The following is a 70,281-nucleotide window of genomic DNA, read 5'->3' on the forward strand; positions in this document are numbered from 1 at the left end:
CCCCCGAGTTGCAATCTGCCGATCGATTTGACAGAGAAACAAAGGGACGACACTAAGGTACTCATGAAGGAGGCGGCTGCGTACCTCGATGACCTGGAATCGAGCGGTACCGAGTTCATTGGGACGGCAGAGGCACTGCAGTTCATCGGGACGGCAGAGGCACTGCTCTTCTACTGGGTCCCTCTTCCGCGGTGTCGCGGCCGTCATCCCTTTCAGCGATATCGATTCTTCACTCTCTTGGACGGTGTGACCCGCCTCCCTCTCCTCTGTGGCGGCGCAGCTCCGCTTTCTCCCGTCCGCAGAGGCCCTTCCTCATCCACATCGGTATCGGCAGGAGCGGCAGAGCAGCGATCGCGAGCTCCGACGAATCCCCTGCTCGCCCTCGGCGGAATCGGCGGCCACGTAGGGCGGGGGCGAGGTTCAGCGGCGGGGAGGCCGGGGGTGGCAACGGCGCTGGCCGGCCAGCGTGGTCGCCTTGCTGTGAGGAAGATTAGGTGAGCAGGTGCGCTGCGAACGAGGGAGGTCGAAACGGGAACAAGGCACCGAACCGCCTAACGAAGCCATGAAAGAGCCTGGCGTCGTGACACATAGAGGGTCAGGTGTTAAAACCAGATTGGATGAAACGTGGAGCAACCACGAGCGAGCGGAACCCTGGGAGCTTAGTGCTCTTTAAGGATGGCAGATATATCTGCTGCAATATATCTGCTGCAACTGCTCCCACGGCCCACTCGATATCTGTACTGCTCCTTCGAGTTGAGTTTCAGAATAACAACAAACAATCAGATTGGGGTACAGCTATATGGTACCGATCCTGAAGTGCAAAGAGAAAAGCAAGACCACATTGCAAGTGCTCCAGCCATTGTAACGTGAGGCAGACTGGTAGTGCACGTCGCCGGCCGGCTAGAGAATCTGACTACTGACGCACTGAGCGAATAGGAACTGGGTCGATGGGCTGCCTACCCGGTTGGCAACATTGACTCGTGCGTGATCGCCAGGGCCGGCGTCAGGCAAAAAAGTAGTAGGGCACCAGCAATCTCGCGAATCCGTCGCTCAGATTTCGGACTTGGTGCGGCCGTCCAGGACGCCCTTTAGCTTCCTCGAGTCCCGCGGGATCTCCGGCCCCCTACCCAGTCGCCACCGCCGCTCGCGGATTTGATATGGAACACTCTCCTCTTTCAGGCATACACACAAGCACTAACAGGGAAGAAAAGCTACTCATCTCCATTAGCTGCATAATTAGCATGAATTCGTTCCAGATACAAAATCAGCGAGAAAGAACTTAATTCGTGGTAACATCAATCGAAGAGAACAAACCATGCATCAGCAAGTTGAAGCTAACCCATATTTCATAGCAGTGTCCGCTATGCCCGTACCATGCTCGAAGGCGACGCCAAGATACTGAATTGACGGGCAGTGCGCCGGGAGTGGAAATGGGTGGCTGGGCCGCCCCGAAGATGCGTATGCCTGAGTACTTGCGTTGCCCCTGCTCGCAGTCGGCCCGGAAGGCGGAGACGCCGCAGAAGGGAGGTATTTGACGGCGATAGAAAGGGTCACCAGAGCAGAGCAGAGCGGAGAGACCGGGTGGTGTCCGACTCCTCCTCCTGGCCAGCGTCGAAGCAGTGTCGGACCTCCGGCACGAGCTCCAATTTTTTACCACGAGCCCCTCCAATTTTGACGGCCGCCGGGCATGCTGGTCCACTTCGCCGGGACACGGCTCACGCTCCCCCTGGCCGCCTGAACCACCTTCCTGAGCAGGCCGAGCTTCAGCTCGTGGCGTGCCTTCCCGAGCAAGCCAAGCTCCGCTCGCGGGCGACGCGCGCCTTGAGAGCTCCCCTGCCGACGCGCCCTTCCAGCATCGAGGACTTATCCTTTTCCTGTTTTCTTCCATGGGAAGCTCTGCTCCGTCTCATTTGTCCGTCCTTGGGCAACTTAATTTGGTTCCTGATTTAATCAGGACCAGATAATGGCACAGCTGCTGCTTGTTGTTTCTTAGGCGACTTGTGAATTTCCGGTGAACTTTCGTATATAAAGCGGCATGAGTTTGTATAAAAGAGCGAGGTGGTACTATTAACGCATATTATTCAGTATCGCTAATTTGATATGAACGAAACTACTCCGTACCAGATTGGAACGGAATCCAGACCGGTCGTCCGACAGCGCAGCCTTAACTGGGCCAGCCCACATGTTCGAGGAGAAGCACGCGACAAAACGTTTCGGACCAGGCCGAGCTTCCCACATCGCGCGCTCGACGGATCTGGAGACGGCGAATCGGTACAATGGCAAGTGTGCTGTATTATGCGTTTCGGTGGGAGAGCAAAATTGTCCATAAAAATGTTGGACGAAAATTTTAGCAGAAACCTTAGCTCCTTTATTATTATTAGGTATAGGTATAGATATATATGATAGGATAGCATAGGATAGGAAATGTACCTGTGCGTTGCACCGGGTTGATTTTTATTGAATGCTTATTTAGATCATATGAAATATAATAAATGAAAATATTTTGAATAAAGAAGGAGAAGACCTCCCACCTATTTGAAAACGGTTTTAAAACAAACAGAAATAAAATAAAATAATATTTTGAAAAAAAGAGGAGAAGAGCTCCAACCCGGCCAGGCCCAGCCACACAGCCCAGCTGGCCCAACTCGGAGCAAACCCTAGCTGCAGACAAAATCTTGCACTCTTGCAGCCAACCCCGCCGCCGCCCAGATCGAGTGAGCCAGGCGCCCCCTCTCGCTCGCCTCGCTCCTCAAGCTCCGCGCGCGGAGTCATCATCGACCTTCCCCGTCGCCACCGCCCCGCGCACCATGCGCCGCCCTCTGGTCGCGGAGCTGCGCATCCTCGACGCCAGGGAACCGCGCCAGCTCGCCCTCCTCGCTTACACCTCATGCGGCCGCCCGCCACGGATCTGTGCCGACGCTCAATCACACCTCTGTGCCTTCGATATTCGTCCTCTCCATTCTTCTGAAGTCTGCCGTCGCCACCGCCCTGCGCACCATGCGCCACCCTCTGGTCGCGGAGCTGCGCATCCTCGACGCCAGGGAACCGCGCCAGCTCGCCCTCCTCGCTTACACCTCATGCGGCCGCCCACCAATCACCTCTGTGCCTTCGATATTCGTCCTCTCCATTCTTCTGAAGTCTGAGGCGATCTTGGTCCTCAGAGCCCTCTTTTCCCAAATTCGTGGCATCTCCTTTCATTCTCCAATTCCCAAATTCTTCTGATCCCGCAGGTTTTTAAGATGCCGCTTGTAGTTTCCAAGGCAGCTTGCTGTAATCAAAAAACGTGTGTATATAAACTGCTCGCACTCGGTATATAAAAGCGATGTGGGACTATTGACACAAAAGAAATACGTATGCCTGAATATGATGGGCCGCAGCGGTAGCAATAGATCAGCCCAGAGATAGCGGAAGCAGCGCCGCCGAGCGATCGGGACCGAAATAAACGAACCGGTAAGTGGCGTGGCAGTTGTGCTGTAATACGTAGTTTGGTGGGAGGGCAAAACGGTCCTAAAAATAGTTGGACGAAAAATTTGGCAGAAACCTTAGCTCCTTTATTATTAGGTATAACGAAAAATTTGGCAGAAACCTTAGCTCCTTTATTATTAGGTATAGATATAGATATCGCTCCTTCGTCAAGCGCTTCCGACCTTCCGACCTTCCGTCGTCTCCCCTCCCACGCACGCGCTCTACTGGGCCAAGCCCAACAATCTCGTCAAGACGGAACAGGAACCCAGCCCCCGAAACTCTCGCCCATGTAATCGACATCCTCATCTTTTCCTTCTCTCCCGATCTCCCTCCCTCTGCGTGGTGCGAGTGTGACAGAGGCTGAGCTAGGGTTAGCTCGCACTGCGGCCGGAAGCAACGCGAGCGCGGAGGCAGAAGAGTGGATCCGCCTCGAGCCGACGGCGGATGAGCACCACGAGCACAGCATCCCCGACATGTGTGGCGAGGCGACACTACCCCGAGACCCGAGCATACGACAGGCCTTGCAGGAGACCCTGCTCAGGGTGGACGGGAGCATGACGTACACCCCAGCAACGTGCATCCCGTCGTCAGCCTGCAGCACCAGTGGAGACAAGGCGTGCGTCCACGGCGAACTGCGCCCGTACGGTCTCGTCCGGCAGCATCTTGCCGCTGCCTGCCGATGCTAATACTCAAATACACGGTATACATATCCCTTGCATACATATATTCCCCCTGAGTAGGTATATGTCTCTTAATTCTGGCTAATTTATGTTATTGATGTAGGTGATGTCGTCACTTAAATTTAAACAAAGTTTTCATCTGCAGTTGATCACAAATTTGTTTAGACAGTACTACACCTTTTTGTTTACCTAATTAAGAATGTGTCACTTGTAGGTAATTATTTTGTGGTTAAATTAATGTATTCAGATAAGATTAGTAGCCTCATAGTTGATATTTTCTGACTTTAGGCAGGACAACCCCGAGCAAACAAAAATAGTTAACCCCCCCCCCCCCCCAAGAATGAGTGTGACTTGATATTGGACAACCTGTTTGGAAGGCAAGACGCAATAGTTGATTTGGAACCTACCCGTGTGCCTCCAGATATGTCAACTGACAAAAACTATATAGTACCTAATTATGTAGATATGTAGCCTACGATCTCACAACACATGTACATGTGGCGTTTTCTTAGGCACGCTTGCTGAAATATCATTCCATCTATTTTTGAGCTTATTTTACATTTAGATACACTGCCCACCATTTTAATATGTAAAATCAGTTAGCATACACTTTGCAAAACAAGAACACTGAGATATATGTATGTACTGGATTTACTACTTTGGTTTGGTTGCAACCGAGACTAAATTTGGATCGCTAGGTAGAACAAACAACATGTTTTTATGCAATTTTTCTGCTGTTACATGATATCACATGGTCTATACAATTTATTTCAGTTCAGAATAGTCAGTATGATTGCACCATGGTGAATTTCATACCACTCTACAACTTGATAATTGCCAATTATCACTGAGTATGTCCCAACCCTTAAATTTTTGCTTGCTCCATTTGTCACATGGAACTGTTTTTAGATGAACTACCAATGAAAAACTTGGATCTTAATGGGATTGTTGGTGTTGTAAAAACTTAAATGGTAATCCTTCATTTGTTCGGTTGATAAAATTTGTGGTATCTTCATGAGTGAGTTCTTGAATTGGCGGTAGACAATAATTACTATGGGGTCATATATCAAATTAAAATACAGTATTATTTTTATTAGTTCAGCATAGTTTTGCAGAAAAAGGTAAAGTGAATAGGGCGACATGTCTTTCCACGAATTCATTTTATTGTTTTTAGAACGTCGCTGCAGTCTATGCTGTTCTGATAAGAGGAAGTTGCATTGGTACTGAAGAACATCAGTTGACCTGTAAGAGATCTCCAAAATCATGGGAGGGGTATGACATGTTTTGAAATATTGTTGGATATATGGAGATTGGTCAGAGAATCTCCAAATTAATGTATGTTTCCTGATTTAGATTATTTTACAAGATCCTAACATAGTCATTTACCCTTTTGTTACCTAGAATTGTTTTTATTTCTTGCAGACACTATGCTTGTGTTCTTCTGGGTTTCTGGCAAGGTGAATGAGTTACATTGTTGTAGTTATCTCCTATTTAGGTCCTTCTAAGCTCTCATTTCCCCCCTCCCCAGCTCTCAAGCGGCTACAGTTCTTGGTCTTTCCCCACCCTTGGTTGGGCCGATCCAAGGCCACTCCGCCGGAATAGCCGGCCGGAGTTGGTTGAGGTGACGCGTCGGAGTAGATTAGGGTTAGTCCAGGTTTCCTCCTTGTCTAGTTTTACCCTTGTGGATCTTGGCGTTATGCCAGTAGTTAGTGGAGGTTGTGGTCGGGGTCTCCGCCGCCGGATCCTGACTAGCCTAGGGTGCTGCTCGCACTTCCTCTGCTCCGGTGGTTGGAGGGATGTGCTGCGGGGAGCGATGGCGTCTCCCTCAATAATATGGTGGCTACATGCTCTTCTTCCTCCCTCGATGGCAGAGAAGATGGAGCTCTCCAATCCGGCCGTGGTGGCATGGGGGAGAGCCAAATCGATGCTGCAAGGTCTGCTCCTTCTTCTCTCCTGGCCGATCGCGGTGGCGAGGAGGAGCAGAAGTGGGGCGTGCTGATTTTGGATCTGGGTGGGGAATCCTGTCCTCTCTGTCGGTGTGGCTGGCGGTCGGTTTTTGTTCATCTGCAACCTCCTCTGCCTTGCCGTGGTGGTGAGAAGAGAAGGTGTGGAGGGGTACTGATGATCCATGCCCATCGATGCTCACCTACGGGGTGCTATGGAGTTGCACGATCTGAGCTCCTTAGAGCGGGTCACGAGGCGTTCCACTGCGACGCCTCAATCTTTGGCCGGCATGGCGGCCCATCTTCAACCTCCAAGATGGAGGTCCTCCTCTGCTTTGTTCGCTGGAGCTCAACGCATCTTCTCCAACAAGTGGTTTGTCCCCGGAGGAGGAGAAAAGTGGCTGGTGGATGCAAAGCTTCGCCGGAAGTGTGCTGCTGGGCATATCGGCCCCGCATCTCGACGGATTCGTTTGGAGATCGCTGGCGGTTGGTGGCGGAGGCGCCCAGGGACCCGATTGCGTTTTTCTCTTTTGTTCCAGGGTGCTTTTTGTTATTTTAGAGGGCCTTTCTTCAAATTCCTGGTTTCTTTGTGCAAGTGATGTAAAAGGGTCTCTTTGTAATTTGTACCCGCCACGTGTAGATTGAATGAAATCTCTGGGGCCTTCTAGGTCCTGTTCCTGTTCAAAAAAAAATAGGTCCTTCTATTTCCATAGGAAATCTGAATACTTACCATTTACAAAATACAAGGATGATTACGAGGTGACCAGACACCAGAGGAATCAACCGTAACCAGTGGTATATTTTCCAGTGTTTTTATTCGGAAAAAATGTTTAATGTAAATTTTTGTATGCTCAGAAGTAATCAGAGGAAAATTTGGATTAGAAGGTTCAGTTACAATCATTATAGTTTTTTACTTTCTCTCAATAGCAAAATCTTGACATGCCATCGTGTTACTGCACACTTGATATACCTAGCAGGGTATGCTCCGACTCTATTTCACAATTTGTTGTCGTAGTTCTTTGAGTGCTTATCTGAATTGGGTCAAAGTCTATGCAGCAAATAGGCATCCCTTTTTAACATAAAGATATTTTAAATTCTAATGTCTGGTAGTATAATCGTCACTGTTCAGATGCTATTCAGACATTCTGTGTGAGACAGAAGATGGATGAGGGGGCGGCATGGGACAGATCGACGATGGCCGAACTGAAAGCGGCGGTAGCGGAGGTGATCCCCGGTGTTGTTCGGGTGAAGAGGTGGCCATCGAGTCCCACAACGCACACCCAGCCTTAAACCGTAATCTCTCTTCCCTCTTTCCATTTGACTATTGCAGTATAAATTAGAAAACTTAGATTCCTGACTTGTTACTTGATCAATGATTCAGGTTGCTTGTAGATTTCCTGTTTAGTCATGCTCGAAACTCATGTATGCTTTGCTTTGTTACTGGTCGCTCATGAATTTCATAACCACTTATGTGTTCTGTACTTACTTTCTTCAGCCATAAAAGTTAAATCAGTTATGTATTAACTAGCTAAGTGCCCGCGCGTTGCTGCGATTCTCTCATTTTTTTTCTTTTCCTCTTTAAGTTTCGCTTTCAACTACACTTATAAAAAGTTTTATGTAATAAAATATTAATCTGGCATATATATGGGTGTTAAAGAGAAGGGTGTTTTTGTTTTCTCTTTCACTCCTCATTGGCTTTGTCTATGCCTCTATGACTACTATGTTAAGTAACTTCACATGTCTCAGACTTTTGGTCTAGATTATGGCACTATGCTTCGACGCGGCACTATCCTTGGTCTTTATGAAGAAGAAAAAATTCTTTTCTACTGACGTAAACAGAAAAAATTCATTATTGCCCCCATACGTTGATTTGCACTGGCATTACATATTCAGGTTATAGTGGTAGTTCATTTCTTGTGTTGTTGGTGCATGTCCTAACTCTACGGTGCATGTCCTAACACTACTGATTCCTTAATCTTGTAATAGCGTGATTATGCGGAATGAGAACGAGGAGTTGCAAAAGCACTTGTGATAAACAAGATATCTAATTTTTTATTGGTCTGGAATTGTGGGGTGCATTTATTGTATTTAGTTGTAGTTCATTCTGCGATAATGCGCAATAGTTATTTGCAAAAGGTGATGCTTAGGTACTTTTAATTTTTTGAAACTATATCCGACAATTTCATATTTGCAAAATAACAATTGAATATGTCCATGCGTCGTTTGTTACTGATCTGTCATGGGCTACGAGAACAATTACGAGAATTATGCTTAGGATATTCTTGAAAATGTTCACTGGGATATTCACTTGCATCATGTGTACTTGAGACCGCGTAGCAACGCACGGGCATTTAACTAGTCATTGTAAATACTTGTTGCTATACTCAGTGTTGTCCTTCCTTCGATGTTTTGATTATATTACCTCTTTGTTATATGAGTTCACAATGAGCATGTTACATCCATGCAAGAGTGGCAAGGAATCGTCCGAAATAGAGATGAATCTTTCACCATATGTGATATAGATTGAGATAAGAAGCTTTAAAAAGAAATATTCTAGTAAAGTTACCAGAAAATACATGAGATTTAGAAAAAATAATATGAAAAGACGTACAATCATTCATGAAAACCATGTTCCTAATACAATGACAATGTGGTTTCCCCAAATTGTTAGGATAAAAACCTCACCAAGACTATGGCAACCACAAACCACCCCATGAGTTCCAAGTCAGTATATCTGCAAGACAACACCCTGAACAACACGTTGCGATGACGAAAAATGTGGCTGAAGTTTGAAAACAAAATAAATTATAGTCGGTAACTTTTTGTAGATTTTTTTTTAGACAAACCAACTAAGCTTTAATCATTAATAACAATTTTTTTGTAGATGAAAATAAGAGAGTGGGCATTCGCCAAAAAGAAAAGAAGAGAGTGGAGATTTTTTTTAGCGGAGAGTGATCGAGTGGAGGTTTAAGAAGCCTACAGAAGTCCATGGCAAATTATTGGGGAGCAGCTATACACCGACCTGGTCGGTCGGTGCAATGCACCGCACACCCCCGCAACTCGGGGCGGTTCAGTGGGCCGCGGCCCATCCCAACAGGTAAGCTTTTTTTCCTTTTTCTTTCCTTTTTGCTGTTTTATCTTTTCTGTTTATATTTCCGTTTTTAAAATCTAACAACTTTTTTGGAAACACAAAACTATTTTTTGAGATAGAATATTCAGTAAAATTTGAACATTTTTAAAACTGAACAAATTTTAGAATTTGAACAGTTTTAAATTTGAACAATTTTAAAATTTGAACATTTTTTAAAGTTGAACATTTTTTGAAATTGAACATTTTTAACTGAACAATTTCAAAGTTTGAAAAATTTTAAAATTTGAACAGTTTCAAAGTTTGAACATTTATCAAAAATTTAATTTTGAACGGTTTTAAAATTTGAACGGTTTTCAGATTTGAACGATTTTCAAATTTGAACATTTTTTAATTTAAACATTTTCTCAACTTAAACAATTTTTTTAAAAAATAAAATTTTCGAATCTGAAAAAATATAACAAAAACCGAAAATAGAAAAAAGAAAAGAAAACAGAAAAAGAAACCAAAAAAAAGAAAAGCAAAAACGAACTGCACAGCCTAAACAGACCTAAATGGGCCCGGCCCATACCCGACCAGGGGGTGTGCGGTGGCCGGTAGCCACCGACCTGGTCGGTGTATAGGTTTTGCCAAATTATTGAAGTTAACGAGCCCTATGAAACAACAACGGGCCTAACATTGTTGTTGAACTGCTCTTTCGTAAAGCCCATACTACATTATTGCTATTCAGAAGCTGAGCAAGCCCAACTGGATAACCATTTGGATCACCACAATTCCGACTGAGAAGGCCCAGCCCAACGAGCCCATCCATTATTGCTGAATGTCGTCCACTATATAATCCCCACAACCCACCTGTTCGGCACTTCACGGACCTAGGGTTTCGCTGCCGCCGCCGCCGCCACAGCCGCCGCTGCGCCGCGTCTTCGCCTCCGCCGCAACCATGGTACCTGATCTTCTTCCTCTTCTTCCATGGAGTTCGACCTATGCATGTAGGGCTTCGACGTCTCGCTGACTCCGTTTTCTCGCCTCCTCGCAGCCGTCCCACAAGACCTTCCGCATCAAGCAGAAGCTGGCGAAGAAGCAGCGCCAGAACCGCCCCATCCCCTACTGGATCCGCATGAGGACCGACAACACCATCAGGTAATGGCCGCCTTCCCCAACCCGTCTTCCTTGTGCGAGGCGTGTCGGTGTGCTGAACGTGTCCTGATGTCGCTTCCGTGCTTCCTTTCCATCAGGTACAACGCGAAGCGCAGGCACTGGCGCCGCACCAAGCTCGGCTTCTAAGCATCGGAGATCCCGGCCGGCTGCTCCGTGGGGAAGCCATGGTGCCAGCGTTATCTGCATTTCGTTTTATGTTTCAGCGTTTATGCAAGTTAGGAAGTGATTCCAGGATGTTTTAATTAAGGTTTTGGTGATGTACTGAGGATACCATGATGTGCTAAGTAAAGAACCCTTCCTATATGTCTGTCATGTCAATTGTCTCTGATGTTCATTTTATGTTCAATCGACCTTATTCTGCATTGGTTATATTATCCCCATTTGTATGTTTGTTTCACATCGTATTTTGCCCCACTATGGGTTTCTCTATTAGAATGACATCCATCTTAAACAACTTGTTATGTATGTTATGCTTTGCATATCCTGTTTGTGTCGATCTAGGTTATATCTTGCTGTGGCACAGTTGTAGTCCTCAAATTAGCTCAGAAATTGTGTTCATACCAGGATGTTTGAACTAAGGTTTTGGTGATGATAAAGAAAATTGTTAGTAGTATTCTAGTGTTCTTAGCTTACCATGATGTTTGAACTACGGTTTTGGTTTCTATTCAGTTGCTCAATTATACTTCACTGATTGTATTAATTACATGTGTATTTTTGTTGCATCAGTACATAATATGTTGGCCCTGCTGTTTGTTTTCACTATGATTCATTAGCCATCTTTTAGACCAAAAGGTGCACTTTTAGTTAACAGCTTATTTCGGAAGATATGTTGTGCAGGTCATGACTGCTTAGAAGTAAATTTTGTCAATAAGTTTTGTCTTGAACTTAATGCTTGCTTGTGAAAGCTGTAGATATGTTGTTGTAGATCTTCGACAAGAAACTTCCGTGATTTTTATGATTCATATGTTAGATTCTGCTTAAGTTAGCTCAGATGATTTTATCTCCTGTTCTGTATAATAATTTGACACGATGATTTTGCTGCATATCTCCTGTTCTGTATAATAATTTGACACGATGATTTTGCTGCATTTGTGTGTTGGATGATAATTAGTTATTTTAGCAGTACCATGTTGCTCAGGACTTTGTTTACTTGGCTTCCAAAAACAACTGTTCAGTTGTGTGTTACATGCTGTAGATTCATGTCTGGAATGCTCATACTCTAGTGTAGGTGTGAGTTGTTTATAGTTTGACAATGGACTTCCGAGTTTATCAACTTAACATAAGCCCCGCACAAAATATGTTACATTTTCTCATGGTTCAAAAAAGTGTTCCTGAGCGTACGCTTAAGCGTGGATTATAGCTAAGCGGAGCCCTTCCGCTCAGCTTTCGGCCTGAGTGAGAGGAAAATCGAGGAGCTGTGGAGGCGGGCTCTCACGCGTTGTCGAGGCAGAAGCAAGAGGGTTAGGGTTAGGAATTCCGTACACATCCCAATTCTACTCCCGCGTTGAGGCAGAAGCAAGAGGCGACAACACTGGAGCTCCTGCGTGCTAGTGGTCAAGCTACCACTCTTTCGTGCTGCCCTCTAGATCTTCCTCAAGGCCGCGTGGACAGGGCTCCCTTCCTCCAGCAACTCGTTCCCCTCGTCCCCTTTTAGTCCAGATCGAGGGGATCAAAATGAGAGAGGCAAGCGTGCGTGAGTGGCGGCTATGACCTAGGAGGCTGGAAAGCACGAGGGGATCGATTTATTTGCAGTGTGTGAGGTTATTGGGCCTTTTGGAGGGGTCATGTGTTTGGCTACGACCTGAGACGCAAGAGGCATCATGTTGGACCAGAAATAACACAGAACTAAGTGAGGTTTTTCAATATTTTCTCTTTTAGATTTACATATGCTTTTTTTGCCATGCACGCTTAAGCGGCGCTTAAGCTCGCTTAAGCAGTAGTTTCTCTAGGCAGAGCCTTACCGCTCACTTAGCGCTTAGCGCTTTTTTGAACCTTGCATTTTCTTTTTCTGCAGCATGCCTAGCTGATTTTATTTAACGAGGGGAGTATAATTTGCTCATGGTGGGACATTTCTTGTTTGGAACTTAACTCGAATATGGTCTTTACTCTCTTGTAAAATGCAAGAGAAGTGCGTGCTATGTATTCTTCTGTCCTGTATCTTGTTGATTTATGCTGCAACTTCATCATCCCCAGTTGTATAACTGAACTGAAGTTTGTGGTACTTCGGAACAATCGCAGTCAGCTGCGCTCGAATTAAGACTTCGGTTTTTGAATGGCATGGATCAGCTGGTTGAGTTTGTTAGTTGGTAGTGGCGGATGCAGTGTGGTGACGCTCCAGCAGTGCCGCCTTCCTTGCACAGAAAATAGTCTAAATAATGAAAATGGGTAATGCAAAAATTACTTCCATGAGCTGAAAATTACTGTGCAACATTTAGACCAAATATTCAAGTGTGAAGACACAGTGACTTCGGGAAGATTCCTTGTTCATTCCAACAGACCTGCAAACAAGAGTGACACTTCATTGGAGATTCATACAAATTTTTGGAGAAAAACATGTAGTTTAGATCAATGGCATAGTGTTATAACATAGCTAATAGTTGCATGCGCAAAACAGGTTTGCATGTTCTATCACAAATTATGATTGATCAACAAATAAGTAAGTATCCATGTTTGTTTAATTGAATCTGAAAAGAACATCGAACTCAACTTGCTTTGGGCAGCCCGCTTGAGCAAAGAAAGCTTGAGCAAAGAAGAAACTTCGTTGATATTACGTACATTAACGACTGTGAGCTCAGACACTTGTGTATTAGTGCATCAACGACTGTGAGCTCAGACACTTGTGTATTACTATTGGCATCATGTTTGATACTCTCTACTAAAAACGCTAGATATAATCGTATCTAGATAAAGTCAAACAATTATTTTTAGATGGAGGGAGTATTATACTTTGAAGCAGCACCATCTTGAAAAGATGTGCGATTTGTCGCTAACAAATTACCGCGTGTATGCAATGTCGGTTTTTCAAACCCAAAAAGGGTTCGCAAGCGCATGACAGATGCAATAGCACAATTCTGGTGGGGTGATGATGAAAACGATAAAAAAATGCATTGGTTAGCCTGGTGAAAAATGTGCTACCCAAAACAAGATTGAGGGTTGGGCTTCCGTGATTTTCACTCCTTCAATCTGGCAATGTTGAGTAAGCAGGTCTGGCGCCTCATATGCGTGCTTGATTCTCTTTGTGCGAAGGTGCTCCGGGCTAAATATTACCCCCACGGGGATATCCTAAAGGCGGGACCAAAGGCAGCCTCCTCATTCACATGGCAAAGCATTGTCGCTGGTTTAACTACCTTTAAAAGAGGATATATATGGAGGATCGGTACAGGCGAGAAAGTTGACATTTTTCGTGATCCGTGGATCCCCTCGAGCGCTGACAGAAGATTTATTACACCAAGAGGATAGACCGGCCTTAGGAAGGTGGATGAATTAAGCGATCCTAACACTGGGACGTGGAACGAGGGTCTGCTCAGGACTTACTTTTACTCTATTGATGTTAACCGTATTCTCCAAATAATCATAATCGGAATGGTCAGTTCTTGGTCCGATCGGCGTATCACCTCGAATGGAAGCACTGCTTTGCACCGCGGCCAAGCAATATGGCTACTCTTGGAACATCCATTCATAACCCAGTTTGGAAGACATTATGGCGGCTCAAAATACCAAGTAAAATCAAGATTTTTGCATGGCGTGCGTTACATGGGCTGATGCCTCTGAAATCGATCCTAGCCAATAGACATGTTGGTACTACTGGGCAGTGTCCAATATGCTCTCAGGCTCCGGAGGACATTCTACACCTCCTGTTCCAATGTCAACCTGCATCGGCGCTGTGGGAATTATTGGGTCTCGACCGTGTCATTGACGAAGCAATGCTAGCTGATCGGGCTGCAGTTCTTGAACACATCCTGATGATACAGGACAATTCGCTCCAGGGTTTTACATTTGGACTAAAGGAAACCATCGTCATCGCATGTTGGTATCTATGGTGGATTCCTCGCCGAAGAACTCATAACGAGAACATTCCGCCTATGGCCCAAGCTCATGAAGGTAAGAGGGTTCAGGCGATAAGATGGAGTAAACCGGACAGGCACCAAATCAAACTGAATGTCGATGGTTCTTTTTTTTCTATGAGTCTATGAATGGGGCAGCTGGAGCTATACTAAGAGATTATAAGGGTAAGTTTATTGCGGCGACTTCTATTTTTCTCCAGAACACTTGATCGGCTAGGGCAGCGAAGGCAAGAGCAATGAAAGAGGGATTAACCCTGTCTGTTCAACTGGGATGCTCGAATATAATAGCAGAGTCGGATTCGATAAATATTATTGAGGCATGTACGGGGGAGAGGAGTTGGTTTGATGAATCATCGGGGGTTTTTGCTGATTGTGTGGACATGGTGACGCTCATTGGCTCTGTCACATTCCTACACTGCCCTAGAGAAGCTAATACAGTTGCTCATGAGTTGGCTAGATTTGGTATAGATAGTAAATCTCAATGTAATTGGGTCGATGAACCCCCTAGCTTCCTCTTACCGTCCTCCCTTAATGATGTAACAACTCTGTGATTTGGGCCAGTAAGTACCATACGCACTCTTTTCCTCACCAGGGTACCTAAGGGGACTGGGAGGTTTTTAATGAGGCGGCTTGCTGGCGAGTTATAATATATTCATGTTTCAAAAAAAAATACCGCGTGTAGTCTCATTATAGATTTCCAACATGGAAGCCTACAAGTAAGAAGCTAGCATGGATGAGAAACATAGAAAAATTTATGCATGACCTTGATGATGTGCTTAAAATTGATGTTCCAATGGCATCATGCTTGATACTCTCTTGGTTTGGAAGCTTAAAAGGGTGGACTTCCTACCTCTTGAAAACAAAATGGCCGGCAAGCTTGTTACTTGGGATGGAAAAAAATATCAATGCGGCCGGCTGTGGAAACCTTGTCAAATCGGTCCTAACAGTCATATTCCACCTTACGAGGAGAACGATGATGCTATCATTTGGAACCTTACGCACAATGGGGAATACTTCACGATCTCGGACTGCAATGCACAATTCTTAGGGCCACTCACATGGGCATGAACATGGTTGTTTGGAAGGCTTGGACCCCCCAAAGGTCAAGTTCTTCGCTTGTTTGGCCATTCATAATAGGATATGGACGGCGAATCGTCTTGAGAAGAGAGGATGGAATAATTACGAGAATTTCCGGCTTTTCCTGCTTTGGAAACAAACTCAAGAGAGGACGGCTCACCTTTTCTCCCATTGGAGCTTCTTCAAGCGGCTTTGGGATTTGGTGAAGCGGCTCCTATATGTCGCATGCGGCGTGGATGATAGGCACCACACGCACGCACCCGCGTCGTGGGTTGGCCCACCACCACCTCCTTGTTCTTCTTCTTCCGTCCTCCTCCCCTTTTCTTGATCGACTGAGAGAAGACATGACGACAGAGACAACACCACTGTCGCTGAATCCCCTCCTCAATGACTCCTCTTCCCGGCCGATTCCCCCATCACCTTTGCTGGCCGCAATCGTCTGTGACCGCCACTCGCGCCCGACGCCGCTACCGCGTCGCCTTGGCGCCAACAACCTACCCAAATCACCACCCGGCCGGTCCTCCGCTGCCCTTACCATCCCTCTAAGCCCCCCCGCATCGGCTTCTTCTCCGGCACCGGTGAGACAAACCCTAACCCAAAGTCACCGACGCCTCTACAGCCCGCTCCCCCAACCCTAAGTTACAACTGCCACCTTGCTCTAATATCGCTGGCTCCTTCTTCTCCGAAGCTCCCTCCGGTCACGACGGCTTCGCCGTCGCCTTGCTCGTCGCCCTAAGTTCATCGGCCACGAGAAAGACGTGGAGACCAATCGCCACAGATCCCTCCGCCCACCGCGACACGCACACCACGCGGTGCAGAGGATACATGCCGCAACGGGCGGTGTATGAGTTTTCCCTCCCGCTGGGTGTGGGCGGAGGAAAATGATGTAGCACCAAGGAGGGCAAATCGCGGGCTGGAGGAAAAAAAAGGAGAAAAGAAAACGGGCCGCACTCGGCCTTGAATTAGCCGGCTTTTGAAGGCCCGCCGACACGTGAAGGTGCCTGATGGGAGCTCTTAAACGAGGCCCCGTTCTAAAGTCTCCCTTCGAACCCTAGCCGCCAGATACGATACCTGCGCCTTGGTTCTGCCCTCCCTCCGTCGGCTCGTCGCCAACCTCTCCCCCGTCTTGGTAAACTCCTTCTCTTCTCTCTTCCATCCTGCATCCATGCAATTCAATCCAATGATTGCAGCTCTTGAGCAAACGGGTTCTTCCCCTTTGCTGCCCCGCTCGAAATTGCAGCCCGCTCCTCTGTTGTTTAGTGCGGGTGGGGAGTAATTCATTAGGTTCGGCCCTGATTTAGCTAGAGCTCCCTGCGCTGCTTGATAAATTGGCTCTCTCTGCTGCTTGTTAGTTGTTGATGATGCTCTAGTTGCAAAGGGACCAAGAAATCAACACAGAAAGCGCCTCTCGTAAATTTCACAAAACAATCTCTGTTATCCATCCTTTAAAAATATCAACTCGCCAATTTAATTTTCATAGAGAAAGAAAAGCAACTCATTAGGCTGATCAAACAATGGTTTTTTAACGGGTCTGATCCTATTGTGCTCATCAATCTAATTTTCATTGAGAAAATCAACTCACCAAGGTCTGATCCTATTGGACTCATCAATCTTGTTTCGGTTTTAACGGCAGGTCTGATCCTATTGTACTGTCAGTTCAACGGGACGAGCAGTACCGCTTGCATCCATACTTGATTACATACCGCTAACTCCGCTTTGAATTTTTCAGCGCAGACTCCGATCCAAGATGTATCTCCAGTACTGGATCAACGAGGAAGGCAAAAAGGTTTACACCACCAAGGTAGTACAAGCTCACCTCGTGCTTGATTGATTAGTCTATGATTTGGGGTGCAGGCCTATTCTGATGCTTTTCTTCTTGTATACTGCAGAAGGAGTCTCCTCACGGTGTGCCGACGCAGTCTGCCCACCCAGGTATGCTCACCTCCTTTCACTGGCTCAATTGTCTTGTCCATTGGACCTTTGTACGGGTAAACTACTACCAGCCTTTGTTTGAGTTTGGACATGGTTTATTAGTAAGTGTAAATGATGGTAAACATGACCGGTAAGCGCTGTCTTCTCTGTGTCCTCTCCTGTTTGACGCAGCACCAAGCTGCTTGTTCTCAAACTCTAGACAAGTAGACATGTAGGCATGTTTTATAAATCAGTTTTGGAGAAAATGTACTAGTTGTATTGTAGTTGTAGGTCTTGTCCTTCTGCTAGAAGAAAGGATTTGCTCATGAAGTGGCATTTTTGTACTCTTTAATTGATAAGTTATTTGATGGATACTTAGTAGCGTTGCCAAATTCATGTTGCGAAATATCAAATTTTCAGCTTGGTTGATCTGCTTTCTTAGTTAAGATTTGGGTGTTGGAATTTGGTTTTGCTGCTAAAAAAGCATTTGCTAGGCTAGGCATCAAAGTTCTGACAGTTGTTCTGTTATTTAGCTATGTTCATGGACATATATCTTTTCGAGAAGATCTGTTGCTCAATGTTTGTGCAATATTTTTTTTTTGGGTTTCGAATCCTTCACTGTGTCAAAACTCACCATTCTGGAAATTGCCCATCGCACTTAAGGACTGAGTTACTGTTCTAGATATTTCTAGAATACCTCAATTCATTATATTTCTTTGGGTTTGGTGAAACCGTGTGAGAACAGTATATACTCAAAAGGATCTTCTTAGATATAGCAAATCAGAATCCTGTCCTGAAGTTCGATTGATGGTGATGTCAACACTGTTTCTCGTATTAGAGGTTGATCCTCTTATAAGTGCCTATTCGGCTCATGTATTGTTATATAGGCTCTAGATTATTAGATATAATAGTGATATTTTATTTTCTTGAATAGAACATCTGTGTTGTATTGTTGTCATGTCAACATTAAGTCAACTCTGAAGGCTCATAGTAATTGCAGTTGTGTTATGTAATTGATTTTAATTTGTTCGAGCATCTGAGTGTTTTGACATGAAAGAAGGAACTTACAAGTTACATATTTGTGATGCAGCTCGCTTCTCCCCAGATGACAAGTATGCACGCCAGCGTTACCTGTTGAAGAAGAGGTTTGGACTGCTGCCAACCCAACAGCCAGCACCGAAGTACTGAAGCAATCTTTGGATGGATCCTGAGATACGTTTACTTCACTGAATGCTGGTTGGAAGTGTAGATTAGGTGACGAGCAATGTGAAGAGAAAATCAGTAGTGCTACTTTCTTATGAAGTTATGATACTTGTTATCACGGTAATTCTGAATGTAATGCAATGCTATTGATTGATCAGAGTGTGCTCTTTTGTGGATGTGACCAATCAATTGCATGTGTTGCTTTGTGCTTGATATTCTCGAGTTTCTCTATCAAGGACGAGCCTTCTCTTTTGAAGTGCCAACGATTAATCTATTTTTTTAGTTGACCATCTAGCTCTGTTAGTGCTGTTGACTCTGTTGAATGATCTGAGCCTTAACCTTTCTCTATTAGAACGAGCCTTAGCCTTCTGTTCTTAGGCATGATGGATTCATCTGTTTTTTTTTGTCTAGTTATTACAAAATTCCATGTCCGCTAATAATGTGGACTAAATAATGATAGTCTTGACCTTGAGCTCTATTAGGATGGACTGGACCTTCTGTACTGAATCATCAGTTTTTTGGTTGGCAGTTACTGTAAACTGTGTTGAATGATGTCATTCTCTGATTTGAATGATTCTTAATTAGAGTATATGTACTAGTAAGGATGTCACTTCATTTTGTGTGAAGCTGATGCTATTGATGTGCCTGGAACATAGAACTGCAGTCTGCAACCGTAATCATAGAAGTGAAAATGTGGGACTTCTCTGAATTCTGTTTATTGAGTTCAAATCTACAAGATACAAAAAGAAGAACAAAAAAACTGTGGCAATTAAGGAAGAGCTTACATATTACAAGCAAAATAACAACTGTCCTGGCCAAGCAACTATACATAATACTCAAGAGGGCACTGTTCTTCCTCACTGAAAAATTACAAATATAGCCAACAACAACAGTCTAGATCAAAATAACAACCCTTAAAATCAACCTACCCCGCTCCAGCCGCCGACCGCTGTTGATCGCCGAGGCAGCAGAGGGGGGCTAAAATAAAGTGTAGAGATATCGCTATGTCGGTGTGCATCGACGACGACAACGGCGGTGGTCGACGATCATACCGTGTAGCTCTGGTTTATTGTCTCGATGTCGAGCCCCTTGAGCTTGACGACGGACTCGACGTGGCCCTTGAGCGTGTGCAGCTCCCTGAGCCTGGCCACCTCGGCCCTCTTGGCGGCCTGCTCGGCGAGCTCGGAGAGCTCGCGGTAGCCGCCGTTGTCGTCGAACATACCCGTGTTTGTGCTGGGCTGGTTGAGCCCGTGCAGCGTCCTCTGCGCCGTCGCCCACTGCGCCTCCCTCTCCACCTTGCCGTAGTCGTTCTTGTTCGTGAAGGCCGTCTGCCATGATTTGATGAAGCAGCTAATTTCAGGCAAGGGGTTTCAATGGAGTTGGCTGCAAGGTAATGGAACAATGCTTGCCTTGTTGTTGATGTTGTTCCACGCCCTGCCGCTGAGCGCGTAGCGGATGATGAACTTGAGGATGTCGAGCGGGATGTAGGTGACGATGGTGAATGCCCAGATGGAGAGGCCCCATCCCCAGCCGATCCCCTCCATCTTGCAGAACTCCCAGTTGGCGTACACGGCGATGCACGTGGCGACGAGCTGCGCCAAGAAGAAGGCGATCACCAGCAGCGCGCCCGGCCGCTCCACGAAGGACCAGCTCCGCGACCGCGTCACGAAGATGAGCGCCTGGCTGATGATGCTCACCTGCAGGTACAGCGCCGCCATCATCTCCTTCTCGTTCTCCTTGATCGACCGAACCCCGAACGTCTCCTGCAACCACAAGAATTCTTCAGTTAGTTTTGTTGCATTGATCATGGTGGATGTCACCGTCGTTGGAGAAGGAGAGGAAGAAGGAGAAGGACACAGCGTAACATACGGAGAAGAAGTCGGTGTCGTGGGCGAGGTAGAAGAAGAGGACGGTGACGAGGGCCATGTAGGTGCCGAGGACGACGCCGGTGGCGAAGATCTCCTTGAGCTTCCACGAGTCGGGGGTGGGCGACGGCTTGACGCGGTCCTTGGAGATGGTCATGATGGTGCCATCGTTGAGGATGGCGATGATGAGCACCATGAAGGGCGCGAAGTCGAACTTCCAGAGCAGCGCCACCAGCATGAAGCCGAGCACGATACGGATGGTGATGGACACGGCGTAGATGGTGTAGTTCTTCATCCGCTGGAAGATGGCCCTGCTGGTGAGCACGGCGCTCACGATCACGCTCAGCCCGGGCTCCGTCAGCACGATGTCCGACGCCGAACGGGCGGCGTCCGTGGCGTCGTCCACGGCGATACCGATGTCGGCCTTCTTCAGCGCGGGGGCGTCGTTCACACCGTCACCCGTCATGCCGCAGATGTGTTTCCGGTCCTGCAGCCGCTTCACGATCTCGTACTTGTGCTCTGGGAACACCCCGGCGAACCCGTCAGCCTTCTCGATCAGCTCGTCAATGGGGAGCCCACTCATCTCCGTGCTCTTGTCGCCCAGCAGGGTGGTGGACGGGTACATGTTGGTGCCCATGCCAAGCCGCCGCGCCGTCTCCTTTCCGATGGCAAGCTGGTCACCGGTGATCATCTTCACGTTCACTCCCAGGTGCAGCGCCCGACGGATGGTCTCCGCGCTGTCGTGCCTCGGCGGGTCGAACAGCGGCAGGAGGCCGACGAACTGCCACGGCTCGCCGGGGCTGTCCTTGCTCTTGGCCGGCACCGCCTGGTACGACACGCCGAGGGACCTGAGCCCACGGTCGGCGTACTGGTCGATCAGGCTGTGAATCCTCTTCTCGGCCTCCTTTGGCATCCTGCACAGCTCGATGATCTGCTCCGGCGCGCCCTTGCTGATCCGGTGCCACTCGCCCTTGCCGTCGATGTAGGTGATGGCTGTGCGCTTCTCGACGGGGTTGAAGGGGAGGAAGTGCACCTCCTGGATCCCCGCCCTGGCCTCCTTGGGGTCGGCCAGCATGCCGACGATGCACGTGTCGATGGCATCCTGGTTCTCAACACGGGACGCCCTGGCGGCGTAGAGCATCACCGAGTCCTTGTCCAATCCCTTGCCGCACACCTCGATGAGCGACTTGTCGACGGTGAGCTTGTTGAGGGTCAGCGTGCCGGTCTTGTCGCTGCAGAGCACGTCCATACCGGCCATCTCTTCAATGGCGGTCATGCGCTTGGTGATGGCGCCCTGCTGGGACAGGCGGTGGGATCCGATGGCCATGGTGACGGAGAGCACGGTGGGCATGGCGATGGGGATGCCGCCAATGAGGAGGACCAGGAGGTTGTCGATGCCGTCGCGGTAGGCACGGTGCTGGATCGGGTACATGACGACCACCTCCACCAGCATCCCCAGGGCGATGGAGATGATGCAGAAGTTTCCAATAGCCGTGAGCACCTGCTGGAAGTGTCCGACGTTGTTGGTGCTGTCGACGAGGTGCGCCGCCTTGCCAAAGAAGGTGTGCACGCCAGTGGCAATGACAACGGCCTCAATCTCGCCCTGCTTCACGGTGGAGCCCGAGAAGACGCCCTGTCCGGCGTGCTTGTTCACCGCCATGGACTCTCCGGTGAGCGCCGCCTGGTCCACCTTGAGAGGATCACCCTCCAACAGCCTGGCGTCGGCGGGGATGATGTCGCCGAGCTTGATGCTGATGATGTCGCCAGGTACAAGTATCGAGGCGTCCATCTCGGCCCATTTCCCATCACGGAGCACCTTGGTCTTGGGAGCCAGCCCGGCCATGAGCGCCGCCGCGGCGTTCCCGGCGTTGTTCTCCTCGATGAAACTGATGGTGGAGTTGATGAAGAGGAGGGTGACGATGCCGACGAAATCCTGCCAGTCCGGGGGCTTGCCGCCGCCGTTGGCTAGCACGATGGCCATGATGGCGGCGGCCTCCATGACCCACGAGAGCGGGTTCCACATGAATCCCAGGAACTTGAGCAGCTTGCTCTCCGTCTTCTCCTCCAGCTTGTTGGGCCCGAAGATGGCGAGCCGGTTCGCGGCCTCCGTGGCGGAGAGCCCCTGCTTGCTGCATTTCAGGTGGCTGAACACCTCCTGCACCGGGATCGTCTCCAGGTCCACCGTCTCGTTGCGGACGTCCTCCAGCGACATGGAAGCCATGGCGCCTCGAGGATCTCTTCTTCTTGTTCGTTACCAGTGATGGGTGTGTCGCAGAGGTGGCGGCTGATGCTGGATGGACCGGGAACGGCGGCGGGTGGCGCGCGCGCGCGGAGGGCTCCCGGCCGGTGACCTCGATCTTGTGTGAAGATGTGTCTCGCCCGGACGAGAGGGGTGAGGCTTTAGGCCTTCTTCATGGAGAAGTGAGGAGGGAGGTGGCCTAGCTATGGCTTTGGCTTGCCGTGCCCCGCGAGGTCGCTCGGTGCGCTGGTTGAAGACGAGATGGCCATGCGGAGCGCGCCACGATCCTTATACCGTGCCACCGGGCTCGCCGCGCGCGGGTGACTCTCACCGCCTCACGACCGGTCTACTCTGCATGCAACGGCCGCGAGCACCAAGCGCGCGACGCGCGCGGCTCACCACCCCTACTTGCTCTGCTCTGCTCTTTCTGCCTTCCTCTCATTTCATTTTTCTTCCTCTCTTTGCTGCGATATTTCTTGCACACACCACCACCAAACAGGATACACAAACTCACACAAGTATGGTTAAATCATACGGTAGAAAACAGAGACAAATCGGTTGGTAGAGCTAAGGGAAAAAAATCAAAGTTATGCAGCTATTTTTCAATTGTGTTGAAAGAAAAATCCTGCAAAGTGGATAAAACTAGCCCAAAATCGGAACAAATTTACAAAATAAATCCTTCGAACTCCCGTTTCTACCTATGGTGTTGAGTATGCTGAATTACTATTTGAGTATACCGAATTAGTTTAGCTATCTGCTGATCTACCAATTGGGGTCAGTGGTCTTCACCACTCACTGAGTATGTGAAACATGTTCAACCTACTATAATAAGTTCAAGAACGGGCTTATTCGAGTTGTTCGTCTCATATCCCAGTGTTGTTCCTTCCTAAAGCTTCTTCGTTTATTTAGGAAGGCATGCCATCGCACCAGGGGGTGTAAGCTAAACACTTAATCTCTAGACCACTCTCGGCGAAAGAATTTCACTGATCTAACCCTTTTGAGTAGCGTTTGTCGCAAAAGAACTAAGGCTGGTGCCAACGCGGGCTGGAGGCGGGGCGGTACCGCCCGCGTCGGGGCGAGAGGGAGGCGAGAGGCGGGCGAGACGCTAGCGGCGGGCGGTGGATCCACCGCCCGGCGGTAGGGGGCGGTACCGCCCGCCTATAGCCCGCGTTGGAGGCGAGAGCGGGGCGAGAGGGAGGCGATAGCGGTGCTAGTGGGGGAGGTAGGGAGGCGGTTGGGAGGCGGTAGGGATGAGAGAGAAGTGAGAGCTGGCACTATAGCCCGTGCACTGACACCGTGGGGTGAGAGTGGGGTGAGAGTAGGGTGAGAGTGGGGTGAGAGTGAAGGTAAAAGCTGACATGGCGGGTGAGAGTGGGGTGATGCATTGGCACCAGCCTAATAGTGTAGCGCCTATTCCAATGGCACTACACACTTTGCCAGCGTGGCATGTGGCATGCGGGTTCCAGGAGCTGTTTAGCGTGGCACGTTACACTAAGTGCGCATAAGGGAAAGGTGCTACACTCTTCTTTGTATACATTGTCTGTCTAGAGTTGAGCGAACACTATCATAGCTGAGGTGGCTAAAGTCTTTGTTGCCTATTGCTAGGTTGGGGGTTTTGTTGGGAAATGTACTAGAGCAAGAGCATCTCCACCGAAAGGAGAACTAATAGGAAATAGCTAATAGCCTATAAAATCACACGCCGCTAGTATATATCTAAAATACATGTGCCATAATGAAATTTGGCAGGCCACCAGTATTTCACTGCCCAAGCATGCTAAAAATTTGTTTCTCCACCGATGTTGTGGTCCATGGTGGCACAATCTACATCCCCCACTCTCACTCTCTCCCTCATTCGAGTCTCCACCCGCGCTCTTCCCCCGTGCCGGTACTCTCGCTCCACACCTCGTGCTCCGATACACCCCATCAGTCGCCTCCATAGTGTCGCCCCACAACTTCGCCGCCGTCCCAACCGCGCCATTGCCTATGTCTGCCCCATGCCGCCACCGTCTGCTCCGCCAGCCGCCTCAGTGAGTACCGCGTCGCCGCTATTTTCTCCCTCGTTTTTCTTGTAAAATGTTAGTTGTGTAAATGTTAGTGTAGTGTGTAGATAATTTGTTAGAAAAACAATGTAGTTGTTAGTGATGTTATTGTAGTGTATATTTAATGTAATTGGTAATATAGTGTAGTTCTTAATTGTGTTAGTGTAGTGTTAGTTTTGCAGGATTTTGTTAGTTGTTAGTTGCTAATGTATATAGTGGTGTAGATGATAGTGATGTACATTAAAATTGTGTACATGATGTAGCGTTGTAATTGTTTTGTGTTGTTGTTAGTATCACGTTGAAGTCAAAGTTCCGTGGTGTTCACAAAAAGAACACAAAGAAGCCAACATAGGGGGCTTAGATCACCATCAATAAGGTGGAGCACTACCTTGGCACGTGATTAGTGCTTTTCTGAAGCATATTTACTTAATGTTTTTGCAGTAGTAGTGATAGAATTTTGATAGTTTACCGTGCACGCGCGCGGCTTTTATGTTAGTTTCAGCGGGATCCCCGAATGGAACGATTTGATGGACACAGTCAATGGAGCAGTCATTTTTGATACAAATCAGTCCGCTCGTACCATGTGCCACCCCTTCGCTTCTTAAAATAGTTTCATCTCGTGCAAACAGATGAGATATCTGACATTCGTAGACACTAAGAAATTACGCAGAAATCTCACCTTCAGAAGGGGTCTGGAGGGGGAACTAGCATAAGGGAACCGATCTTCGCTGCTACTTGGATCCTTGGAGGCTTGGGCATCATCTCCATCACCACCCGCTGCATCAACACCATCCCCATCATAAACACCATCAGAAGAAGTATTCATCCCCCCTATGTTATTGATCCATTTTGTTTACATGATGATGTTTCCTACCTCTATTTGTGAGTAGATTTCCTTGTTCTTGGGGATGTGGTGAAATCCTAGTTATGGATTTGAGATGAAATAAAGATGTTTTATTCAATCCTTTACCATTGTGTGTTAATTTTCTCTCTTGATGTTGTATGAAGTTGACCATGTAACATTTGCCTTTAAGGACCAGAGAGGGGATTACCGTTCGACATGTGGTAGAGAGGAGGCGTCAAAGGACACCCTCATGCTAATCCTCTATGATGTGGTCAAGGGGAATAAGACAAGACTCATAGAATGTACATCCATATCCACGGGATCTTGGCGGAACTCTTAATAGTGGTGTAATGAGGTGGCTTGCCCTTTACACTTTGATGTGGTTATGAGAGGACAATTGATCAGATGGCTGGTCTGCAACCGCCATATGTGGAGCTTCTCACATACACATGTATAAAGAATGGGTAGAACTATCCTAATCATTAATATTTCAAATACTATAGGTGGATTCGAGACTCCCCGAAAACACTTTAGCCCACTTCAGTTTCAGTACCTTTACATCGCGTTGTTCTATTTTTTCTTAGTCACTTTTAGCACTTTTACATTTACTGTTATTTACACTTAATCAATCTTATTTACTCTTGCTTGGAATTAAGGGCATCTTGTTGGGAATATGCCCTAGAGGCAATCATGGATGATGTATTTTCTAATTTATTCATAAAGTAAGGTTGTCCTTGTATGAACTCTTGCATATATCCGTATCAGAGAGTGTATTTGGTGATCAGATGGGTACGTGAGCATGCATCCATTACCGTTGGATATTGTCTAGTACCGTTGGATCCTGCCCATCAACTAACGGAGATTAGACGGCGACTACACGGTTCTGGGGCTTTCTCTACCCGTTTGTCCTTTTTTGATTGGCTCCATGTCACATGCATCTCTCGTCCACTATTCAATAAAAACAAGAATCTTTCATACAGATCAATGTCACATGCATCATTATGGAGCAGCGCATGAACTTTAGCAGCGGGAGTGGCATCGGCGGCGGGAAGCAGACAGCCCTGCGCGCACCCGGCGGCGGGAATCAGACAGCCTGCGCGCACCCGGCGGCGGGGTGGCCCGTGATGGCCGCGACGGTCGGCATGGGAGCGCGAGGAGGTTGGCGAGGAGGCCCCGGAAGCCCTCACTCATGGAGGCGTGCAGGTGGCACGGGACCTTGCGTGCCCAGGCCTGGTCGAAGCTGTTGGAGAAGTACTTGCCCTCAGCGGCCAGGACCAGGGTGTCGGCGCTGGCCCCTGGGGAGGCGCGGAGATGAGGGGAAGGCCCATGCGGTGTTCCCTGGCGCCAGTGATGGTGATGAGGTGCACGCGACCGCGCCGCTACAACTTCAAAGCATTATCGATTCTGACCCTCACACTCAGGTGCGATAGATATCAGACGGACTATATATACAATCAGCTGCACCCTGCTCCTGCAGGTGAAAATACAATCAACTTCATTTGGGTGATTTGTGGCGTCCCTCAATCAAATGGTGTTCTAGTATCTATCTATCTCCACGATTATGTTTTGCCAAGTGCAGTGGGCACCAAACAAGTCAGATATACACAGTCAGCTCCCTCCTGCAGGTGAAAAGTAGCTCACCGTAGAAGCTGACGACCTCGTTGGGCACAAAGAACATGAGGAAGACGATGAGGACCCAGCAAAGATCTTGGCCATCCACCCGCGTGGTGGACCTTGTCGCGCGGGTTCTTCTGGTCCTTAACCACTCGCGGTCCGGCGTCTTGCTGTAGTGGTTAATCCCTGCACGCGCGCGTGATCGGAAGTAAGGAGGCAGCATCAGGGGTCAAATCGGGTGAAATCGAATCATGCCTTGGAATCAGAACGAAGGGGGGTTGAGGGGCGTACGTGGGATGGATCGGAGGAGGGGTGCGACGACCTCGTGGAGCACCCTTGAGGCGAGGAGGGAGAGCGCGAAGAGGCCGCAGTAGGCGATCCGGGCGGAGCGGCGGCCGATGCTGCCGACGGCAGGCCTCCCATCGGCTGGATTTAGAGATGGACGCCGACGGCGAAGAATCCTGGGCGCCAGAGGACCTAAATCCTATGTGAGATGTGGAGGTAAGAGCGGCGGCCGCCATGCGCGTGGGCGCGGTTGGCGATAGAGGACCTAAATCATGTGTGAGATGTGGAGGTTCCAGCCGTTTCTAAGGGGATTTGAAGATGTGTTGTGGGCGTGAGGAGTAGAGTAGCCATACCCGGCGATGGCGACGGCAGAGGTCAGGTGATTGATAGGTTTCGAGGGGGAGGAGAGGAGCTCGACGGGAGGCGGAGCTCCGGTTCGAAGGTGTACGATGGGGGAGCGGCTAGCTAAAGATAAAAGGGTGATAGAGTTGGAGATAAGACGGTACTTCAGGGTTATCATTTCACGGACAACAACACAAACGTCGTTAGACACGTGGCAGCCAGCCACCGCGTGCTCACGTACCCATGTGATCACCGAGCTTCATCCGTATCATCGAATACGTGATTCGGCTGTGGAACTATATAGATGCTTATGTTGTTCATACTAAATTGTCCTTAGTCATCGAGGTTGTGTTGGACACATGACTTAGACTAATGTGCAAGTAGGCTGATGAATCTGTTCCACTTGTCATGGACATGGTGATGCTAATCCGACTTACACGGACTTGGCTAAAGTGTTTAGCGAGTCGGACTAACCCACCGTGAGACACAACGAGCAAAGTCGTCATTTGCATGTATCTATCAATGTAATCCTTAGACTTGAGGTTATTGCATGATCCGAGTTGTGGATTGGCCGACTTAGGTTCTGTCAAACGTTGTTCAGTAATAAGGAAGTTATAAAGGCAGGGTTCAGGTCGACTGAGAAGCAAGCTGCGTGATATGGATAACCAATATAGGATTTTTCCCCTCCACTTGGAGAGATATTCTCTGGGCCCGGCCTCTCGAGTGATATATATGATTCAGAAAGCATGGCCCTGCACGACTCGGTTAAGTGTTAACCGAGGCGATCGAATAAGGATTAGTCGGGTGAATCACATATCATGGATCGAGAAGAGAGTTGAGCTATTAAAGGGATGACGACAACTGGCCTATAGCTTGATAAGGTATATCATAAGGCAAAAATGACTTAGACATATTTCACATTGAAAGGTTAGTCGCCATGACTTTACATCACTTGGGAGCTGGCAATTTCTGCTAGGAGCCGCTACCAGTTATCGACTTGAGACTAAGTCTTGAACCTGCAGGGTCACACACTTAAGAGCAAGGATTCAGTCGGATGTGATTTGACTGAAACAGATTCAGTCGAGTTGGACTCGAACCGGACCAGGATTTGGTTAGTGGGTTGGACTCACAGTGACCAAAATAGGGTCCAAGTGAGTGGGTTGCAAGTGTTGTGAAGCCCTCACTCATGCCCTATATAAAGTGGGGTGGATGCTGCCCAAAAGGAACTAGAGCATTCCATGGGTTGGAAACCCTAGCCCCACTCAGTCCAGCCGCTGTACTGGATCTAGAAGTCCACCGTCAGTGCTCCTCCTCATACTTGTGGATACCGGCAGAGGCGTTGCACGTGTGACGCTTCAAGGCGAAAGAATTAGCGGATCCGGGAGCTGTTCGTGGGATCGTCTTGGAACAGATCGAGGACTGCACTGTCCCGGCGTGCTTCATCAAGTTCCACACGTGCGCGTCTAGTGGTAATCCTCGTTGCCTTCTTCCTGAGCTAGATCCTGAGTGTACCTCGTAGGGAAAAGTTTTGTTTTCTGTTGCGTGGCGCAACACATCTTGTGCATACCTTGGTAAGTGGTAATGAGGAACAATCTCTGTTCATAGCCAGTAGGCTCTCTGTGGGATTGATACTCTTATTTTGAAACTAGCTACATCTACCTACGCACTTGCAGTCATCAGTACGTGGGAAAACCCATACCAGACGGCACACACCAATGACTATACGCAGTGCAATTCTTCGGAAATAGAGTATAGCTCAACTTCACCGAGGAACAACATGTCGCTCACACACTCGTGCCAAAGGATATGAGGTATATCACCAGGGGCCGAGGAGGAGGAGCACCGTTGGGCCATGGTGCAGCTCTACGATCACAACGTGGCATATATATATACTCAATATGGAGGCTCGTGTGATGTAGCAGAACATCCAGGAATTCTCCTCCGCCGCATGATCCTCTTGAGCAGGGAGCACAACGACCAGGAGGCCGGCCCCTCCGGTGTGGGACAACAACACTACCATCAGGATGACCAGTTCACCGACTTTAACTATGATGACGGCGCTATCGACAAAGATAGCATAAACTTTGACTAGTGTAAGTGTAGAGTTATTTAGAGATGTATAGAATGTCTTATAGTAGGGTGGCGTGCTAGAATTGATGGTACTATGTGTTTCGGGTGTTCAAAATGCCTTGTGTTTAGAATGCAATGGATTGTGCTAGGATAAGAAGTATGTCATATTGTTCTTCGAGGACTTCAAAACTAGGATGCCATGCTTGAATTCAACATGATATGTATCTAAGTAGTTCATATATAGTTGTGTCCAACTATGCCTTTGATCTAATTAATTGTTGTTTTCTTGTAATTGTGCTTAGGCTATCCATTGTAGCGCAAGACGTGACTTCATGGAGCATGTCAACACATACATTCATCATCTGAGATAGTTTGAAGTCACCCTGATCCAAGAATCAGTGCACATACCCCCCCATGACCTTGAGGGTTCTAGTCACTAAGGAGGTGAACCGAACCTATTTCGATTGCCCTCGTTATAGAGAACTTACGAAATTCTAGAGGATTGAAGCCGGGATAAAGTGTTATTTCTACCTCTACAATGCTTTTGTCAAAATATACTTCTACTACGATTCCCGAGACAACTCACCATTTTTGGCTTACAACAAACGCCACGACCTGAGAGATGATGACATGCTCGTTGTCCATTACCCCGTGGAGTAGCTACCTAAGGGTAGCTAGCTAGTATGTCATGAGTAATTTCTACTCTATATGGATAGTTAAATTCAATAATACAACATATGATGTTATCACTGTTTTGTTACACGATATTGTTGTTATGTTAGATAATGATGTTGTTTTTGATTTCATATTGTTGTCAAATTAAATAAAAACAATATCTTTTTAATTTTCAGAAAAATCATAGTGGCATGTAGTCCTCGCGGTACACCACGAGTGTACACACTACCGGTGGCATGGCAGATGACACACCACCAGTATTTCATTTACCAGCGGTGTGGTGCCTGGCATGCATTCTGAAAGGCCATTTCATGATCCCTAGGGTTCTGTGTGTTTGCCGACAAGAACAACGATATTTTAACGATGTGCTAACTGATGCAGATATTATCGGTGCTTATTCCCGTCGGTATCGACCCCCCCCCCCCCCCCAAGGAGGAAAAGAGTGCAAATCTTAAAAGGCTGTGCAGCCCTAGGCCGGCACTGCTGCTAGCACGTGCTGCTGCCTTGCCCTTCCATCAGGGAGGCACTACTGCTGAGGTGCGAGCGGCACTGCCGCAGTGGGCTAGCCAGCACTGCCGCCACCCGCCGGCCGGCATTGCCGCCTTGTGCTGACCGACACTGCCTCCACGCACAAGCCGACACTACCACCAGCATCTTCTCTTCATGAACATTAAGCAGTTTCTCTAGGGCCGGCACTGCTGGTTATTTTTTACCGACACTACCGAGGTCGCTCCAACGAGCAGATTTAGCTGAGGGGTATAAATATGACCCTTCTTCCACCTTGGAGGGTCGCTCGTTTTTCTCAAGCACAACACCTCAAGCTGAGCCACGGAAATCACTAGATCTTCTCCCTCAACCACCCAAAGCTCTTGATCCTTGGAGAATCAAAGGAGAAGACCCCGATCTACATCTTTGCCAAAGCGATTTGCATTTCCCAGTTATTCACTTGAGGGCTCTTGTGCTAGTGTTTTCTTTGGAAACCCTAGTTGCTGTTTTCTCTTTGATAACTTATTGTTGTGCTGTAACAACTTTGGGAGCCTCCAATTTTCGTGTGGATGTGTGCCCCAATCTTTGTGTAAAGGTGCCGGTTGCGACTTTGAAGGCAGCCGCTTAGTGGAGCGTGAGCTAGCCCTTCGTGGCGGTGCTCACCGGAGAATAGGGTGAGGCGTTCGTGGCGTTGGTAGGCCTTCGTGAAACCACACCCCTCCAACATGGATGTACTTCCCTTAATAAGGAAGAAACTACGGGAATCAAACCCTTGTGTCTCCGCGTGCTTCACCTCGGCCTCTATATATCCTTTACCGCACTTTACTACTTGTATCTTGTTTAGTTTGCTAGCACCTTGTCATATAGGTAAATTCACATAGTTGCATATCTAGATAATTTACCTTTTGTGTGAAGCCTAAATTGAAAAACAATTAAAATTTGATAAAGCACCTATTTACCCCCCCAGGTGCCATACGATCCTTTCACATGCCCCAGTAAGTATATCAACGTACATGCCACTAAGACCTTTTTGGCATGCCGCTGATATGATTTTTCCTACTAGTGGAGTAAAGTCATTGTCAGTCCCTAAAAATCATCATACTCCCAAAATCAAGACAAAAACATGGTCTAGCATACTCCTAAAATATCTCTTAATCCCTATAATTTTATGGGAGGAACAAAGACACATACCCTTATCCCTACATTCATTCCCTACCAAAACTCACTCCCACCCTTTCTCTAGAAGCGCAGGAAACCCAAAAGCCAACATGTGATGAGCGTATGGTTATAGTAATTCATCCACACATAGTGTTGATATATCATGCGATGAATTTATTTTCTTGCCTTCTTGTTCTAACAATGAAACTTCAACTCCACTAATACTTGTGTTGATTCTAACCATGTAAAGAAAATCAATTAGTTGAAGGCCCAAGTCACTTCTTACAACAAATACTTGGAAAAATGTTATGAAGGGAAATCCACACTCCATAGTATTTTGAGTGTGTGAAAATTCTCCAATGACAAGAATGAACTTGGATTGAACTCCAATAACAAGAAAAAGCCTAAGAAGAATATGAAGAAGGGTCAAAACCAAGTCAAGAATTTGGCCAAGATTATTTGTTTGAAATGCAAGGTTGAAGGGCACCATGTTAGATCGTGTCCATTGAAAAAGAATCACTAAGTGAGAATCAACAATGGAAGTGGCAAAGATTAAGTATAATCTGTTATTCGTACAATAGTATCTACAACGCCTTTGCGGCTCCACAAGAACTTTTTTTTGATTATTCAAAGAAATTCCGTCGCGTAAATTTCTTTGAATAGGCAAATCAATCATTCGTCCTTGAGGATCCGCCATTAATCCTCTCATACATACTAATTAGTGTACCACAAATCCATTTCCTCTGGCTCCTCAAAAATACATAATTAGATAGACTGGATTAGAAAGATCTTTTATCTGAAAATGTCTAATTCTAAAAGTCTAGTTGAAGATAGGCCATTTCCAATAAAAATTAAGCTAAAGCACACCAAGTCAAGAAATCAAAGATGAAGAGTAAGGAAGAACTTCTTGCTACGTATGTCGTTGGAAGGGGCACTTTGTTTCGTCATGTTCAAACGGTACCTTCTCAAATCTTTTCATTGTTCATGTTGTTTCATTATTTACTTAGAAAGGATACAGATGTCAATTTGTTTGCCTAGTTTATTTGGACTTAAAATGGTGCCAAGAAAACAACCATCTAACAAGCTTGTTGTGACTAACCTCCTAGTACCCATCTTGGTTGGCGACCAACAAGATCAAACTTAATCAATGTGTATGTGTGGAAGGCATTGAAAACTTGGCTACCTCAGGGATCTTCATCAATTATAATGAAGCCAAGTTATTTAGATTTTTTTTAGAAACACAGTACAAACGTAGCCAAGTTATTTAGATTATCATCTTTCTATCTTGTATCTATATCTTAGATCAGACCATATACCATGTTAGGCACTAAATTGGCTTTATGCTTGATTAACCTACCAGATTTCCTTGCAGAGAGAAGAAAAATGGCATCCGCAATGTATAAGGTACCTATTTCTATTTAATATATAACATAATCATCATAAATAACTTTATTTTTTTGCTGTTGTGGAAAAACTACTCCCTCCATCTCATGAAATTTGTCTAAGATTTTTTTAAAAAAAAATTAGATGTATCTAGATGATATTTAGTGTCTAGGTACATCCTAATTTAGATAAATTTTAGATAACTTTCATGAAAGGGAGGAAGTATATTATTTTGATCTTCCGGGCTAGTGTTTTCTTAAGGTTAGCTCGTTTGCCGATCGAGGCATACAGAGTGCTCATATTAAGCTCAACTTTTTTCAGTTGATCTCGAGTCGAGCTAGAAGAACACGAGTTGATCTCGATCCTCTCGAGATTTTATTTAATCCTTGAACACAATGTGTAGCCTAATCTATGCACATGAACTTCTTTTTCACATTTTTAGGAAACTTGGAAGTCCTTCCCGTGGCCACCCGCAGGCACGGGGCAGGCTAGAAGAATCCAAGGCTGCCTCTCAGCATCACGCTATCAGCTGCCGAGAGGCGAGCCCCGTCCCTACGCGACCCATCTCATCTCAATCCACACAAAATCGAATGGCGTAGCAGCCGAAATTAAGACGCAGCTCTCCCGGCAGCAGAGCACCGGGTTGCCAGCCGCCCCTTCCCTATCCCGTCGTCGAACCCTTCGCTTGCTTGCTCTAGTCAAGCACTCCTCACTTCTTCATCACTAGCAAAGGTAAATTAAACTTCTCTGCATCACGATGTCAATTTCCCTATCCTAGTATCGGTCGATTCTGTACATTAGTTCATGTCTCTTAATTTCCTCTGAGAAATTGCACCTGCCGAGAAGAAGTACTTCAGACTGGTTCTGTGAATTCGTTGCCTCTAATGCTCCTGTACTTCAGATGAGCTCGTTGGAGGCAACGCGTGCGGAGCTGGGTCTGGTGGTGCTGTACCTGAACAAGGCGGAGGCTCGGGACAAGATATGCAGGGCCATCCAGTACGGCTCCAAGTTCATCAGCAACGGCCAGCCCGGCACCGCGCAGAACGTCGACCGCTCTACCACCTTGGCCCGCAAAGTCTTCAGGCTGTTCAAGGTCCGCTAACACACTCGCTCACCTTGATCCTTTGATGAACTGGCCGTGATTGTATGACAAACTAACCTTGCATCTTCTGCAGTGGGTAAACGACCTGCATGGCCTCATCAGCCCTCCTGCCAAAGGGACCCCTCTCACGCTGGTCCTGCTAGGGAAGGTATAGTCTGTTTATTCATGTTCACTGACTGCAATTTCGTCAAAGAGTAAGGATGATTTATGTGCTAACTGTTAAGTGAACTACTGCAACTGCAGTCCAAGAACGCGCTGCTGTCGACCTTCCTGTTCCTGGACCAGTTCGTGTGGGCAGGGAGATCAGGGATCTACCAGGTTGCCAATATTCCCTGTACTTTAGTTTATTTTTGCTTTATGAATTGGCAATCATGCATCGACTGACAGTTTATAAACATGATGATCTTCTGCTGTTACTGGTAGAACAAGGAACGCACCGACCGTATCGCCCGGCTATCCCTCTACTGTTGGATGGCTTCCTCGGTCTGCGCAAGTTTGGTTGAGGTATGCACAGTTCCATCATAGGATCAAATCCATGTTCTATTTTTCTCCAAGAACAGGCAAGTATTAAGATTTAGCAAAGGGTTTTACAATTTCTTACGTGCGGCCACGCTGCCCGCCATGACATAGCGACTACTTCCTCCTGCCTACCTGACGGCTGCGCAGCTAGTTCCCACAGTTTTTACTCTGCAACCACTGCTGCTACAACTTGATTCATGGTAGAACTCTTTCTGTCGAAAGTTTTTGCATTTCGCTCCAGCCAAAGGCGTCTCTCATGCCTGCAATGACCAACGCACTGAGGCCTTTTCTTCTCTTCCTCGGCTGGCTTGTTGCGATAAACCACTGCCAGACTATCCCTTGTTGCATGGGCATGATGGCTGCTGCTCCTCTGATTTTCCCAACACGGGACCAGAATTCCCTCGCAAAAGGGCATTACATGATCAAGTGGTTGATGCTCTCCTGCTGTTGTTAGCAGAATGTGCAGTACTCCAATGATTTCACCGCTTTCTTTACAATCTGCCAGCAGTCCAAGAACGATCTCTAATTGCCAACCAACAGAACATATTTTCCTTCAAATTAAAGAGCCCAATTTTTCCGCAGCGCTTTAATACATACTTCGTGCGGTATGAAGAGCTGATCATGTTCTTTTTTTTGCATTGCGAGCAGCTTGGAGAGCTCAAGAGGCTGTCCAAGTCGATGAGAAAGCGCGCGAAGGAGATCAGGGGCACAGCCGACAAGTACGAGGATGAGCAGTACCTGGCGAAGATGAAGCAGTCAGACGACCGGCTGCTGGCGCTGGTGAAGGCTGCCGTGGACGTGGTGGTGGCCGTGGGGCTCCTGCAGCTGGCCCCCAAGAAGGTGACCCCCAGGGTCACCGGGGCGCTCGGCTTCATCACCTCGCTCATCTCATGCTATCAGGTATATACAAATGAACCTCGTCTTCTTCCATCTAAGTTCTTGAAGAGCTGATTGATGTGCCCGTTCTGAACTGAACTTTCCTGCTCGGCCTGTGCAGCAACTCCCGTCTCGTGCTCCGCCGGCCAAAGTGAAGGCGTGAGGAATGGTGCTGTTCTAGTCTGGAGGCTGCTGCATCATACCTCACACGTGTGCTTGGAGTCAGCATGGAATGGATTCAGAGATGTTATCGTCCATCAGTGTTAGCAGTATAGAATGACGGTGTTGATCGTCTTTACGGTTTGTATACTTTTACACAGTACGTTATGGATAGTAATGGACATGGTCGTATCATGTGTAAATGTGAGCACCAAGGTTTACAATTTGATGGGTGGAGTTAGAGCCTGATAAATCCAACGAGAGGCGGGTATAAAGTTTAAGAAAATCTCAAGCAATCATATGCACATATGCAATCCTTTCTTTTATCTACTCATATTTCTCACAAAGTAAATATGCCAAATGTTGACAATGCACATTGTAGCCAATCAATAGGGCGCTCTAGTTTTTCAGTCGCCCAGGAAACTCCGCTACTTGTCCAATTGTTCTGCCTGGGCACTGCAGGAAACACAAATGCTGCATCCATGAATCAAACTTAATGTGGTGCATCTTCATTTCAGTCAACTTCCGACACAACATAATTTAGGGTTACAGCTACAGCTTAAAGTAGTACAACTACAACTCCATTTCATCGATGCAACAAATTTCCTCCGGAAAAAGAGTTGCAGTGTCAGTACTACTTATACACACATCAGATGATCAGAACAGACTAGGATCTCATTGTATTCCATTGCTGAGTCCAGCTCAAGCCTTGCGGACAATAACGTGGCGCTCCCTCTTGTACTCCACCTCGTCCCTCTGGTGCATGATCACAAGGGCTCTTCTAACCTGAAACGATAGAAAGCCATGGTGAGAAACAAACCTAGCAGTAGTACAGATTAATTTCATGTGGGACATGGCAGGTTGCTTACGATGGATTCATTCATGCCCATCCGGCTAAGCTCATCTAGCAGCCGACGTTCAGAGATGTGGCTTCCAATTCCCATTCGCCTCTTGATTTGCGCCTCAGCTTGCTGTTAAGGATTAAACAGAAGAGGGGATCAGGAAATGCAGGGTTGAACTGGGTGGATTTTATTTTGGGCAGAGATACTGACCTTGATCTCGTTTGCAATCTCTGGTGACAAGTTCAGATGCTCGTTGATTCCAGATCTTGCGGCATCGACTGTCGAGACATTGAACAATCTAAATGCCTCTTCAATGTGCTCTGGTGTAGCCACACTAGTCCTAAAAACCATTCACATGTCAGCAAGGAATGACATGGTAGTTGTTGTTAGAAGTAGAACAACAAGGCAAGTTAAATGCCTAAAATTCTTTCAGATATACAATAGTTGGGCTACTTGCATGCTAATGTTTGTAGTATAATTAGCATGTAATAATCTAGTACTTACAATCTCATCTTAGCGAGAGATTCGCTCAGCCGTATAATAGCTTCGAGTTGCCTCACAGTGATGGGTATAGCTGCAGCTCTCCCTGTCTCATGAGATTGTTGTCTCATTTTCTGCAAAATGAACAGGTTAATCGATAAGCAACTCTAGGCTGGGAGAGCAATCTCTGATGTTATCAAAAGTAGGTGATCAAGTATAAATAACCAGTTATGTTGCCAGTTAATGAGGTGAAAATTTGTAGTAGATATACCTGTCTGATCTCAACATATTTGTTCTGCAGCATCTCTGCTGCCTTCTCCGAGAGACGTGGTCTACATGTATTGCGACAATACTCAACATACCTATATATTAGCAAGAGCATGCATATTAAAAGTTTGTCAAATTTTGCGTGAAAACAGAAAAATGCAAATCCAGCCACACCTTTTCAACCAGTTTTCTCCTTCATTGACCTCAGTGTTCTTGTTGGAAGTAGTTTGAGCACCACTGGCATGCACCTTAATGATGTGGTTTGCTATTCGCTGCATATTTTTAGAAGTTCGTTTAGCCGTGCAAGTTAGTAGTACATATGCAATGTGAAAAAAACCAATTGTTTGATACCTTATCTTGCTCATACATTCTGACATCTTTAACAATAAAGATAAGATCAAATCGAGAAAGGATAGTTGTCTGCAGATCAATGTTATCTTGTGCAGTCTGATGAACAGAAAACAACCATTTATTAAAGATTATCCAGAACAATAAAATAATTGCCACGTTTCTGAAATATGGAAATAGGAGGCAAGACAGTAATTTTACATATATTGACATACCTTAAGGTCATCATATCTCCCCGAAATTGGATTTGCAGCTGCAAGAACTGAGGTCCTCGAATTGAGTACTGTTGTAATGCCAGCTTTGGCAATAGATATGGTTTGCTGCTCCATGGCTTCATGGATTGCAACTCTGTAACAATCAAAGAAAAAGAAACCGATTTAAAATTACCAGAGGGTACAAGATCTACAATGTTCATTCTAGTTTCAACCAAGAATTGATTGAATTTTACCTGTCTTCCGGCCTCATCTTGTCAAATTCATCAATACAAACTACTCCACCATCAGCCAATACCATGGCCCCTCCTTCCAAATAGAACTCACGCTGTACAGGAAAAAAATAGTTTACTACCAGTGGAAACCAACTTCGAATGAACAAAAAAGTAACTGAATGAAGGCAGCCAGGCATACCGAGTTGCTATCCCGAGTTACAGATGCTGTAAGACCAGCTGCAGACGAACCTTTTCCAGATGTATAAACTGCAATTGGTGCTGTCTTCTCTACAAACTTAAGAAACTGTCGAAATACAGAATTTGTGTCAATAAATCAGATTGATTTTTGGCAAATTATGTTAATTTTCTTGCATTATTTGACAAATTACATGAGCTTAGACAGAGAAAAGATTTCACTTGACATTATTGAGTGAAAAAGGGTAGAAAAATATGGCCTAATGCAATAATAGAAGGAAGCATGGATAAAAAAGACAGTCCTAAAGCATTATGCAAACAGCATGTACTGCAGGTCAAAAGAAGAAGAAACTGAAGGTTGGGTATAACACAGGCATAGGCAATAACAAGAGTAAAGCAAGAGGAAACCAAGGAGCCTAGCTCCTGAAAGCCCTCTAATTTGAAAGGTACTGCTTGCTAGTTCAAGGAATTGTTTTGAAACTATATCCAGTTTCTCTCCTTCAAAAGGTACTGCATTCCAACAAGTGTAATTGTGTAAATCACAATTTTTTGACACCTCTCGAGAAGTTCACATGTATGAGTTTTCTTGTCATATTATTTGCCATCAAACTATATGCTACGATCCTCCAACCTATACTTGCCTGAGATTTTGCTGTGGATGGATCACCCAAAAGCAATGCATGAATGTCCCCTCTCAAACGGACACCATCAGGTAGCCTCTGCAGTAGACAGAAGTTTAAACATCAGGGGATCACTACAAATTAGCCACTGGATAAATAATTAAATTACCGAAAACACATGAGCCACTGGATTAGATCAAATACCTTCTTTGATCCCCCAAACAACAAGCATGCAATAGCTTTCTTGACATCAGCATGACCATAAATTGAAGGGCCAATCATCGAGCAAAGCTTGGCATAGGCATCAGGCCTTTGCGCAAATTCTTTGAATTCCATTTCCTACAACCAAACGAGAAAGTTTAAGATCCTATGATAAAACTGCAACTCCTAGAATCAACAAAGACGTAAAAAAAAATCAAACTACCTCATCGAGTGTGAAACTTGAGGGGCCATTGGAGTTATCATCCCGTGACTGCTCCAACCCCACAATTCTAATATATGGCTGTTTCACTCCAACAGCACCTTTGTGGCTGCAAAACGAATATATGGAGGCAATCAGCAATGCACTCGATTTAAGCTAACAAAAACAAGCTTTAGGTCCAACATACTTGGTAGTGCCGGATGCTTGGAAAACACTGTAGATACCAATCACGGTTAACCTTGTCCCCGGAACAATAGTCTGAACAAGGTGTCTATCTATAGACAGCAGCACATTCCTAGGGAGCTCGCCAGTTGGAACATCCTGAAGCCAATTTACGGAAGATGGGTGATTGTCAGAGTCATGTTATAACAGTTGACCAGTGAACATCACACATAAACGAGATAACTGCAACACAAACAGCTTTGCAGCAAGAAAGCATTTACAGCAACTAACCTCAGGATTTTCCTGCATTTTGAGTGTCTGCAGATCAACATACTTGCTCTTATCAGGCACGGCAATCCAGGGGTCCAGCGGGCAAGGCTCTTCTCCAGGCTGAGGAGTTAAACAATCAGATATGCACACATTTTTCGATTAATCAGATGCACACATCATCATTAACAACAGTACAGTACTGTAAACTAGAAAGCAAGGGAGGGATTACTGAGAAACATACCTGAGGAACATGATCACACGACCGTGGGACGATAGCCCCACCGAGGCCAGGCCTGCACGGCACCGTCCTCACGCTCCTGCAGTTCTTGCAGAGCAGCGTCACGTGCGTGGCCTTGGCTTTCACCCTCGACGCGGCAATCGCGATGCCCGCAATCTTGACCAGCTTCGACATGTAATCCGCCTGAGGTTTCGGAAATAGAAAATTGGTATCAGAATGGAGTTCCCAGAACGCTCTGAACTGTGAGACCGGGTGCTTGATAATAAAAAACTGATGCAGGTAGGTGCCGAACTGACCCCGATGGATCTCATAGACACGCAGTTCTCCTTGGAGGACAGGAAGATCTGCACGTCGCCGGTGACCGGCTCCTCCATCTCCCCGGTCTCGCCGGCGACCTTCGACCGGAGGCTGGCGAGAACCTCGGACCCGGCCGTCTCGAACTACGTTAACCCACGCGAAGAGTTAAACACGACTTCTGAATCGACAGAAACGGAATGGAAAAATAGTTCAGAGAGAAGAACGCACCAGCGGGAGGTAGTCCGCGGGCGCCTTCCGGATCCTGTCGGCCAGCTCGGCGTCGAAGGCGTCGAGGTCCTCGATGGCGACGGTGACATGGTCGCGGTTGTGCACGAGGCTCTCGCTGGAACAGATGAAATCTCGGGTTAGCCTAGGCGAGGCGTCCGATCTGGGGAGGGAGAGGGGGGCGGGCGGGAGGGGTACCGGTAGGGGAAGTCGCCGTCGGGGCCGGTGAAGCCGCGGAGGAACTCCTTGAACTTGCGGAGGGCGGAGTGGCGCGTGATGTCGGCGGCAGCGGGGTCGCCCTGGGGGAACTGCGCCTGGTCGCTGTAGAAGACGGCGCCCTCGTCCCAGCCCGACATGGCTGGCGGTTGTGGTGGTGGCGGCGGCGAGAGGGAGGCGCGGGCGTGTGGATGCGGAGGGGAATGGTGGGGCGGGAAGACGGCGAGGGGCGAGGAGGAGTGGCGCGAACAGGGTAATAGACAGGATTTGGCGGGAAAAAGGTTGGTGTTTTGGCGGGAAAGAGCGCTCTGGACTCTGGTCCGTTCTCCTGTTCGTCTAGGGTTTGGTTGTTACTTGTTAGAGCGGCGAAACGAGGCCTGTTGGTGGGCTGTATGTATATGGGCTTGAGCCTGGAACGATAATGGACTGTCGATAGGGGCGTCCTAGGTCCATTTTATCTTTTCTGCTAAAAAAGGTCCAGCACGGACAGCTCGCGAGATACAAAGTGTTGGACGAAAATGTGAAAGGTAGATGTCCCCTCAAAAAAAAAGTATTTCTATAGCGGTTAGCCAAGCAATCTCTACCTACAACAGATTTGTTGCATCATCGTAATATGTCAACTACACATGCTTGTACTTTGTGTGGAGCCGCTGACTCATGGCGCCATTCGCTGATGCAATGTGCGATGGCTAGAAGTGTGTGGGCTCTAGGAGATGAGGAGGTGATCGAGCATATGTTTGCAACTACGGAACCTTCTGCAAAAAAACTGGATATTCACCATGATGGAGTCCCTACAGCGACACGATTTTGTTAAAGTTCTAGTCACCCTTTGGGCGATCTGGACGGCGAGGCGAAAAGCCATTCATGAGGGGATTTTTCAGAGCCCATTATCAACACATTTTTTTGTATGGAGTTTTCTTGATGACTTAGCCTTGGTCACAAAGCCGAAGCCACCTTCTGCTCATCCAACACCGATGTCAACTTCACCTCGATGGATTCCTCCTCCAAATGATCTAGTTAAAGCAAATGTAGATGGGGCGGTCTCGCGGGATAATGGAAAAGATTCAGCAGCTGTTATTTTCAGAGACAGAGAAGGACACTATTTGGGATCTTCCGCTATTGTCTTCTTGGGAGTTACGGATCCACCGTCGCTGGAAGCACTAGCCTGCCATGAGGCTCTCTCTTTGGCGGCTGATTTACCCATACAAAGAGTCTACGTTGCATCTGATTGCAAGCAAGTTGTTAATGATATTGATGCAGATTGAGGAGGCGTTTTTTTCGATAAAGGATGTTTTATTACTTTGATAAGCAATTACATCCAGCCTCTGCATAACCAGGATGCACACAGCTGTTTCAACAGTCCAGAACTAGCATTAAAAGAAAAAAGGCGAAATACATATCGAGACGATAAACTATATAACGCCTAAGGCAAGTGTGGAGCTTCAATCCGTAGACTATGCTGCCACCCATGTCGGAAAAAAGTATCCCTCGCCGTAGCCTCCAACCGTGTACAGACCTCCGTAAATAGGTCTTGGTTCTCCGCCCGCTGAAGAGGTAACCATGAACGGAGAATACCTGCACATCTGTAGATGACCTGCAACAAAGAACAATTTTTATCGTTAAAAATCTTGTCATTTCTACATAGCCATAGCGCCCAGATAACTGCGAGCGCCCCCACCCTAAGAAGCAACTTAAACCTTGCATCAACACCATGAAGCCAATTGCCAAAGACATTTGCCACACTAGTCGGGGGATACAGGGTAGACGCTACTTGGATGACTGACCATATAGATTTCGCAAAACTACACTGGAAGAAAAGGTGTTTGATGGTTTCGTCGTGATGACAGAAAACACACCGTGTATTTCCGTGCCAATTCCGCTTAACAAGATTATCTTTAGTAAGAATAACTCCTCGACGAAGGTACCATCCAAAAATCTTGATTTTTAATGGTATCTTCATCTTCCAAATTTTCTTATTGTTATCAACTGGTAAATCAGAATGGAGGATTGCATTGTATAAAGATTTAACTGAGAAAGAACCATCTACATGAAGATTCCATCTAAATTCATCCGGTTCAGGGGATAATTGAATATCACCCAACCGTTGAACTAGAGTATTCCATGTTGTTAGCCTTTGTCCAAGTAAAACCCGTCTGAACGTCACATTCGGAGGTGAGGAAGCCATGATGGTAGCAATGGTATCACCTTTGCGACGAACAATACTATACAAAGCAGGATATTGTTCACTCAGGGAAGCATTGTCCAACCAAACATCTTCTCAGAAACGTATATGTGCTCCATTCTTAATAGAAAAAGTACCATGACGAAAGAAAATGTTTTTCGTTGCCATGAGACCAGCCCAGAAGTGAGAGTCCCCGGGTTTCCAAACCACTTGGGAGAGCGTCTTCGAGCCAATATACTTTCTCCAGAGAATAGTTTGCCAAGTCCCGTTCTCGGTAAGAAGCTTAAAAAGCCATTTACCTAGCAGAGTAGAATTCTTAACCTCCAGGTCATGAATTCCAAGTCCGCCCTGATCTTTGGGACTACACACTATACTCCATTTAACCAATCGATACTTCTTTTTCTCGCTGTCCCCTTGCCAAAAGAATCTGGATCGATAATAATCGAGTTTATGCAGAATTCCTTTGGGCAGAAGGAAGAATGCTAACATATACAGTACCATATTTGTTAGTACCGAGTTAATGAGTACCAGTCTTCCTCCTATGGACAGCAATTTGCCTTTCCAACTACTAAGGCGTTTATGTAATCTTTCTTCCACAATCTTCCATTCAGCAAGGGTAAGTCTCCGATAGTGAATCGGGATACCCAAATACCGAATAGGGAAATGGCCTTGCCCGCAACCAAACAACTCTGTATACTGAGTCATATCATTTTGGGCATCGCCGAAACAGAACAATTCACTCTTATGGAAGTTAATTTTCAATCCCGACAATTGCTCGAATGCTGCTAAAATTAATTTGAGATTACGAGCTTTTTCGAGATTATGATCCATAAAAAGAATTGTGTCGTCGGCATATTGAAGGATAGATAAACCCCCATCAACCAAATGTGGGATCACACCTTCAATTTGACCATCAGACTTGGCACGCTCTATGAGTATTGCCAGCATATCTGCTACAATGTTGAATAACATTGGTGATAGCGGATCGCCTTGGCGTAACCCCTTTCGTGTCTGGAATTAGTGGCCGGTGTCGTCATTGACCCTAATTGCCACGCTACCTCCATACACAAAATCGTAAATTAGAGCACGCCACTCAGGAGAAAAACCTTTCATCCTCAGTGTCTGTTGTAGGAAAGACCATTTGACCTTATCATAAGCCTTTTCGAAATCCAATTTTAAAATGACCCCATTAAGTTTCTTGGAATGCATCTCATGTACCGTCTCATGCAGAACTGCCACTCCATCAAGGATATTCCTTCCTTGCATGAAAGCAGTCTGAGAAGGTTGTACAACATGATCCGCGACCGTATTCAGTCTAATGGTGGCCACTTTCGTGAAAATTTTGAAACTGACGTTTAAGAGGCAAATAGGTCTATATTGTTGAATCCTTTCTGCCTCATTAACCTTCGGTAACAAAATTACTTCACCAAAATTTAGACGAAATAGTTCTAGTTATCCTGTGTGAAGGTCACTGAACAAATCTAGAAGATCCAATTTGATAGTATCCCAGAACGTTCGATAAAACTCCGCTGGGAAACCATCTGGACCCGGTGCTTTATTGCACTCCATTTGGAAAATTGCTTTCTTAACCTCATCCTCAGAATAAGGCGCAGTTAAGAGGCCATTTTCCTCTGGAGAAACTTGGGGTATATCGTCCGTGCGGTCCTCATTAAGGGAGAAAGAACTTTCCTCCGGAGGCCCAAACAGATCCTTATAGTAATTAAATGTAATATTTGAGCTGATCGTGCCCTTCAATAACCCCTTCATCTTGGATGAGAGAATGAATACGTTTTTTCCGATGCCTTCCATTGGCTAAGCCATGAAAATATCGTGTATTCGAATCCCCTTCCAAAATGAATTTGGCCTTTGATCGTTGATACCATTTGAGTTCCTCTTCGCGAAGAAGGCTCGCTATCTGCGCATTGGATTGATTCTTAAGGTCAATCTCTTGTGTGGATAACGGTCTCACTTCCGCTAGGGCCTCTAGGTCATCGATCACTTGTGAAAGGCGAATCTTTTCTTTCTTAAGAATACCAGCCGTATGGGCAGCCTGATGACCCACAAGTATAGGGGGTGTATCGTAGTATTTTCGATAAGTAAGAATGTTGATCCCAACGAGGAGCAGAAGGTGTTGACAAGCAGTTTCGATGAAGGATTCACTGTAAATGCTCACAGACAAGTATTCAGGGGTTTTTGATGTAACAGTTGAATAAAGTACGAGTAAGTAAAGTGCGAGAGTAACAATTGCAGCGAGTGGCCCAATCCTTTTTAGCACAAAGGACAAGCCGGTTTGTTTACTTATAATGACCAAACGTTCTCGAGGACACACGGGATTTTAGTCTAGTGCTTTCGCTACATACGGCTAAATAATCTTCATTGTTATGATAAGTGTTGTGTGGGTGAACCTATGCTAATGTACCGCCCTTCCTAGGACTAATACATACTTGTGATTATACCCCTTGCAAGCATCCGCAACTACAAGAAAGTAATTAAGAATAAATCTAACCACAGCCTTAAACTCTGAGATCCTGCTATCCCTCCTGCATCGATATACCAACGGGGGTTTAGGTTTCTGTCACTCCGGCAACCCCGCAATTGGCAAACGAATACAAGATGCATTCCCCTAGGCCCATAAATGGTGAAGTGTCATGTAGTCGACGTTCACATGACACCACTAGAAGAATAACACCACAACTTAAATATCTTACCATTGAATATTACTCAACCATAGTTCACTACTAACATTTAGACTTCACCCATGTCCTCAAGAACTAAACGAACTACTCACGAGACATCATATGGAACATGATCAGAGGTGATATGATGATGAATAACAATCTGAACATAAACTTGGTTCAATGGTTTCACTCAATAGCATCAACAACAAGTAGAGATCGATCTAGGGAGAGTTTCCCCTATCAAACAATCAAGATCAAACCCAAATTGCTACGGCGGTGACGGTGTCCAGCGGTGGAGATGGCGGTGATGATGGTGGAGATGATGATGATGGTGATGGAGATGATGTCCAGCTTGATGACGGTGACGATGGCGTCGATTTCCCCCTCCGGGAGGGAATTTCCCCGGCGGATTCCTGCCCGCCGGAGAGCTCTTTTCTCTCTGGTGTTCTCCGCCCGCAGGCGGCTGTAACTCTTCGCGAGGTACCCTCTGTGGCTTAGGTTTTCGGGACGAAGGATTTCGCGAAGAAAAGGAGGCGAAAGGGGCTGTGGGGCCCCCACACCACATGGTGGCGCGGCCAGGTCATGGGCCGCGCCGCCCTATGGTGTGGGCCCACCCTGGGTCCAGCTAGCTCCTCCTTCTGGCTTCCTTCGTCATCTTGAAAAATAGGATTTTTGGTATAATTTCCTTCCACAGTTGATCTTCCGAAATATTGCGTTCTGACGGTGCTTTTTCCAGCAGAATCCTGGCTCCGGTGCTTGATCCTCCAATAATGATGAAACATGCAAAATAGATGAAATAACATAAGTATTGTGTCCCAATATGAAATATATCAATGAATAACAGCAAATTATGATATAAAATAGTGATGCAAATTGGACGTATCAACTCCCCCCAAACTTAGACTTCGCTTGTCCCCAAGCGAAACTGAGCTCGGTAAACAGGACCACATGTTTATAGAGTGAAGAGTCGATAAATAAAATACGGATAAGAAGCATCATATTCATTCACACAAGATATTATAGTAAACAACTTCCTCATATAACTCAACTTGAAACAAGTATAAGGTAATCACAAATAAAGGCGCATAAGAAATCATAATTGGTGATGGCAAACTTCGTTCTTGGTCAGAGAACAATTAATAGATTATACTTATCTCATTGAGCAGCGCTCTCATGTTAAAGTTTATAAGGCACAACTTGCATACTCAATCATAATGGTCTCTTCATGATCATTGATAACTTGCAAAGTTATATTCATTCAGATAAAACTTGTACTAAACAAAGAAGAATAAAAGACATGATGAAGCAAATCACAATATAATGGTTTGATCACGACTACTCAAATGCTTGCTTGAGATGGAGGGAAATAGGTTTACTGACTCAACATAAAGTAAAAGACAGGCCCTTCGCAGAGGGAAGCAGTGATTAAATCATGTGCTAGAGCTTTTTCAGTTTTGCAATCATATAAAGAGAATAAAAGTAACATTTTGAGGGGTGTTTGTTGTTATCAACGACTGGTAGCGGGTACTCTAACCCCCTTGCCAGACAACCTTCAAAGAGCGGCTCCCATTTTATTTTTATTTTGCGTGGCACTCCTTCCAACCTTTCTTTCACAAACCATGGCTAACCGAATCTTCGGGTGCCTGCCAACAATCTCATACCATGAAGGAGTGCCTTTTTATTTTAGTTTTATTATGATGATGACACTCCCCCCAACCTTTGCTTACACAAGCCATGGCTAACCGAATCCTTCGGGTGCCGTCCATCAATCACATACCATGGAGGAGTCTCTATTTAGTTTAATTAATTTGGGACTGGGAATCCCATTGCCAGCTCTTTTTGCAAAATTATTGGATAAGCGGATGAAGCCACTAGTCCATTGGCGAAAGTTGCCCAACAAGATTGAAAGATAAAACACCACATACTTCCTCATGAGCTATGAAACATTGACACAAATAAGAGATACTAAGTTTTGAATTGTTTAAAGGTAGCACATGAAGTATTTACTTGGAATGGCAGAAAATACCATGTAGTAGGTAGGTATGGTGGACACAAATGGCATAGGTTTGGGCTAAGGTTTGGATGCACGAGAAGTATTCCCTCTCAGTACAGGTCTTTGGCTAGCAAGGTTAATTAGCAAGCATAAGAGTCGAGGGAAACAAACAAATATACATGTGATAGAAACAATCATGCATCTTCCTTGTAAGCACAAACAATTTTAACTTCAGAATAATAAGCTATGAGCTAACAAGAAAGAAAGATATGAAACAACTACATGTATTTCTCTTTTCTACTTAAACCTCAAAGTGTTGTTGCTATTGACCAATGCTAAGTTTGCCAAAACCAAATAGATTTATTCAATGCTCCCAAAGTGATACCAATACTAACAACAAGGTAAATCATATGATAGAGATTGCAAACTAGAATAAGATGTGCAATATGTAAATGATAAGACTTCTCATTAATATTCTATAATGATAACTCACACCAAGGGATACATAGACAACCAACTAAAGGAGAGATACTTCCAAACTGCAACCCATCTTATATGATAACTTCCCTACTCATGATATGACACTACTTGACAATAAAAAGTAAAAGGTAGTGATAATGTGATACCGCGGCACTCCCCCAAGCTTGGAACAAACCAAGGGGATGCCAATACCGATGATGAATTACTCCTTCGGCGATGGTGGTGATGAACTCCTCCCGCGCTTCTTACAGAACTCCTTCAACTTTAGTTTCTCAGCTTGACAATTCTGCACTAAGACTCGAAGAGATTCATTGTTATCTGAAGTTGGCGATGATGACCTTGTGATGCGAATCGAGTGGTATTCCAGCATTCTTCGGAGACGGCAATTCTCCTCCTGGAGTATCTCCACTTCTCTTCTCAGAGCCCGATATTGATCACAAAACTCATCGGTAGTCCGTAGAACTTCTTCCAACATAGGGAAGGAGTCGAGGCTAAGAGCGGGTGGTAAGGGTCCCTGCAGGTTATGAGAAAAAGAACGTCGAGTGTCAACAGATCCCACCGAGATTTGCTTGCTCCCACCGGCTTGCTGCTCTTGTCTTGATGGCACCTTCTTCACTTCTTCCTCCGAAAGCCCCTTGCCCTTGTTGTTGGAGGCCATGGTGCTTCTAGACCGAAAACAAATCCTGGCAGAAACAGCTCGAAACAAAACACGTCGAGAAAACGATATACGGACCTCCAGGGGTCCGGGGGATTATATAGCAAATATTTTCACGACAAAAGGGAAGTACCAGATCGAACCAGAGTCGGAAAGGGGCGACGGGGCGGCCAGACCATAGGTCGGCGCGGGCCCAGGTCAGGCCGCACCGGCCTATGGTGGCACCCCCTCGTGCGTCCTTTCCACTCCGTTTCGAACTCGTAATTTTTCATATTTTCCAAAAACAGCAAAAATATTGTTCGGAAGGTAAATTGCGTACTTTTCATTACCGATCGTTACCTATTCAAAGTCGAGTTCTGGCGGACTGTCAATTTGCCCTTTGATGAAAGCCTCCGGTGTTTCCACTTGAATAATATCAACATCAACATTATAAGAATCACCTGAGATATAATGCTTGAGTCTTTGTCCATTCACCACTTGCGTAGCATTGCCTTGGAGAGAGCTAATTTTGATTGCTCCTGAACGATACACCTCCTCGACAACATATGGTCCTTCCCATTTCGAGAGTAATTTCCCTGCAAAGAATCTGAGACGAGACCGATACAATAGGACTTTATCCCCAATATTAAATTCTCTTTTGATAATCCTTCTATCATGCCATTTTTTAACTTTCTCTTTAAAGAGTTTAGCATTTTCATAAGCTTCACTTCTCCATTCATCTAGAGAACTTAATTGCAACAACCTCTTATCACCGGCAAGTTTAGGATCTTTATTTAATTCTCTAACAGCCCAATAAGCTTTGTGCTCTAGTTCTAAAGGTAAATGACAAGCTTTCCCATAAACCATTTTATAAGGTGACATTCCCATGGGATTTTTATAAGCAATTCTATAAGCCCATAGTGCATCCTTCAATTTACTAGCCCAATTTTTTCTAGTTTTATTAACGGTCTTTCCCAAAATAGATTTAATCTCTCTATTTGTTAATTCTACTTGACCACTAGTTTGAGGATGATAAGCGGAAGCAATTCTATGATTAATACCATACTTAGCAAGAGTTTTTCTAAAACCTCCATGAATAAAATGAGAACCTCCATCAGTCATAATATATCTAGGCACTCCAAATCTAGGAAAAATAATGTCTAAGAGCATTCTTAAAGAGGTCTCACCATCAGCACTTTTTGTAGGTATGGCTTCCACCCATTTAGTAACATAATCAACAGCAACAAGTATGTGAGTGTTACCTTCTGAAGACGGAAAAGGTCCCATGAAGTCAAATCCCCAACAATCAAACGGTTCAATAACAAGAGTATAATTCATAGGCATTTCATTACGTCTGGAGATATTACCAACCCTTTGGCATTCATCACAAGATAAAATAAACTTTCTCGCATCCTTGAAGAGAGTTGGCCAATAAAAACCTGATTGTAGAACCTTTTGCGCGATTCTTTCTCCGGCGTGATGTCCTCCATAAGCACTACCATGACATTTACTCAATATCTCTTGTTGTTCATATTTGGGAACACATCTTCGCATAATACCATCCACTCCTTCTTTATATAAGTGTGGGTCATCCCAGAAATAATACCTCAAGTCATAAAAGAATTTCCTCCTTTGCTGAGATTTATTGCAGCCAATTGTTCATTTGGAAAACTATCATTAACAGGAACAGGATCATAAGAAATATTTTCCAATCTAGACAAATTATCAGCAACAGGATTATCAGCACCTTTCCTATCTACAATATGTAAATCAAATTCTTGCAACAGAAGTACCCATCTAATAAGCCTCGGCTTAGCATCTTTCTTTGTCATAAGGTATCTAATTGCAGCATGATCAGTATGAATGGTAACTTTTGAATCAACAATATAAGATCTAAATTTATCACAAGCAAAGACTACAGCTAATAATTCTTTTTCAGTTGTAGCATAATTTCTTTGAGCAGCATCAAGAGTTTTACTAGCATAATGAATAACATTCAGTTTTTTATCTACTCGCTGTCCAAGAACAGCCCCTACAGCAAAATCACTAGCATCACACATAATTTCAAATGGTAAGTTCCAATCTGGAGGTTCAACTATAGGAGCAGTTGTTAAGGCTTTCTTTAGAGTTTCAAAAGCTTCCTTACAATCATCATAAAAAACAAACGGTACGTCTTTTTGAAGAAGATTAGTAAGAGGTTTTGAAATCTTGGAGAAATCTTTAATAAATCTCCTATAAAACCCAGCATGACCAAGAACACTATGAATACCTTTAACATCCCTCGGATAGGGCATCTTCTCAATTGCTTCAACTTTAGCTCTATCAACTTCAATACCTCTCTCAGAAATTTTATGTCCCAATACAATTCCTTCATTAACCATAAAGTGGCATTTCTCCCAATTAAGAACAAGGTTAGTTTCTTCACATCTCTGCAAAACTTTATCAAGGTTTCGCAAGCAACTATCAAAAGAATTCCCATAGACGGAAAAATCATCCATGAATACTTCTACAATACTCTCACAAAAACCATGAAAAATAGCAGACATGCATCTTTGAAAAGTAGCAGGAGCATTACATAAACCAAAAGGCATGCGTCTATAAGCATAAGTTCCATAGGGACAAGTGAAAGTGGTTTTCTCTTGATCTTTAGCTTTAACAAAGAATTTGTGAAAACCCGAATAACCATCAAGAAAACAAAAATGAGTATTTTTAGACAATCTTTCTAGCATTTGATCAATAAATGGTAAAGGGTAATGATCTTTCTTAGTAACTTTATTAACTTTTCGAAAATCAATGCACATTCTATACCCTACAACTACTCTTTGAGGGATGAGCTCATCATTATCATTAGGCACAACAGTCATTCCTCCTTTCTTGGGAACGCAATGCACAGGACTAACCCATCTACTATCAGCAATAGGATATATAATACCAGCTTCAAGAAGTCTTAATACCTCATTCCTTACCACTTCCTTCATCTTCGGAATTAGACGACACTGATGTTCAACAACAGGCTTTGCATCATCTTCCACATTAATAGCATGTTGGCAAATAGAAGGAGAAATCCCTTTCAAATCATCAAGAGTGTAGCCAATAGCGCCTCGGTGCTTCTTCAATATTTCCAATAACCTTTCTTCCTCAATCTCTGAAAGCTTAGAACTAATAATAACAGGATATATTTTCTTATCATCAATATGAGCATATTTAAGATTATCAGGCAAATGCTTTAATTCAAAAACAGGATCTTCCTTTGGTGGCGGTGTTGTACCCAAATCTTCCACCGGTAAATCATGCTTGAGAATAGGTTGGCGGAGAAAAATTTCCTCAAGCTCATCTCTTTCTTTCCTAAAAACTTCACTCTCGCTATCCTCCAAATGTTGCTGCAGAGGATTGTTAGGAACAAGAACAATAGATGCACATTGCTCCATTTTAAAATCATTACTAGGTAAATCAGCTTTATAAGGAGTTTTGGTAAATTTAGAGAAGTTAAACTCATAAGATTCACCAGCAAATTTAGTCAAAATTTTCTCTTTCTTGCAATCTATAATAGCTCCACAAGTATTTAGAAAAGGTCTACCAAAAATAATAGGACAATAATCACTAGCGTGAGAACCAAGTACCAAAAAGTCAGCAGGATATTTAATCTTACCGCATAAAACTTCCACATCTCGAACAATACCAATTGGAGAAATAGTTTCTCTATTAGCCAGCTGAATAACCACATCAATATCTTCAAGTTCACAAGAATCAATTTCGTGCATAATCTCCGTGTAAAGCTCATAAGGAATAGCACTAACACTTGCACCAATATCACATAATCCATAATAGCAATGATCACCAATTCTAACAGATAGCATAGGAACACTAGCTTGTTTGGGCTTATTAGGATGTGAAACAATATTAGAAGCATCTTCACAGAAAATAATATGACCATCCTCCACATTTTCAGTCACAAGATCTTTAACTATTGCAACAGCAGGTTCAACTTTTATTTGTTCTTCAGGTTCTACAGGTTTCTTTTCACTTTTATGAACCGCACTATTTATAACAGAGTACTCCTTCATTTTAGTAGGGAAAGGAGTTTTTTCAATATAAGCTTCAGGAATAACATGATCAGCAGTTTCAACTACAACGCATTTATTAATAGATGAATCAATTTTATCTTTATACGGTTCATGATACTTATCAAAATTCTTCTTTGGCAATTCATAATGAGAGGCAAAAGCTTTAAAAAGATTTGCAGCAACTTGAGAATCAAGACCATATGTAGCACTCATATTACGAAATTTATCAGTATCCATAAAAGCTTCAATGCATTTATAATCATAAATTATACCTGATTCTCTATCCTTGTCGTTCTCCCAACCTTCAGTATTTTCTTGGATCCGATCAAGAAGGTCCCTTTTAAACTCTTCTTTGTTGCGTGTAAATGATCCAGAACAAGAAGTATCCAGCAAGGTCTTGTCTTGAAAAGAAAGTCTTGCATAGAAATTATCAATAATAACATTACCAGGAAGCTCATGAATGGGGCATTTGAGCATTAAAGACTTCAATCTCCCCCAAGCTTGGGCAATACTCTCTCCATCATGAGGCCAAAAATTATATATGCGATTTCGTTCCTTGTGAATTTCACTTGGAGGATAGAACTTAGAATAAAACCAGGGCACAATATCATTCCATTCAAGAGAATCCCCATTATCCAGTAATTTATACCAATGCGCCGCTTTACCAGACAGCGATAAAGAGAATAGTTTCTTCCTCACTTCATCCATAGCAATACCTGCACACTTGAATAAACCGCATAATTCATGCAAGAACAATAAATGATCTCCAGGGTGGACAGTTCCATCCCCTTCATAGCGGTTATCCATAACACGTTCAATAATTTTCATAGGTATTTTATATGGTATCACTTCCTCACTGGCGCCTCATCCACTACCGTTGCATAGTAGTAGATTTCCCAAATAAAAATTGAAGAGAAGATCTCTCCATAATGACTTATAGCAGCAGGCAGAAATAAAATCAGCACAAACAGTAAAGGTTTTCCTTACCAATTCCACTTACCAATAGCGCTTCACTCCCCGGCAACGGCGCAAGAAAATAGTCTTGATGACCCACAAGTATAGGGGGTGTATCGTAGTATTTTCGATAAGTAAGAATGTCGATCCCAACGAGGAGCAGAAGGTGTTGACAAGCAGTTTCGATGAAGGATTCACTGTAAATGCTCACAGACAAGTATTCAGGGGTTTTTGATGTAACAGTTGAATAAAGTACGAGTAAGTAAAGTGCGAGAGTAACAATTGCAGCGAGTGGACCAATCCTTTTTAGCACAAAGGACAAGCCGGTTTGTTTACTTATAATGACCAAACGTTCTCGAGGACACACGGGATTTTAGTCTAGTGCTTTCGCTACATACGGCTAAATAATCTTCATTGTTATGATAAGTGTTGTGTGGGTGAACCTATGCTAATGTACCACCCTTCCTAGGACTAATACATACTTGTGATTATACCCCTTGCAAGCATCCGCAACTACAAGAAAGTAATTAAGAATAAATCTAACCACAGCCTTAAACTCTGAGATCCTGCTATCCCTCCTGCATCGATATACCAACGGGGGTTTAGGTTTCTGTCACTCCGGCAACCCCGCAATTGGCAAACGAATACAAGATGCATTCCCCTAGGCCCATAAATGGTGAAGTGTCATGTAGTCGACGTTCACATGACACCACTAGAAGAATAACACCACAACTTAAATATCATACCATTGAATATTACTCAACCATAGTTCACTACTAACATTTAGACTTCACCCATGTCCTCAAGAACTAAACAAACTACTCACGAGACATCATATGGAACATGATCAGAGGTGATATGATGATGAATAACAATCTGAACATAAACTTGGTTCAATGGTTTCACTCAATAGCATCAACAACAAGTAGAGATCGATACCGGGAGAGTTTCCCCTATCAAACAATCAAGATCAAACCCAAATTGCTACGGCGGTGACGGTGTCCAGCGGTGGAGACGGCGGTGATGATGGTGGAGATGATGATGATGGTGATGGAGATGATGTCCAGCTTGATGACGGTGACGATGGCGTCGATTTCCCCCTCCGGGAGGGAATTTCCCCGGCGGATTCCTGCCCGCCGGAGAGCTCTTTTCTCTCTGGTGTTCTCCGCCCCACAGAGGCGGCTGTAACTCTTCGCGAGGTACCCTCTGTGGCTTAGGTTTTCGGGACGAAGGATTTCGCGAAGAAAAGGAGGCGAAAGGGGCTGTGGGGCCCCCACACCACATGGTGGCGCGGCCAGGTCATGGGCCGCGCCGCCCTATGGTGTGGGCCCACCCTGGGTCCAGCTAGCTCCTCCTTCTGGCTTCCTTCGTCATCTTGAAAAATAGGATTTTTTGGTATAATTTCCTTCCACAGTTGATCTTCCGAAATATTGCGTTCTGACGGTGCTTTTTCCAGCAGAATCCTGGCTCCGGTGCTTGATCCTCCAATAATGATGAAACATGCAAAATAGATGAAATAACATAAGTATTGTGTCCCAATAGGAAATATATCAATGAATAATAGCAAATTATGATATAAAATAGTGATGCAAATTGGACGTATCACAGCCCAACCCGTGAGAAGTTTACGCATAGCGCGCATTTTATTATTCCATCTCGTCGTCGGATTGTTGCCCCTAACTGGTCTTTCCCACACCCTCTTAACCATCTCGTGAAATCCATCACGTTGTAGCCAACCTAGTTCAAATTTGAACGGCCGTTTACAAACCTGACGTGGATTCCCAGTGGTTAAGAGGATGGGAGACGGGTCAAACAGTTTTTCAATACGCTCTAGGGCGCGGACAGACACCATGGGATATTGATTCTCCCATTCGGTGTCCATCAACACACGATCTAGTTTCTCGTATGTTGGCTCAGGCAAGCTGTTGGCCCAAGTAAACTGTCGACCAGACATAAAAACCTCTCTTAAGTCCAAGCTATCAATGACAGCATTAAACAAGAAAGGTCAATGTCCATCAAAAGGACCTTTACTCTTCTCATGAGGAAATCTCATCAAATTAAAATCCCCGCCGATTAAAATCAGATGCGGATTATCCTTTGTGAGATTTACCAACTCACGAAGAAAGTCGGCCTTAAAAGCGTCTTGGGCAGCACCATACACAACAACCAGACTCCAAATGAAACCGTCTGCTTTGTTCTGGATATCGAGTTTGATGTGGTACTCTCCATCTGAACTAGCAAGAACAGTCATTGTGTCTATGCGGATGCCAAGTAAAATGCCCCCAGACCTACCACGAGGCGGACGAGAAAACCACTGAAAGTTAACCCCGCCTGACAATCGGTCGAGGAAACTTTGTGAGAAATTTCGTCTGCCCGTCTCCGATATTGCAATAAAATCTAAATCATAATCTCTACAACCATCGGCAATGTGAGAATGTTTAGCCAAGTCTCCAAGACCTCTGCTATTCCGAAACATGCCAATCATCGAGAAACTTTTGTAGATTTAGTATTTTTGCCATATCTACGAGACTTCTTACCAGCGGAAGATCGGGAACCACGTGCAGAAGCTTTTAGATCATAAATTGAACTAAGCTCCGAGTGTTCCAAATCGACCTCAGCAAGAGAACCAATAATAGACGAGAGGAGCTGACCATCTAAGATGTCATCCGCTCCATCATCGTCATCAACAGGGGTCTCCAGCCCAGTGGAGTCATTCGGAGCAACCGTTAAACGGTCAAGCTCTGTCTGTCTCAACACACTGGCAGAACCCGAAACCTCGTCAGGTCTAGTACCCAACGAAACTCCTAAACTGATCAAATTAGAAGAAATGCGAGAATCTGAAAAAGATGTGAAAGACTTGGATGAATGTGTCGTACCTGCCGTATCCAAGTTCTTCTCCGCCTTACGTCGCATGGCTCTCTGCATGGCGTCCTCATCGGTAGGTCCCGCCCCATCCTCCGAAAGCGCGTACCTCCCACTCCTCCTCAAAGTCGGCTGAACGACCGGAGGAGGGACGGTAGGGGGAGGATGCTGCGGAGCGGGGATCGGTGAAGTAGAGCTCGAGCGTGGCGAAGAAGTGGTCGAAGCAGGGACGATCGACGAAGCGGGTGAAGAGGTAGGTGATGCAGGGGTAAGAGGCGATGAAGCCCCCCGCACCGACCCCGACCTCGACAACCCACCGGCTGCTGGAGTAGGAGGCGCAGACGATGGGGCATCAGCCGACCCCAAAGGGTCCAGGCCATGCCCCAGCCCTGGCGTCCCCACCACCTGTGGGGATGGAGCGATCTCCCGAGGTGCGTCTGAGTCCCGCTGTCCGTCGACGTAGGCCACGCCACGGGGTGGTTGCGCGTCCACCGAAGGAGAGGCAGCCGCAGCGACCCCCCTCCCGGCGTCAATGCCACGCGACGGCCGAGGCGACGAGACGACGGTGGGCGTGCATGGCGCGGCCTCCGCTGAGGCCGCCCCCCCCCCGCGCCTCGACCTGGTGGCGCAGCAGCGCGGCGTCGCCCGCTGCCTCCTCCTCCAGGACCGGTCCATGCGGCAGCAGGCCGCCAGGTGGTGGTGAGGGCGGCGGTGCCCTCGAGGCCAGCTCCACCGCCTCCACCCTCGAGGGTGAAGATGGCTGCGATGCCCCTGGAGGCGCGAAGCTCGACGATGGAGAAGAAGCCGGCCTAGTCCGACCCTGCATGAAAGTCCGAACACGAGAAGGTGAAGGAGTCCGAGATGCCCGTGGTGGAGAAGCAACTAGATGCGGTGTCTGGGACCGTGCCCTCGCCACTATCTCCCGTCCTCTATCGGTCACCGGTGAGTGATTAAAAGGAGTCAGAGCCAGCTGTGCACCCGTCGCCGAAGATGTACCAGTCATGTGCGTAGGAGGGCGGGTATCCACCTCCATGTTCGCCGTCCCTGGTGCAGCCTCCGCTGAACCATCCTCTAGTCGCTTCTCCTCCTGACAAGGTATTAACTTGTCAATGCCTATGGATTGTAGGCTAGGGTTTAGTTGGAAGTAGAGGGCAAGTAGATCTTGAAGGTTTCAGCCGAAAAGTACTCGACGATTATGAAAACTAGGGTTTGTAAACAATGATTCGATGATCTCTGTGTCCCTCGACTCCCCCTTATATAGGAGGCGGAGCCGAGGGATTCGTGTAATACAAGTTACATAGTCCGGGAAGGTTTCTAACTCATCCCGCAAGATTACAAATAACACTTCCTATTACAATTCTATCTTTCCTTAAATACATCTTGGGCTCCCGAATCTTCTTATTCTTCGGGTAGTGGGCCTTCAGTAAACTCCGGGTACTATCTTCGGCAGGCCCATTTGGGATGCCTATGTCAGTAGCCCCCGAGATTTTGCTTGAATCGCAGAGTTAAGGAAAATCTCCACTGTTTATTTTTATTCGACAAACTCAACTTCTTTATATTTCTTCTCATAAACTTCTATATTGTACAGGGATAATGGTAGTTGGGGCTAGTTCATCTGACGGATCAGGTACTAGTTAACTGCTCTCGTGGCAATCCGCAAAAACCTACTTCAAGATCACGTCCCTGGACATGACCTCGGGATACTGGTGCAAACTTCGACAGGTGCCGCTTAAGGTCTTACCATTCTATCGAGTCCCAGTAAAATTTATCGGGTACCTAACGCGTCCGTTAGGATTTTTCTTCGTATCTGTTGATACGGATAAAAATGTGACGAGCGCAGTCTTCGGCGATGCCACGCCCGGCAGAACGGATCTGGGGTCTTACCTTCGCAATTTTGCGGCATTCAGAAATTGATCGCAACTTCGGCGTTCTGAGAATATATTGTCGAGTGCTATTTCGGCTGTTGGAATGGCACATTTTATCGAGTCAAAGATGACTTATATTGCTTTCCCGATGGGAGTATATGCAGAGTTATTTATAACTCGAAATATACTCTGCTATCTTTCTTTTTTCCTCTTTCTTTCTTATGATTTTATCGGGCACGCGAACAGCGTTCCCGATGGGAGTAGCCCCCGAGGCTACAGCCAAGGACTTGTACTTGGTTGTAGGCTCCACGCCTTATGCCGCTATATTTTCTTTTTATCTCCCGAAGTTTTATAATTTCTCGGGTGCGCGAACAGCGCTCCCGATGGGAGTAGCCCCCGAGGCTATGAACAAATATTTGTATTTGGTCATAGGCTCGCGCCATTTCTATTTTATCTGTCTAGATCTCTTTTTCCTTTTTTCCAAAGTAGCCCCCGAGCATTTGATCAGAAACTTGTATTTGATCAAAGGCTCAGCATTATTTTTCCCATGTCACCTTTTCTGAAGTTGTGTAGTCGAATTTTTCCTTCTGCCAAGGTGACGTTATTGCTGACGATAGCCACGATTGCTAGTCAGAATTTTGCGACAAGTCTGTTCTCGCTGCCATGCGGGCCCAATTGATCCACTTTCTTGACACGTCGTGCAAGTGGGGGACACACGTCCTCCACTTTTTCTGGCGCAGTCACCGTAACTTCCGTATCGTTGAATTACTTTTTTACCCTTATTGCCACGTGGCTATCATCTGTCACACATTTTCCTTATCCAACGGTTCGTCGTTTCACCGCACCCCTATATAAATCCGTCTTCTTCTTCCTTGGGCACTTCCGCCCGCGCCGTCTTCCTTTTCTCATCTGCAAATTTCTCCTGCGATTCACAGTTTCCTAAGCTCTTTGCCTCCCTGCTGTGAATCCTAAGCCATTGTTGATGCCACCTCGTCGCTTGACAAGGCATAGCACGCCGGAGTCCTCCATGGCCGCCGTGGATCTCGGAACGGCGGAGTGGGAAAGATCGAAGATCTCCGCTCAGGACGTCAACATGCTGAAGAAGCTGGGGATCAGCAAGAAATCCCAGGCATTGCGCTTCCCCAGTGAGGAAAGCTACCCAACCCCTCCAATGGGGTACCGGGTAAGTTTTGTCGACCACCTCATCCGCGGTCTTTCCGCCCCCATTCATCCTTTTCTCCGTGGACTTCTTTTTGTCTACGGTCTGCAACTCCACCACCTTACGCCAAATTCAGTCCTCCATATTTCTATTTTCATCACTCTGTGCGAGGCCTTCCTTGGTGTCCAGCCTAACTGGGCGCTATGGAAGCGCATTTTCTTCTGCCGCCGTAATGGCTCGCCCAATGTCGCCTATAATATAGGCGTGATACGTCTCCGACGTATCGATAATTTCTTATGTTCCATGCCACATTATTGATGTTATCTACATGTTTTATGCACACTTTATGTCATATTCGTGCATTTTCTGGAACTAACCTATTAACAAGATGCCGAAGTGCCGATTCTTTGTTTTTATTGCTGTTTTTGGTTTCAGAAATCCTAGTAAGGAAATATTCTCGGAATTGGACGAAATCAAAGCCCAGGGGCCTATTTTCTCACGAAGCTTCCAGAAGTCCGAAGGAGAGACGAAGAGGGGCCACGGAGGGGCCACACCATAGGGCGGCGCGGCCCCCCCCTTGGCCGCGCCGGCCTGTAGTGTGGGGCCCCCGTGCCACCTCTTGACCTGCCCTTCCGCCTATAAAAAGTCTCCGTGACGAAACCCCCAGTACCGAGAACCACGATACGGAAAACCTTCCAGAGACGCCGCCGCCGCCGATCCCATCTCGGGGGATCCAGGAGATCGCCTCCGGCACCCTACCGGAGAGGGGAATCATCTCCCGGAGGACTCTACGCCGCCATGGTCGCCTCCGGTGTGATGTGTGAGTAGTCTACCCCTGGACTATGGGTCCATAGCAGTAGCTAGATGGTTGTCTTCTCCCCATTGTGCTATCATTGTCGGATCTTGTGAGCTGCCTAACATGATCAAGATCATCTATCTGTAATTCTATATGTTGCGTTTGTTGGGATCCGATGAATAGAGAATACTTGTTATGTTGATTATCAAAGTTATGTCTATGTGTTGTTTATGATCTTGCATGCTCTCCGTTATTAGTAGATGCTCTGGCCAAGTTGATGCTAGTAACTCCAAGAGGGAGTATTTATGCTCGATAGTGGGTTCATGTCTCTGTGAATCTGGAGGAGTGACAAGAACCACTAAGGTTCTGAGATGTCTTGTTGCCACTAGGGATAAAACATTGGTGCTATGTTCAAGGATGTAGTCACTGATTACATTACGCGCAATACTTAATGCAATTGTCTGTTGTTAGCAACTTAATACTGGAGGGGGTTCGGATGATAACCTGAAGGTGGACTTTTTAGGCATAGATGCAGTTGGATGACGGTCTATGTACTTTGTCGTAATGCCCAATTAAATCTCACAATACTCATCATGATATGTATGTGCATGGTCATGCCCTCTTTATTTGTCAATTGCCCAACTGTAATTTGTTCACCCAACATGCTGTTCATCTTATGGGAGAGACACCTCTAGTGAACTGTGGACCCCGGTCCAATTCTCTTTACTGAAATACAATCTCTTTGCCAATCTTTGTTCTCTTGTTTTCTGCAAACAATCATCTTCCACACAATACGGTTAACTCTTTGTTACAGCAAGCCGGTGAGATTGACAACCTCACTTTGTTTCGTTGGGGCAAAGTACTTTGGTTGTGTTGTGCAGGTTCCACGTTGGCGCCGGAATCCCTGGTGTTGCGCCGCACTACATCCCGCCGCCATCAACCTTCAACGTGCTTCTTAGCTCCTCCTGGTTCGATAAACCTTGGTTTCTTTCTGAGGGAAAACTTGCTGCTGTGCGCATCATACCTTCCTCTTGGGGTTGCCCAACGAACGTGTGAAATACACGCCATCAAGCATAGATTTCTGGCGCCGTTGCCGGGGAGATCAAGACACGCTGCAAGGGGAGTCTCCACTTCTCAATCTCTTTACTTTGTTTTTGTCTTGCTTAGTTTTATTTACTACTTTGTTTGCTGCACTAAATCAAAATACAAAAAAATTAGTTGCTAGTTTTACTTTATTTGCTATCTTGTTTGCTATATCTAAAACACAAAAAATTAGTTTACTTGCATTTACTTTATCTAGTTTGCTTTATTTACTGTTGCTAAAATGGCCAACGCTGAAAAACACTAAGTTGTGTGACTTCACAACCACAAATAATAATGATTTCTTATGCACACCTATTGCTCCACCTGCTACTACAGCAGAATTCTTTGAAATTAAACCTGCTTTACTGAATCTTGTTATGCGAGAGCAATTTTTGATGTTAGTTCTGATGATGCTGCTGCCCATCTTAATAATTTTGTTGAATTATGTGAAATGCAAAAATATAAAGATGTAGATGGTGATATTATTAAACTAAAATTGTTCCCTTTCTCATTAAGAGGAAGAGCTAAAGATTGGTTGCTATCTCTGCCTAAGAATAGTATTGATTCATGGACTAAATGCAAGGATGCTTTTATTGGTAGATATTATCCCCCTGCTAAAATTATATCTTTGAGGAGTAGCATAATGAATTTTAAACAATTAGATACTGAACATGTTGCTCAAGCTTGGGAAAGAATGAAATCTCTGGTTAAAAATTGCCCAACCCATGGACTGACTACTTGGATGATCATCCAAACCTTCTATGCAGGACTAAATTTTTCTTCGCGGAATTTATTGGATTCAGCTGCTGGAGGTACCTTTATGTCCATCACTCTTGGTGAAGCAACAAAGCTTCTTGATAATATGATGATCAACTACTCTGAATGGCACACGGAAAGGGCTCCAGAAGGTAAGAAGGTAAATTCTGTCGAAGAAACCTCTTCCTTGAGTGATAAGATTGATGCTATTATGTCTATGCTTGTGAATGATAGGACTAATATTGATCCTAATAATGTTCCGTTAGCTTCATTGGTTGCACAAGAAGAACATGTTGATGTAAACTTCATTAAAAATAATAATTTCAACAACAATGCTTACCGGAACAATTCTAGTAACAACTATAGGCCATATCCTTATAATAATGGCAACGGCTATGGTAATTCTTATGGTAATTCTTACAACAATAATAGGAATTCACCCCTGGACTTGAAGCCATGCTTAAAGAATTTATTAGTACACAAACTGCTTTTAACAAATCTGTTGAAGAAAAGCTTGGGAAAATTGATATACTTGCTTCTAAAGTCGATAGTCTTGCTGCTGATGTTGATCTTTTGAAATCAAAAGTTTTGCCTAATGAGAATCATCATAATAAAATTACTACTACAGCAAATGCCATTCAAGTTAGAATTAATGAGAATACAAGATTAATGGCTGAACTGCGTGCTAGGTGGGATAGAGAAGAAAATGAAAAACTAGCTAAAGAAAAGAATATAGCTAAAGTTTGGACTATTACCACCACTAGTAATGCTAATGCTACACATGTTGCTGCACCTCCTACTCATACTAATAAAAGAATTGGTGTTAGCAATGTTTCCACTTCTAATGCAAAGCGAAAAACTGCCTAAAAGCTGCTAAAAGCTGAAACTGCTGTGATAAAGCTGCTGAAATTTTTTCCAACATTGGGGATGATGATCCCATTGCTTTAGATTATAATGGTTTGAATTTTGATGATTGCCACATCTCTGAAGTTATAAAGTTCTTGCAAAAACTTGCTAAAAGTCCTAATGCTAGTGCTATAAATTTGGCTTTTACACATCATATTACAAATGCTCTTATAAAAGCTAGAGAAGAGAAACTAGAGCGTGAAGCCTCTATTTCTAAAAAGTTAGAGGATGGTTGGGAGCCCATCATTAAGATGAAGATTAAAGATTTTGATTGTAATGCTTTATGTGATCTTGGTGCAAGTATTTACATTATGCCTAAGAAAATTTATAATATGCTTGACTTGCCACCGCTGAAAAATTGTTATTTGGATGTTAATCTTGCTGATCATTCTACAAAGAAACCTTTGGGGAAAGTTGATAATGTTCGCATTACCGTTAACAATAACCTTGTTCCCGTTGATTTTGTTGTCTTGGATATTGAATGCAATGCATCTTGTCCCATTATATTGGGAAGACCTTTTCTTCGAACTGTTGGTCTTTGTTATTGATATGAAGGAAGGTAATATAAAATATCAATTTCCTCTCAAGAAAGGTATGGAACACTTCCCTAGAAAGAGAATGAAGGTACCTTTTGACTCTATTATGAGAACAAATTATGATGTTGACACTTCGTCTCTTGATAATACTTGATACACACTTTATGCGCCTAGCTGAAAGGCGTTAAAGAAAAGCGCTTATGGGAGACAACCCATGTTTTTACCTACAGTACTTTGTTTTTATTTTGTGTCTTGGAAGTTGTTTACTACTGTAGCAACCTCTCCTTATCTTAGTTTTGTGTTTTGTTGTGCCAAGTTAAGCCGTTGATAGAAAAGTAAGTACTAGATTTGGATTACTGCACAGTTCCAGATTTCTTTGCTGTCACGAATCTGGGTCCACCTCTCTGTAGGTAGCTCAGAAAATTAAGCCAATTTACGTGCATGATCCTCAGATATGTACGCAACTTTCATTCAATTTGAGCATTTTCATTTGAGCAAGTCTGGTGCCATTTTAAAATTCGTCAATACGAACTGTTCTGTTTTGACAGATTCTGCCTTTTATTTCGCATTGCCTCTTTCGCTATGTTGGATGAATTTCTTTGATCCATTAATATCCAGTAGCATTATGCAATGTCCAGAAGTGTTAAGAATGATTGTGTCACCTCTGAATATGTCAATTTATATTGTGCACTAACCCTCTAATGAGTTGTTTCGAGTTTGGTGTGGAGGAAGTTTTCAAGGATCAAGAGAGGAGTATGATGCAACATGATCAAGGAGAGTGAAAGCTCTAAGCTTGGGGATGCACCCGGTGGTTCACCCCTGCATATATCAAGAAGACTCAAGCGTCTAAGCTTGGGGATGCCCAAGGCATCCCCTTCTTCATCGACAACATTATCAGGTTCCTCCCCTGAAACTATATTTTTATTCCATCACATCTTATGTGCTTTTTCTTGGAGCGTCGGTTTGTTTTTGTTTTTTGTTTTGTTTGAATAAAATGGATCCTAGCATTCACTTTATGGGAGAGAGACACGCTCCGCTGTAGCATATGGACAAGTATGTCCTTGGTTTCTACTCATAGTATTCATGGCGAAGTTTCTCCTTCGTTAAATTGTTATATGGTTGGAATTGGAAAATGATACATGTAGTAATTGCTATAAATGTCTTGGGTAATGTGATACTTGGCAATTATTGTGCTCATGATTAAGCTCTTGCATCATATGCTTTGCACCCATTAATGAAGAAATACATAGAGCATGCTAAAATTTGGTTTGCATATTTGGTTTCTCTAAGGTCTAGATAATTTCTAGTATTGAGTTTGAACAACAAGGAAGACGGTGTAGAGTCTTATAATGTTTTCAATATGTCTTTTATGTGAGTTTTGCTGCACCGGTTCATCCTTGTGTTTGTTTCAAATAAGCCTTGCTAGCCTAAACCTTGTATCGAGAGGGAATACTTCTCATGCATCCAAAATACTTGAGCCAACCACTATGCCATTTGTGTCCACCATACCTACCTATACTACATGGTATTTTCCGCCATTCCAAAGTAAATTGCTTGAGTGCTACCTTTAAAATTCCATCATTCACCTTTGCAATATATAGCTCATGGGACAAATAGCTTAAAAACTATTGTGGTATTGAATATGTAATTATGCACTTTATCTCTTATTAAGTTGCTTGTTGTGCGATAACCATGTTCACTGGGGACGCCATCAACTATTCATTGTTGAATTTCATGTGAGTTGCTATGCATGTTCGTCTTGTCTGAAGTAAGAGAGATCTACCACCATATGGTTAAGCATGCATATGTTAGAGAAGAACATTGGGCCGCTAACTAAAGCCATGATCCATGGTGGAAGTTTCAGTTTTGGACAACAATCCTCAAATCTCAAATGAGAAAATTATTAATTGTTGGTATATGCTTATGCATAAAAGAGGAGTCCATTATCTGTTGTCTATGTTGTCCCGGTATGGATGTCTAAGTTGAAGAATAATCAATAGCGAGAAATCCAATGCGAGCTTTCTCCTTAGACCTTTGTACAGGTGGCATAGAGGTACCCCTTTGTGACACTTGGTAAAAACAATGCATTGTGATGACCCGGTAGTCCAAGCTAATTAGGACAAGGTGCGGGCACTATTAGTACACTATGCATGAGGCTTGCAACTTATAAGATATAATTTACATGATGCATATGCTTTATTACTACCGTTGACAAAATTGTTTCATGTTTTCAAAATCAAAGCTCTAGCACAAATATAGCAATCGATGCTTTTCCTCTATGGAGGACCATTCTTTTACTTTCAATGTTGAGTCAGTTCACCTATTTCTCTCCACCTCAAGAAGCAAACACTTGTGTGAACTGTGCATTGATTCCTACATATTTGCTTATTGCACTTATTATATTACTCTATGTTGACAATATCCATGAGATATACATGTTACAAGTTGAAAGCAACCGCTGAAACTTAATCTTCTTTTGTGTTGCTTCAATATCTCTACTTTGAATTATTGCTTTATGAGTTAACTCTTATGCAAGACTTATTGATGCTTGTCTTGAAGTGCTATTCATGAAAAGTCTTTGCTATATGATTCACTTGTTTACTCATGTCATATACATTGTTTCGATCGCTGCATTCACTACATATGCTTTACAAATAGTATGATCAAGATTATGATGGCATGTCACTCCGAAATTATCTGTGTTATCGTTTTACTGCTCGGGACGAGCGAACTAAGCTTGGGGATGCTGATACGTCTCCGACGTATCGATAATTTCTTATGTTCCATGCCACTTTATTGATGTTATATTCATGTTTTATGCACCCTTTATCGCATATTCGTGCATTGTCGGGAACTAACCTATTAACAAGATGCCGAAGTGCCGATTCTTTGTTTTGCTGTTTTTGGTTTCAGAAATCCTAGTAAGGAAATATTCTCGGAATTGGACGAAATCAAAGCCCAGGGGCCTATTTTCTCACGAAGCTTCCAGAAGTCCGAAGGAGAGACGAAGAGGGGCCACGGAGGGGCCACACCATAGGGCGGCGCGGCCCCCCTTGGCCGCGCCGGCACTGTAGTGTGGGGCCCCGTGCCACCTCTTGACCTGCCCTTCCGCCTATAAAAAGTCTCCGTGGACGAAACCCCCAGTACCGAGAACCACGATACGGAAAACCTTCCAGAGACGCCGCCGCCGCCGATCCCATCTCGGGGGATCCAGGAGATCGCCTCCGGCACCCTGCCGGAGAGGGGAATCATCTCCCGGAGGACTCTACGCCGCCATGGTCGCCTCCGGTGTGATGTGTGAGTAGTCTACCCCTGGACTATGGGTCCATAGCAGTAGCTAGATGGTTGTCTTCTCCCCATTGTGCTATCATTGTCGGATCTTGTGAGCTGCCTAACATGATCAAGATCATCTATCTGTAATTCTATATGTTGCGTTTGTTGGGATCCGATGAATAGAGAATACTTGTTATGTTGATTATCAAAGTTATGTCTATGTGTTGTTTATGATCTTGCATGCTCTCCGTTATTAGTAGATGCTCTGGCCAAGTTGATGCTAGTAACTCCAAGAGGGAGTATTTATGCTCGATAGTGGGTTCATGTCTCTGTGAATCTGGAGGAGTGACAAGAACCACTAAGGTTACAGATGTGCTGTTGCCACTAGGGATAAAACATTGGTGCTATGTTCAAGGATGTAGTCACTGATTACATTACGCGCAATACTTAATGCAATTGTCTGTTGTTAGCAACTTAATACTGGAGGGGGTTCGGATGATAACCTGAAGGTGGACTTTTTAGGCATAGATGCAGTTGGATGACGGTCTATGTACTTTGTCGTAATGCCCAATTAAATCTCACAATACTCATCATGATATGTATGTGCATGGTCATGCCCTCTTTATTTGTCAATTGCCCAACTGTAATTTGTTCACCCAACATGCTGTTCATCTTATGGGAGAGACACCTCTAGTGAACTGTGGACCCCGGTCCAATTCTCTTTACTGAAATACAATCTCTTGCAATCTTGTTCTGTTTTCTGCAAACAATCATCTTCCACACAATACGGTTAACTCTTTGTTACAGCAAGCCGGTGAGATTGACAACCTCACTGTTTCGTTGGGGCAAAGTACTTTGGTTGTGTTGTGCAGGTTCCACGTTGGCGCCGGAATCCCTGGTGTTGCGCCGCACTACATCCCGCCGCCATCAACCTTCAACGTGCTTCTTGGCTCCTCCTGGTTCGATAAACCTTGGTTTCTTTCTGAGGGAAAACTTGCTGCTGTGCGCATCATACCTTCCTCTTGGGGTTGCCCAACGAACGTGTGAAATACACGCCATCAAGGCGGCGTTGTGATTTCTGTTCGGCCCACTGTCGACTACTTCGACGTCAAGCTGCCTGACTCAGTTCAAGGATGGCGCAAGAAGTGGTTGTACATTCAGGAGGAAAACCAAGGATGTGCGGAGGACAACATCCCTCCTTTTGATGGCGCCGAAAAAATCTTTCGCCGCCGCTCATGGGACGCGGAGGCCACCGAAGAAGAAAGGGCGTCGACAGAAACCTTGATGGCTCGTATCCACGAGTTGCAAAATACTCGCGGCAAGGAGTTATCGGGTATCCAAATCACTGCATATTTTCTTAGGACTAGGGTACAGCCGCTTCAGGCTCGCAAGCATCCTCTCTGGAAATATGCCGGTGATAAGGACGTAGATCGGCTGTCGGTGAATTTGGAGGTCAAGGATTTAGAAAAACTTGTCCGAAAAATTTCATCTCTTAACAAAAAAGATGCTGTCCCTTCTTCTTGCCGTGTGACGCCATTCAGCGCCGCCAATCCACTTCCCGAGGTAATTTTTGTCTATTGTCCTGGTGTTGCTTTGCTATCTTTTTTGTAACTTTATTTCTGATATCCCTCCCTGTTTTATTTTGTATAGAATCATCCAGACCTTGTCTCGCTTCCTCCTCTTCCTGAAGGTGGAGAAGTCGAGGAAAGGGCCATTGTCACTGATGATAATCAAGAAGCTCCGTCTTTTGTGAATGAACCTGTGGATTCCCGAAAATCTGCGGGATCTTCCGAAGGCACTGCTTCGGCGTTATCTCCTCCTCCCGCTGTTTCTCCAAAAAGCAAAAGGAAGAGGAATGACGTCGAAGATTCCGGCACTTCCAAAGCCGAAGAAGTTGATCCTTCACGTCAGAAGGCAGCTTATGATCCTTATCTTGGATCCCTCGTCAGTTCGTAAGTCATTCTTATTTCTCCTCATTTCTGTACTCGAAATTTTTGTTTTGTCTTGCTTTTTATGCTGTCGATTTGTAATCGCAGTGATGACGAGGAGGAAGTACCAGCTCGTGACGTGGCTCCTCGAACGAGCGCGTCACGTACTTTACTTGTTTCGGAGACGCTAGTTGAAGGAGAAGAATCCTCGCCTCCTCAGCAAAACGTCGTCACCACTACTCCGCCATCAAGCCCCCTTGCTCCTTCACCAAAAAGGACAAGGATTGAAACGATCATTGAGCCTGCCCCTCAATTGGGTAGCTCTTCTACTCTGCTCTTGGATGATGTAAGTTCTCTCTTTTTTTTTATTTTCTTGCCAATATCTATATTTCCTATATTTTGCTTTTTTACGCCTTCACTTTTTTTTATACCGATGTTTCTCTTTCTTTGACAGCCCATGATGAAAGAGCTTATCCGCATCGGGTCCCAATTCATTGGGTACCGTGAGTATGCCAGCAGAACTGAAGGTGATAACTTTTTTTTTTTTTTGCTGTTGTTGTTTCTGACTTCTTGCTCCTATCGTTTGTCGCAATTTTTGACCTTTCTTTTTTATTTCGGCAGAGAAACTTGCAGAGGCCAACAAACGTGCCGAGGTACTTGCTCCAAAACTGGAGCAAAGTGAAGCGGCCCGTAAGAAAGCTGAACTTATTGCTAGCAAAGCCAAAGCAGAGGCTGATGAAGCCAAAGCAAAAGCTGCTAGTGTCGAGGAACTGCAGAAGAAAATTGAAGATGCTGAAACTGCTTTAAACGAGCACAAAGCCGCACAAGCCACTCGTGAGCAAGGGATCCTCAAGCGCCTGAAATCGCAAAGTCGACGCA

At 45.2% G+C, this 70,281-nt stretch overlaps 5 protein-coding genes and 1 long non-coding RNA gene across 8 annotated transcripts in view; 3 read left to right on the forward strand and 3 right to left on the reverse strand.

Moving 5' to 3' along the window:
• Positions 1-556, reverse strand: part of LOC127305147 (uncharacterized) — a 4,942-nt gene extending 4,386 nt beyond the window's left edge. The window contains exon 1 of one of the 2 annotated variants that reach the window (XR_007853698.1): positions 85-556. This is a non-coding gene — a long non-coding RNA (uncharacterized lncRNA). The remainder of the gene's footprint in view (positions 1-84) is intronic. The other variant, XR_007853699.2, reaches the window with a different exon arrangement.
• Positions 557-10,010: 9,454 nt separating this feature from the next.
• LOC127305148 (large ribosomal subunit protein eL39) lies at positions 10,011-10,637 on the forward strand. Its single transcript, XM_051335527.2, has 3 exons — positions 10,011-10,119; positions 10,213-10,316; positions 10,412-10,637. The coding sequence occupies exons 1-3, from the start codon at positions 10,117-10,119 to the stop codon at positions 10,458-10,460; spliced, it is 156 nt and encodes a 51-aa protein (XP_051191487.1). The 5' UTR covers positions 10,011-10,116; the 3' UTR covers positions 10,461-10,637.
• A 5,844-nt stretch (positions 10,638-16,481) lies between these two features.
• Positions 16,482-18,774, forward strand: LOC127305149 (H/ACA ribonucleoprotein complex subunit 3-like protein). Of its 2 annotated transcripts, none has more exons than XM_051335529.2 (4): positions 16,482-16,604; positions 17,205-17,276; positions 17,365-17,407; positions 18,477-18,774. In XM_051335529.2, the coding sequence occupies exons 2-4, from the start codon at positions 17,223-17,225 to the stop codon at positions 18,572-18,574; spliced, it is 195 nt and encodes a 64-aa protein (XP_051191489.1). In that variant the 5' UTR covers positions 16,482-16,604; positions 17,205-17,222; the 3' UTR covers positions 18,575-18,774. The 2 variants fall into 2 exon arrangements, with proteins under 2 accessions (XP_051191489.1, XP_051191488.1); XM_051335528.2 differs by having other exon boundaries at positions 16,488-16,604; positions 17,210-17,276.
• A 515-nt stretch (positions 18,775-19,289) lies between these two features.
• Positions 19,290-22,943, reverse strand: LOC127305150 (ATPase 8, plasma membrane-type). The gene is made up of 3 exons (XM_051335530.2): positions 20,459-22,943; positions 19,999-20,352; positions 19,290-19,917 (listed from the first exon to the last, which is right to left on the reverse strand). The coding sequence occupies exons 1-3, from the start codon at positions 22,673-22,675 to the stop codon at positions 19,636-19,638; spliced, it is 2,853 nt and encodes a 950-aa protein (XP_051191490.1). The 5' UTR covers positions 22,676-22,943; the 3' UTR covers positions 19,290-19,635.
• Positions 22,944-34,144: 11,201 nt separating this feature from the next.
• Positions 34,145-36,498, forward strand: LOC127305153 (peroxisomal membrane protein 11-1). Its single transcript, XM_051335532.2, has 7 exons — positions 34,145-34,321; positions 34,491-34,682; positions 34,765-34,839; positions 34,935-35,009; positions 35,115-35,195; positions 35,859-36,110; positions 36,208-36,498. The coding sequence occupies exons 2-7, from the start codon at positions 34,491-34,493 to the stop codon at positions 36,247-36,249; spliced, it is 717 nt and encodes a 238-aa protein (XP_051191492.1). The 5' UTR covers positions 34,145-34,321; the 3' UTR covers positions 36,250-36,498.
• A 230-nt stretch (positions 36,499-36,728) lies between these two features.
• Positions 36,729-41,479, reverse strand: LOC127305152 (DNA replication licensing factor MCM5). The gene is made up of 19 exons (XM_051335531.2): positions 41,236-41,479; positions 41,041-41,155; positions 40,812-40,955; positions 40,519-40,698; positions 40,299-40,397; positions 40,033-40,166; positions 39,849-39,954; positions 39,629-39,763; positions 39,446-39,523; positions 38,809-38,913; positions 38,631-38,722; positions 38,398-38,530; positions 38,186-38,281; positions 38,009-38,106; positions 37,839-37,929; positions 37,592-37,701; positions 37,298-37,427; positions 37,115-37,216; positions 36,729-37,031 (listed from the first exon to the last, which is right to left on the reverse strand). The coding sequence occupies exons 1-19, from the start codon at positions 41,391-41,393 to the stop codon at positions 36,948-36,950; spliced, it is 2,190 nt and encodes a 729-aa protein (XP_051191491.1). The 5' UTR covers positions 41,394-41,479; the 3' UTR covers positions 36,729-36,947.
• Between the last annotated feature and the right edge of the window lie 28,802 nt (positions 41,480-70,281).

Source organism: Lolium perenne, chromosome 6 (assembly GCF_019359855.2).
Source record: "Lolium perenne isolate Kyuss_39 chromosome 6, Kyuss_2.0, whole genome shotgun sequence".
NCBI lineage: Eukaryota > Viridiplantae > Streptophyta > Magnoliopsida > Poales > Poaceae > Lolium > Lolium perenne.

Bases quoted from the DNA above. Each gene is read 5' to 3' on its own strand.
- LOC127305152 (XM_051335531.2), bottom strand. From the start codon at position 41,393: ATGTCGGGCTGGGACGAGGGCGCCGTCTTCTACAGCGACCAGGCGCAG. The intron at 40,398-40,518 runs GTATGTTTCTCA...TTAACTCCTCAG, and splicing joins CGTGTGATCATGTTCCTCAG to CCTGGAGAAGAGCCTTGCCC. The intron at 37,702-37,838 runs GTATATCTACTA...TTCATTTTGCAG, and splicing joins AATATGTTGAGATCAGACAG to AAAATGAGACAACAATCTCA.
- LOC127305149 (XM_051335529.2), top strand. From the start codon at position 17,223: ATGTATCTCCAGTACTGGATCAACGAGGAAGGCAAAAAGGTTTACACC. The intron at 17,277-17,364 runs GTAGTACAAGCT...TGTATACTGCAG, and splicing joins AAAAGGTTTACACCACCAAG to AAGGAGTCTCCTCACGGTGT. The intron at 17,408-18,476 runs GTATGCTCACCT...TTTGTGATGCAG, and splicing joins GACGCAGTCTGCCCACCCAG to CTCGCTTCTCCCCAGATGAC.
- LOC127305153 (XM_051335532.2), top strand. From the start codon at position 34,491: ATGAGCTCGTTGGAGGCAACGCGTGCGGAGCTGGGTCTGGTGGTGCTG. The intron at 35,196-35,858 runs GTATGCACAGTT...CATTGCGAGCAG, and splicing joins TCTGCGCAAGTTTGGTTGAG to CTTGGAGAGCTCAAGAGGCT. The intron at 36,111-36,207 runs GTATATACAAAT...CGGCCTGTGCAG, and splicing joins CGCTCATCTCATGCTATCAG to CAACTCCCGTCTCGTGCTCC.
- LOC127305148 (XM_051335527.2), top strand. The intron at 10,317-10,411 runs GTAATGGCCGCC...CCTTTCCATCAG, and splicing joins AGGACCGACAACACCATCAG to GTACAACGCGAAGCGCAGGC.
- LOC127305150 (XM_051335530.2), bottom strand. From the start codon at position 22,675: ATGGCTTCCATGTCGCTGGAGGACGTCCGCAACGAGACGGTGGACCTG. The intron at 20,353-20,458 runs GTATGTTACGCT...TTGTGGTTGCAG, and splicing joins ACGACACCGACTTCTTCTCC to GAGACGTTCGGGGTTCGGTC. The intron at 19,918-19,998 runs GCAAGCATTGTT...AAATCATGGCAG, and splicing joins GGAACAACATCAACAACAAG to ACGGCCTTCACGAACAAGAA.